The sequence below is a fragment of the Melitaea cinxia genome, chromosome 3, assembly GCF_905220565.1.
Source record: "Melitaea cinxia chromosome 3, ilMelCinx1.1, whole genome shotgun sequence".
Lineage (NCBI taxonomy): Eukaryota > Metazoa > Arthropoda > Insecta > Lepidoptera > Nymphalidae > Melitaea > Melitaea cinxia.
Window position 1 is genome coordinate 9616427 of NC_059396.1, and position 72089 is coordinate 9688515.

The window sequence follows — 72089 nt, forward strand, 5'->3', positions numbered from 1 at the left end:
TGACAACAGTTCTATGTTGGCTGATAGTAAGCTCTCAAATTAGCCGTTGGTTAGTTCCGTTGGGAAATGGAAAAGGTTTTTAACCATGCTTGATGAAATCAATAACAACTGCGGCGCACATAATCTTGTCATTCTTGGGAAATCTAAACTTCTAAGTTCCAGTAGTTCTAGTGATCAAAGTTCCCTTTGCACTTAAATGCTTTATTTATTTATTTTCGTATTGTTCTATTGTTGTTAATAAAACGTGAAAAAGACATGTTGTCTTCTAAGTAACGACAGTAAGTGCTTCGAATTATTCGGCCATTAGATTATCCACAAAGTATATGCAAGATTCAATAATCTGCTATTATTCAGTGGGGTATTTATTCATTCACAGAACGTCAGAAATAACCATACCAAGACTTCCGTCGTGGAGGAAAAGAAGGGAGCACACACCTCTACAGTATTGCCCTGCTCCGTATGCTAGACCGTCAGAAAGATGACAATTGAACGAATATCGCCGGCATTACCGAAAACTAACACAAACTTCTTTGACGCTGCTAAGAGTGGCTTGGATTTAAAATTTATCCGTGACTGGACAATACAACAACACGAATCTACTCATAGCTGTAATAACACAAATGGTAAGACGTATGTTGACTAAGTAACATAAAATTTCATCGAGATAGACGTCCAAAGGAATTTTTATCACTACCTGTATTTCAACATATTTTAATTAGTAAATATTAGTTAAATTTATAATGATATTTCTAAATTTCTTGCTTCAAAATTATCTATGTATGGTTAATTCTTATAACTTAGTTTGTATAAAATTCAACGTAACGCTAAAAATGTCTATGTAAATTAAACAACTTACTTATTTTGTTGTTTAAGATAGAGTCTGCAATGTCAAAGGCCTCGTGAACCCGAATTAAATTGTGTGTCACGTTTTTAGAAGCATGCGTGAAGTTTTGCAATGGTCATCTAGTGCTTATGTCATAAATTCTAAATGCATTGATTCGTGTATTGTATTGTATTGTATTTATTTAATATTTTTTCTCAAAATACAGTTAATAATATAATCAAATTATTTTAAATAAAAATACTTCGCGATAATTAAACAAACTTAAATGTAAAATTTGTGCCGTGAACCATATATGATGTTAGCAGTGTTTTATGTCATGTTTATCTTTTCAGAATGAATATTCGAGGCCGATCATGATCGGGGATGTGATATTCAACGTATGTTAGTTGATAGCGCACGTCCGAAGTCCGAAGCGACGCGACGTGCGGATGTCCTCGAAACGAGATAAGCCTCAACCTGTCTTTCCTTATCTGCATAAGTTTTGTCAACAGTTCCTATGCAAATACAATGATAGTCATCGTTACAAAAATTCAAGTATTCCATGTGTGACAGCTACGATGTACAAGTAAAGTAAACAGATATACACATTTCACATAATAAACAGAACAATTTCGTTTTTATATTATTGATGCCAGTTAATGGTCTATTAATTATGTATATTATTTTTTTAAACTGAAATTACGGATGAGTATATATTCGCGAAGGTCGCGATAAGTGTGTCGATGGCGCGGGACTTCCGGCCGCGTGTTCGGCACGTGCGGGGGCGCAGGATGCGCATACACATGGGATTCTGCCACCCCCTTATGTCACACAATTTATTTGGTAAATGGATACTGCGCTATTTAAATAAAGTGATTCCTAAGGGTTCCTCCGTTCAAAATAGTATCTGACTGAACTTACGAGCGGTCGTTAGAAATTTATGATTTAACAGGACGTCAAATGTTGCTATTTTTATTTGTTTAGAACAACGTTTTATTAACAGTTATTCACTAAAAATGTTTACCAATTTTTGGTATTTAACTATTTCTGGAGCTTAACTGTAATAATTATTCATTATTTATTAAATTAAATTTTGTTATTGTTTACGAAATATACTTAAACTTATTATAAAATTTTCAAAATGAAATGAAATATTTAATTAGGGGTCGTATGAATAATTATTTATTAATAAAACATGTCCTGAATCGAAATCAAACTAAGAGGTAAACACGACAATTTAAAATGGAAAACAGTTAAGAAAGCGCAACTTAAGAAGGAATAATTCTTTCCGGGTTGATAAACGGCGACATTCATGAAGGTGAAGAAAAAAATTAATTCGTGAATTCCTTAAGTTATTGGCACAAAAAAGGAAAATTTAAGACGTGCCAAGTCAGACAATACGAAGTGGTGTTAATCTTACCGCGATCAATAAACTCTCTGATTACACATTCATGTAATACCTCGTATCTCAAAGATGTCCGCTGCTGCGTGCGTTTGCTGTATGCGCTATGCACATTTATTTAAAAACGAAAAATCAATTTAACAATATTTTAAATTCATAAAAAGTTTTATTTATGCAATATTTTGATTTCATTTTAATCGAATGGTAAATGTTTAATAAAAAATGGTAGTTTGATAAACTACTTGCATTAAGTTATCAGTAAAGCGTTTCTGTCAAAACAGTTTGATCTACGCTACGGCCGTTAACGGGTATCAAGGTGAAACGTTTTATCTAATCAATCAATTTATATTTAAGTAGGTATATAAATTTCATAAGTGTTTGCAGTAATTGACATTTCGAGCTAATTTATTTAGGAATCGAAGTAAGAATATTTGAAAACATTGTGTTAAATAATTAACATTTTAGCTCATTTATGTTATAGTATACCTGACTTTTATAGTTCGAGGAAGGCGATAGTCTAACCGGTCTGGCAATTACTACTTTTACGGTATTCAGTGTTCGTTACGACCTACTCCGAGACATATGGGTCAGCAGACGAATAAAAGGCGGAGACTGCGATACTATAAAAAATATGCCAGCTGACCGTCTCTCGTGCATTGGCATTATTAATCGCTAGCAGGCCGAAAGTAGGTGACATGAATTAAATTGGTGCATCTGTTAGAAATTGCCCTTTTAACCGATGGCAACGAGCGTCATCTGTGTTACCTGTTGTTTCTAATAACGCACTTCATTAATAGTGACCGGAACGATCACAAATGAACCACCTGAATAGTGATAAAATGTTGTTTTTTTTTAATTCTTAAAAAAAACATAACATTTTTGTGTCAGCTCTAACATGCGACGGGAGTTTATTTCTTAATGTCGATTACCGTAATATTTCAAAATTAAATGTTCCATTAAATAAATCAAATTATACCTAATGAATTAAAATAATAAAATTCTATAATCAAAACGTAATTTTACGCTTTCGATTCGTGTCGGCAGATATTTTTTTTTATGTCACTATGTCGGCAAACAAGCGTACGGCTCACCTGATGGTAAGCGATTACCGTAGCTTATAGACACCTGCAATACCAGAAGCATCGCAAGCGCGTTGCCGACCCAATCCCCAATCCCCCCCAGGAGCTCTGGTCACCTTACTCACCAACAGGAACACAATACTGCTTGAAAACAGTATTATTTTGCTGTGATCTTCTGTAAGGTCGAGGTACTACCCCAGTCGGGCTGCTCCATATTTTAAGCAGGAAATTCCTGCTGTGCCCTACCTCAGTTAAATCATATAATAATCAGATATAGATTATTTCATTTCATAATGAGTAAACTCCAATAAATAATAAATCTTTTTAAATGGTAATGTATATCACCAAAGTGTAAGCTTTTTGATATTACGTACCCTTTTTACATCATTTAAAAAATATCGTCGTACAATGAGACTGGACAGGTTTTGTCGACATATTAAATATCACCTAATATTAGAAAGTGTGTACATTGTTAATAAATGAACCTTATATACCTAATATGTACATAAAAATACAGAGCTACAAATTTATGCCGTCAGATAATAAAAAGGATGTTCATAGTTCAATAGGAATAAAGCCTCGGCGTATAAGCATGTGAATGAAGTTAAATAAGCCTTTATTCGGGTGCGTGTTCACGAATCACTGCGACGTCGAATCACATGGTCGGACCAAGCCTTCGTTTGACAAACACGTCGCTCTCTATAGTGATTTCTGATGACACATCTCGACTTCTCAACGCTCATTTGAAACGGTTGACCATATAAATGATAATCTTACTGAGAGTGTTATCATTTTATTGTTCACAATAGCTCACTAACTACCTATAACTATAGTCACTGAAACGCTTTCTATTCTATTGAGGTGATAATGGAGTAACCTTGATATAGAGGTCAGCGGAGGAAAGGTAAAGGTAAATTATTTGATTTTTAAACATTGTTTACTTCGTAATCGTATTATACGTTCATAAGATAGGTACGGCAAATAATGTCAAAATTTTAACGCAGTTAGTAATGAGCCCCAAATGGGTACAATTATTTAAGGATTTATAATGTGAAAACGATATTTATGATGCACAGGATCAAATTTTCTAAACAACATCTGCTCATTGAGATCTGTACAATCGGATCTATTCAAATTATAAATAAAAAGTTTCTTGAGGTAGACAACAGTGCTCTATTGAATTAACCAGAAACCGAAACAATGCTTTCATCAAAATCTTTGCCCACTTTCTTGTGGAGAAAGAAAAAAAGTTCTCACAAGAGGATGCTGACAACCGAGTTGCGAGACAAAGACGATCGACAGCGGACGCCTGTAGCTCACAAAGGTCAGCAAGGCTCGAGATTACCTTGCATCGCTTGCAGCCGCGCGCGCCGCGGAGCCGCGCCGTGCTCGTGAGCAACAGACTCGCCCGCCGGCCGCCGCCGCGCCTCGCTGAACGCTTTTGTGACTCCGCGATGACGAGAATTATCGCGCGATCTGGGAGCGGAGATGATTCTTATAATGCGTCCAGATAAACTCGCATTGTGTCGTGTGCTCTCTATAACAAGAAGAATACGCCATGAAAGAACGCGCAACGCAACAGGTACATGCCCCCGCGATTATCTACTAGGTTAGGTGAAGTGTAGTCTTTTGAATACGTTGGTTTACGATTACATGATGCTCTTGAGACTATAAAATTACATAACAGATCCATTCAGTCTTTTAATAATGCATATACATATGTATTTCAAAACATACACCTACCTACCTATTGACTGCTGATAGCTAGCGTTCACATTTGGAATTGAACTTTTAATTAAAAGTTCACTCTGTTAGTTCTCTTGCAAAAAAAAGTTCAATAGTAATTTTAACCGACTTCCAAAAAAGGAGGAAGTTCTCAATTCGATTTTATTTTTTTATATAATTATGATACTTTTGAACTTGACTGGGTGGACCGATTTCGCTATTTTTTTTTTTAAATTTGTGCGTGTCATGTGTACCTTTTAAATTTATTTAAGATCTGGCAAGTACTTTTCGAGTTATAGGTATAAGGCGTATTTAAGTACTTGACCATGTTTTAGTCAACCTACGCTGTATTATACCGTATAACTTTTTACTGGTTATATCGATTTTAATGATTTTTGTTCTGATGCTTTTCTTGTGGATGGTGGTCCCATTTAAATTTGATCGCGATCTGATGATTACCCTTTGAGAAATTTTTCATAACACGTATTTAGTTGACTATTTTTTTCACCTACCTCGTTGTATTACTTGTCGATGTAATTGAAGTCGGTTTTTTCGTTAGTGAGCAAACAATTTTTATTATTATCGTTATAAATATTGTTAAAGTAATTTAGTACCTACTTACTACTTCTAATTCTTTGTAGTAATCATAAGATAACATAAAAAAAGTGTGTGCGTACCTACTTATGTACGCAAGTAAGAAGATATACCTGTTTCACATTGCTTACTTCTTCTTCGGTGACTAACTTCAGGGTGTCGGTTTTTTGTGACGGTGTGCGCGCACATCGTAAACTTTCATCATTTTTCCCTAACGCGCCAAAAGAAGTATAACTTCAACAAGTGTGTGTGTGTATGCATGTAAGAAGTTATACTTCATTGGTTAGCTGACCACGTTACTAACTTCTTTGTTGACTAGCTAACTTCAGAAGGTCGGTTTTTTGTGACGGTGTGCGCGCGCATTCATTGACTAGCTAACTACACGTTGCTATCTTCTTCTTCGTTGACTTGCTAACTTCAGGTTGCCGGTTTTTTGTGATTGTGTGCTCAGATATCGTAAACAATTACTCTCATAATTTTCCCTACGTGCTAAAAGAAGTATAGCTTCTATACATGACAATAGATAAATTAGTAAAATATTTAAAAGGTAACGATTCACGATTCGTATTATTACAATATTTGTTTTTGTTAATGATGCTAGGTACAGCATAATTAATAAAGTATCTTTCGAATACTTACGATCGATCTTAAATTTATTGAAATTGACATAATTATATTGTTTTTGACGTGATAACCTCCTATAAATCGATGAACACCGGCTGCATGCACGAAAAAGTGTCACGTTCCGCCTGAGCCTGGGCGTGCATGCAAGAGCGCGGACGGCGGAACAAACAATAGAGAGGCACGATCCTAAGCGTTGGCTTGTGACACATTTATCTTTCTTCTCGTGTGACATCAGAGCTAGCAGTTCAAAATAATTTAGTGATATTAATTCAATTCAATTCATAAAAGTACTTATGCAATTTTTCACCAATGTTTCTTTATGACGTTATCACGTAAAACTATACCGACTTCACAGACAACAATGTTTTTTGTAATTGTTTAATATATTTGACATTTGTTATGTATGTACACATTAAATTATTACTTGTAACAAAATTAGGCTGATGAAAATATGACTTGTTGTGATTGTACGTAAGCGCCGCGACACGTTTAGTAGCTTGAATTAAACAATCACGGCTGAGTCACACGACCGGTTGGTTATAAAGACAACTGAAATTATCTTTGTCTAGTTTATTTCACAGACAAAGCGCCATGTCGCTACGATAGAACAATTCGAAATTGTTTTAGTTTATTGTATAAGATATATTATTGTTGATTCAAAACCTTATCGCTGCGCCTTATCGGAAATCAACTATCACAGGTCAAACGACCGATGCCTTTTATGGATATATCGAGTGAACTTAGACATCATTATTATTTCTATTTGTTAAAATCATCCTTTTTGCTTTTGTAGGTCAACGTTACTTTAAGAAGTAAGTAGTTTACGAATGAAATAGTTGGACTATCAAATTAAAACAACAGCTCTTATTAAAACAAGTAGTTTTTTTTTTTTTTAATTTAACATCACATTATCATTTTTTTAATTTTATGCAATAATATATCTGTCAAGAGAAGTTTTAGCTAATAGGTAAGATGTCAAAGACGGAATTAATAACAGTTATTTATAATAAGAAAATGTAGATAGATATATATCGTATAAAGTATACACTTTATATATTTTCTAAATACTTATTTACAGATATTGAAATACTTAGTTAACAGGCACACGCAAAGCAATATTTTGTGCTTGTTTGAAATTTTGTTTTAATTATATATGGAGCAATAAACATGAAACCTTATTTAAGCTTAATAATTTATCTTCCGCCCTTTATTGTTATATTTACTTAGTTATGTTTGAATAAAATTTTATTATTTAATTAAAAGTACTAAATATTTAGAAATTAGATATTTACTCTTAATACTGGTACTAATATTTTATTGATATTCCGTTTCTTTAGTTATTGATCTAATTACTCAAGTTTATGTACCAGACCTGGCTGGTGGCGCTTTGGAATGATTAAATATGACATGCAAATCCTGTGTTGCATGTAGGTGTAACTAGCGGTCGGTGAGAAATTATGACCAAGCAAGCAGCCGAGCAGTGGCGGCCGGGTGCGCGGCCGGCGCGGGCGGTGAGTCGCGTTTTGTGTTCGTCATAGGAACTATTAAATTACGAGCGCTGACATTATTCAACTCAGATAAATTTTAAACGCGGTATTAGTAATTTGATGTTATAATATCATTGCAATTACATCTAGATAGTCAATTAGGATCATGTTAAGAATATTAATCGCTCCATAAATTACATTTAAATAATTAATTTCATAATCATAAAGAAGTAGTTAAACTAGACTATTAATTAACATTTTTTGTTTGATGAATTGAATAACGTAGGTACCTAATAATTATGTTTGCTGGCAAATGAAAAAAACCGACTTCAGTTTCATCGACAAGTAATAACAACAATAATACAACGTAGGTAGACGAAAAAATAGTCAAGTAAATATGCATTATTAAAGATTACTCCAAAAGTTGTAATCAGACCTCGATGAAATTTAAATATGACCACATGATGAACATCGGCTTTCGATTAAATTAAAAATCATCAAAATCGGTACACCTAGTAAAAAGTTATGCGGATTTTCAAGGGTTTCCCTCGATTTCTCTGGGATCCCATCATCAGATCGTGGTTTCCTTATTATGGTACCAACCACACTTAGGATATCTACTTTGCAACAAAAAAATTTATCAAAATCGGTTCATAAACGACGACGTTTATCCCCGAAAATACATTAAATATATATATATATATATATATATATATATATATATATATATATATATATATATATATATATATTGAGTAATCTCCTCCTTTTTTGAAGTCGGTTAATAAAGAGGATTATGATTATAAATAATAAATAATCAGTCACAAATTTTTTAAATTGTCTATTTTAGTACTTACTATTCATATCCTGCACGTTTTTAGCCTGTTTTTATTAAAATTAGTTCTCACTATCACAGGTTGACTGCAGAGATATGTTTTAAAGAATAGTCCATCGTTATCCCGCCACCGGTCGGCTTTTTAAGTTCCAAGGTGGTAGCGGAACTGTGTTATCCCTTAGTCGCTTTTTACGACACCCACGGAAAGAGAGGGGGTGGCTAAATTTTTTAGTGCCGTAGCCACACAGTGCAAATTTTAAATGCTATAAAAATTTTATGTACTGTATTACTAGGCACGGGCCTATTAGTGTTCAAATTACATAACTAACACCTTTAATAAATTTGAACTAGGTCTACGGCTATGTTGGTCCTATTATTAACAAACAAGTGTCTTTTAAGTGGAATTGTAGAATTAAGAATAGTTATAAAAAAGTGTGATTTTTAAAAACCCCCAGAATGGAGGCATGTTTAACATGCTTTATCATTAATTATATCCGCAATTTCACAATTCCTTTATTATGAAACATTCTGCTCGTACATAATTGATGAATGAAATGTCCAGATAAGATATATCATTAAATGAGGAACAAGTGATGCGGTAAGAAACAGTGAAACATTGATTTCACCGTTTCATCGTCAAACCATCGCTGATTGTTAGTTTGCGCAACCATTGGCGCTCGTACCTCGATGCCCAATGCGGCCACTCTGTGCAAATCGGTCCAATTATGCAAGTGTCTCGACTAGAAAATGAGATGGCCTGTGCGATATTTGAACTCGATTGATTTACTTACGTAATCGATGCCGGAAATAACGATCACCGCGAGCTCGGTGAACATTACGATTCGATCGTTTCCACTAATCAATTGTCATATGCTTTTTGAATTACGGATACGGATTTATTTCTCTTTTTGCCGGAAGAAGGCATTAAACAACTTTTAAAAAAATCGAAAGGAAGGTCAGGAACATGTGGTTTCGATAGTTTTGAAATTTGTGAGGGGAACAGTGGAGAGTTCAACGCCCTATTCAAAGAAAAGGAGGGTTGTGATAGGTGTGACGTCGTCGAACGTGAGATTTGATGCTAAGAGAGGGATTGTCGTCTATGTGTGCTTGTAGTCTGAGAAGCGCACATGCAGGTGATTTCTCAGTCTGTGGTGAACTTTTTGTTTAAGTAACATTAAAATAGCAAAGGTTATTTAAACCATAAGGATTGAATATGTACATACGAGTATATTAATATCTTAAGAAAAATTCGATGATTACAGGATTTTTTTAAAATAATGATTACTACCGACGTGTCCTACTTATGATTAGGTACGCGCAAATGATTAGCATTTAAAAGTCTTTTTTTTGTGTTGTACGTAAATATGTTACTTTGTTTTTTATTCAAACAACAAATATAATTTAGTCGCTTCGATTACAAATAAAATAAATAAGAAAAAGATTATTTGTTAGCATTGATGCGGTGATCTCAGAACCTATGTCTCTGCTTTACTTCTTTGAGCGTGTTTGAATAAGATTATATGTAATAAAATGTAAGAGTTTTTACTTCTCATAAGAGCGGTGCAGTAATAAAATGTCAACAGGTCTATCGAAAGATATCGGAATTAAACGAAACATTTAGTTCTACTTTCTTGATAATGAATTCTGATTCGAGTAGCCATGCAATAATAGTTATTTAAAAAACTTTTTAAAGATGTTATTGTTTCGTACCTATGTAGTATAAAGAATTATCATATCATTAGAAGTAGCATAGCAATTTATAACAATTACAGTATGATTATTTAGAGCTAAAGTAGTTCTTCAAATAGGTTGTACAAATATCAGGTTGGTAGTAAGAGTACAAGTGGACGGTGGCTCCGAATCATTAGGTTTTGCGCTCGGTAGCGGCCGCGCCCGCGCTTGTCTAGAGCAAGCGCCATAATCTTCGCTTCACTACTCTTTATAATCGAAACGTATTGTTTTCAGCTCCATTATATTGTCGGCGTGTTTATCAGTAAAATTTATCTTCCTTGTATAATATTTGAGTTGACTGGGCGTAACAAAAACGATTTATACTTTCAGGGTTTGGTAAATAAAGAAACAAACTTTTGTAATAAGGTAACTTACTGAAAGTAATAAATAAATAACGATTGTGGGTATAGCGCATGCATTTAATATCGATACGAGTTGTTTGTAAAACACAATACTCGAATTGACTCTACGTATGGCGAACACTTAGTTTATCAGCTCGGAGTCAGTCGTCTCGCGCGGAGATAGGTGAGGGTGACAGTAATTGACAGGTCGGCGAGCACAGGACACTTGACGCACGTGCGAGAAGACTTGGGCCCCCGCACTAAGCAGGATGTCTTTAAATAGACTAAATACCTTTGTGAAGGCATGCTCTCCGAAGGGTGGCGGCATCCGGCTACGATCGCGCACACGATTTGTTTCTAAAGAGGAACTTATAAATAACTTCTTCAATTATTCAAAACCATTCAACTATAAACACGAAATACTTATCGCGTCTGACTCAGTGCCTACCGGGAGTCGTTTGTATCGTTTTGCTACCAGAACGTTATCGAGCATCTTGCCGACACACTGTTTCACGGAATGCCCATTGTTTGATTAATAACCGTGCACTACCTTTGATGTAAGTATATGGAACAATTCTGTCGATGGATATTAATTTTTTTTTTGGTACCGTCTTGTTTACTTTTTTAAGTCTTTATGTGTCTGCTATTTTAAAGTTTCGATCATTTGAAACCTATATAACAAAATAAGTTTAAAATTATGTTACATATTCTAGTTACAAAGAAAACCTTAGCTCTTTCTGAGCGACTCGCAATGTAGAGGGCATAAAAGATGTACGACGCAATAAAATCCGGATTATGTGATGAAGATAATTGTACTCGTTCGTGGTCCTTGCACGTGCGTTCAGAGGGTCCCATGGGCCTCCCATGTAAGTATGTAGTCGTATCAATCCAATGGGAACTTACCTGCACAGCGCACAAACAAGTGTTTCCGGTCATACGATTATATCCGTTGCAAGACGTAATTGAATTAGGTGCTGATAGCTGTGTTATTGATTTCATATATTTCTATATCAAATATCTTCATTTCTTTACGTTTGAATTAAAGAAATAAATATTTATTGCTGACTTATTTATATTACCACATTTCATACATTTAAATAGATTTTTATTGATATAACAAATTATGTTTATAGTAGCTTAATTATTTGAAAATAAGATCTAAAAATAAACAATAACTATTTAAATGTTTTAACGAAAATCCGAGAATCAGCATCTGACTAATCTAGTGGTTCGAATAAGAAGTAGAGTTTTCACAAAATCAATGAGTTAATCTGTGCCGCGGCGGTATTCAGCTTCTAGCGAATGCTTACAATAATAACAAGTTCTGCAGGTGACGACTTCGACTCAATAGCGCTGATTACACCTCCATTCAACAATATTGCGCCCTACCTGGAACAACCTGTTCCTTATGAATACATTAAAAAATCTTCAATGTGTTAATGTCCTATTTTAAGTAGGGTTCTACAATATATTAAGTGGTAAAATGTGTACAATATTTATATAAAAAAGTTATTTACGTTTTATAAAACTTTGACTCTGTTATATGTGTATATGTTGCAGTCAGAACTCTTAACCAGTCAAAAGTACTATTGACTAGCGAAATCAGTCAAAAGTACTTTTGACTGGACAAGTTGGTCAAAAATGGTTTTGACTGAAAGTTATTGGTTATTAGTACTTTTGACTGCAAATTCGCGGTTAAAAATAGTTTTGACTGACGCTCTCCGTCAAAAGTAGTTTTAACTGCAAAAAAGCGTCAGTCAAAAGCACTATTAACTCGTTAGATGTGAATAAATTTAGTCAATCATTACATCATCATTACAGCCTATACAGTCCACTGCTGGACATAGGCCTCCACAAGTTTACGCCAAAAATAACGTGAACTCATGTGTTTTGCCCATAGTCACCACGCTGGGCAGGCGGGTTGGTGACCGCAGTACTGGCTTTGTCGCACCGAAGACGCTGCTGCCCGTCTTCGGCCTGTGTATTTCAAAGCCAGCAGTTCGATAGTTATCCCGCCATCGGTCGGCTTCTTACGTTCCAAGGTGGTTGTGGAACCTTGTTATCCCTTAGTCGCCTCTTACGACACCCACGGGAAGAGAGGGGGTGGCTAAATTCTTTAGTGCCGTAGCCACACAGCACTTTTAGTCAAATGATCCTGATAAACCATAATCAATTTATGCCCGCGATCTTCTTGCGACTGCATGTCAATCAGATCGACTTGGCAGCGGCTGTTCATTTCAGTGTGCAGGATCGGTTTCTAAACCTAACCCATCCTTTTATTGCTTTCCTTCCTTTGGCATACTTCGCACATTGATAAATATATATTAATCATTTTTTTTTTTTGTAACATTAGCGTACTTTTTTGCCGTTTCATTCTTAAGTTTATCGCTACCACCATGCCCTATAGAAGTATGAGCAGCATCAATAATGTCATAGATTTCCTCAGCCGGCAAAAATATTTGACAGGTTCTGTGTTTGTAACTAATTTTTTATACCACAAACTTCAATGTGTTAAAGCGTTGTAGTCTACTGTACTGTGATGGTGTTTCCTTTTCATTAAATTTCGCGTCTTCCACATCCATTGCAAACTTTTCAAATTTTTCTTTTGTCATCACATTGAAATGATTATCTTTCATATCTTCCATCGCTAAAATTTTTTGCAAAAAGCCTTCTTTCTTTTCGTAGTCACTCATTTTTGTTCTAATATCAGCACGTTCTCCTCTAATAATGAGTAATATAAAAGTTTATATGTGCGTTTGTAATTATTTTTATCGACCACCTTTACTTTTTAAAGAGTTTTGACGGAATCATTAAGTCAAAAGTACTTTTAACCAGCTCCATTGGGCAAAAGTACTTTTAACTGTTATTTTAGTCAAAAGTATTATTGACTAAAGCAAACGGTCAAAAGTACTTCTGACTGATTTTGCTAGTCAATAGTGCTTTTGACTGGTTAAGAGTTTTGACTGCAACATATATATATGTATCAGTAGGTATTTAGTTCATGCATAGTCATGATTTGTAAAACGAAAGAACAATGATATAGTAGTTATAAAATCAATGACTCGAGAAAAAGATGAAAACATGTTATTATTATTCATTGGACGATTTCATAAAGATATGCTCAAGCAAATAAAATGGCCTGCAAACTAATCATATCATAACGAAAACAAGTTTTAATGTTTTGTTCAGTAGAGCGAGTTAGGGCCAGTCAAGTGGTAATCTGAACGTGAGTTTTAGTCACAACTTATGCTGCACCCAGAGGAACTCCATTGTCTTTTATATCATTATGGCCATTATATTTGCTTATTGAAGCGTACTTTCTTATTAAACTTTGATCACTGGCTGACGTCTTCGTAATGATTTTCAATAATAATTGTTTTATGTCTCTCAAACAATAGCATAATCACAATACTAATAACAGCCTTCATTACGAAGCCAAACAAAATCGTAATAAAGATGTGAATGGGAGAATGAAAGTTGCTGTATCACTTTCAATACCAGGTTAATATTATATTAGGTCTATTGAAATGTTCAAATGAGTACCATTCGTAGCTTAACTACTCCTTAAAACTCGGGCATATGTAAATGTAAAGATTAAAAATAAGGTGGAGTGGATTATCGAGTAAAGACTTATCACAACTTTTATATAAATAACAACAATAAAATTTTGGCTTCTTCGTGGAAATTAATCCTCATATAAATACAAGCAAGTCGTAATTACATAGTCATTCTACACACACAAAATCGCATGGAGTAAACATGTGATTAGGTTACACTCGCAACGGTACATTTGTGTGACGTATTTTATGCAATATGGAAAATAAGACACCTTGAAAATGTTCAAGTGCACACGTTTGGCATCGATAAATGACTCCTGTTTATTACAAACAAATATACTTATTACATAACTTAGCAGAAGTGTTAAATATCGGTTATGTAATATTTTAATTAACGTTTTATGATATTTGTGTACATGTAATACCTACGTAGTTCACTGTCACGTGTTTTGTAAGGAATAGAATAACAAATCATTACACATAAATAAGTCAACCTTTTCTTACGAGAAAGAGGCCTAAGCCCAGCAGTGGGATATTACAGGCTAATACTTATTTTGTGCTGTTTTTACTTAATTTTGTTTTAGTTTTCTAGATTTCATCTGTACAAATAAATGAAATTGAAGTGTCTGTTTGTAATATTAAAATAGCCTACATGTAGTACACTAAATGCATATGAATGTATACACGGTACATATACCAAAATTTTTGTCTGTCTGTCTGTCTGTTTGTTCCGGCTAATCTCTGAAACGGCTGACGGCGAATTCCACTGGCAGATAGCCGATGTAATAAGGAATTACTTAGGTTACTTTTATATCAGAAATTTATTTATTTTATAACTCTGCGAGCTGAACAATAACAATCTTTGTTATCTCAATTTTTTTTTGTTTTTTATATTGCCAATTAACTTGCTATGGTGATAATATAACACTAAGAGAAAACGTTCACATCCACATCCAATCACAAAATTAAATTTGCGACACGTCAACGTGATTTACTTTAAAAAAAAATAACGCGTTAAAAATTCGACGGCCATTAAACAGAACGAGATTTCGTTGGAGACGCTGGCCCGTAAAAGTTTCGCAAGACTTGGTCGTAACCCATTTTTACAATAATGCGCCGTGACGCGCAGAACTTTAACACGGCGAGCGGAGAAAATAGGGAGACGGTCATCGACGAAAACAACAAAGAGGTACTGTAACCATAATGGCACTTTATGATCGCAAACATCGGCCAGCAGACGAACACGACATCGACATGCCGCGGTCGCGGTGCACGAATGTGGTCCGCATTGTTTCCGTGTAGCCGGAGCGAGCCGAATCGAGGACGACATTGAGGCTTCGGTTCCTAATGCTACGTCAACTTGTTTGTGCACTGCTCCTTGTTTCTTATATCTAATGCATATTATAATGATATGTATGTTCTGTTAGATGAACACAAAATATATTATGTCAAAAAATAAATAGGTATTATAAATATAAATATATTTTGCTTGTTGATGTTTTTTTATTTTAAATTTCAGGTAATAGTTATAAAACAAAATCATTATTATTAAACACACAATTTTGTCATTATTATACTACTATACTTTTGTAATTAAATTTCAATTGTTCCCTATGCAATAATTAGATTGTGTTTAGTAAGCGCTAAATAGATAATAGCAACGACTATTATATAAAACTGAGCTTGTAACCTGTGTTGATGTATTCTGAGTCGATTTTACTGACTTAGTAATTCTTAAGCATAAATGTTAAAGGTCAACTATACGTTAAGCCAGGAAAGTACTGAGACAAAAGGAATTAGTAGCGTGTAGAAGCCGGCAGGTTCTTGAATTAGTGCAGACCACATAAGCGGTGCTCAGTGGGCGGTCGATAGTGTGACACGTATCGACGTTACGTTACACGGGGACCACAGCGTCGCAGCCTCACTGTTCACGCACGCGATCCAATGCACAAACTGACATTGGTCGGATTTACTGCTTCCACGTCGCGTCGTGCGCTAGATGCTCGATCGTGTGGCCCAAGCAACGCAAGACACAAACACACTGCGGCTCCTTTCCAGTCTCTAATAAAACCTTTTAACTAATTCACGTTCGTTACGATGACTTAATAGCCGTGAGTTATGATGTTATGTAAGTTAATTGTAAAATTAATAATTATTTAATGAATAGACTGAGGAAATTTTAAACTAGTTCCTGTAAAATAATGACTGATGTATGTAGATCTTTGAATTGTAGTTATAGTATCACAGTGATAATTATTCTACACGAATCGTAACTAAATGTATACGATTTTGTTTCGTAACCTTGTTTGCTGAATATAATTGAAATTATAACAAAGCTTATTGAGTGTGAAGCGTTTATTTATTTATTTAATTATTTTAAGCAACATATTTGTTTTATCTAGTAAACCTCTCAATATATAACGTACTGTTTATTTACGACTTATTACTTCTAGAAATTCCGAGAGATATTCTAATGAATATTTAGGTATATTTCACGAGAAACGTATATTAAAACGAAAATTGCATTGCATTAGTCTCCAAAAAAATTAAAAGTAAAACTGCTTAACCAATTTAAATTGCTTTTGTTTAGTACAAAATAGGCATAGTAAAAGAAATTTAAGTTAATAGTTTTAAGATGATATGAAATTGAAAGAATCCCCTTACTTACATTATAACATATTTAAATTTAATCGCAACTATGTCGCAAAACATTGTTTTGATTTATCACTCTAAAAATTATTTGATTTATTATCAATATGACATGAGAGTGTATATTTGTAGTCAATCACTACAATGTGCAGTCGCAGACGGTTTCATTACGCGTGGGCCAGGTGCGGGAATCTTATTCGGCGCACGCGCACCCTCACTGCGCTTTTAATAAATTTCAATGCATAAAAAATATCTATGAAAAGCTGACGATGCCAAATAAACCGGTGGCAGTGTTCGGGTGCAGCTATGCAGCGCTCCTCTGGCGCAGATCGGTCGCCCTCTGCGAACAAAACACCGTTTGCTGGGTGTGCAAACAAGTTTCGATTAAATGAAAAGGTGTCCCGGAACGGGTGTGCCACAGTTTACTTTAAGTAATTATGGTTTATTCGATATCTAGTTGACGTCACAAATTATTTAAACATAATAGATACATTAGACAATAGGTATTATTCTTTACGAGTTACCTGAAGGTCTAAATATAAAACTCAGAGCGGAAATACCATTTATGTTATATGTATTATTTACTTTTCAGTTAGTTTACGTGTAAGACTGAACTAACTTTAATGTATCGTTATTATGCTAACTTTATTTGTTTCTTTATTCATGATTCCCTAAAAAAATGTAATAGGAGTATTTATGTAAAATGTCGCAAGCTAACAAACTTTATTTTATTTTTGTTTGTACTTGTCATATTGAGTAAATAACTCAATATGACAAGTAATAAACACATTCCACAGACATTACGGCACATTAAATATTTAGAAGTAACAATGCGCATTAAAAATTCAAAATATGATTTTGTAAATGTCCTGAAATGTATCAATGAAAATAGAAAAAAATATATAATAATAATTCGAAAAAAACTATTCAAATATTAATATATTTATATGATTTAGTTTTGGATATTTAAAAGTGAAAATTATAAAATAGCTTATTGTTCTTAAAACTATAAGCTATTGTTACGTCAACATTTAGTGCTCGTAATCAGAAAATCAAAGATAAATAATTACATGATGTGTAAGTAAATAATTTTTAAGGATTAATTAAAGGGTATGTATATAAATAATTAAAAATAAGCATCAATAGACTTGATTATAAAATGAAACAAAAGTAGGTTTAAGTTAAAATTTTTGATGGTCACACATAGCGATATCCACGGCCATTAATCGATACAAAGACAGTCAAACTTAATGTTTTCAAGGAAATTCACATCTATTTTAAATAGGTGTGAATATCCTTGTTCCGATTGTAGGGTCTCAGTCCAATTTTAGTGCCTGGTATCTTATAGAATGCTTCAGCGTGATAAAACTGATATTCAATTTAAGTCTGATGTTGACGAACTATCGAGTCTCTTGACAGCTGATATATTATCTTTCATTTTTTATATTTCTATATAAGGTACCTATGTAGGCTAGAAATATTATATTTCTTATATATAAAATTCTCCTGTTACAATGTTACTCATCTGTTATTCTCCGAAACGGCTGGACCTATTTTTATGAAATTTTGTGTTCATATCAGGTAGGTCCGAGAATCGCCCAACATCGATTTTTCATACCCCTAAGTCATAAGAGGGAGGGGGGTTAAGAGGGTTAATAATATATATGGCAAAACTACGTTTGCGGAGTCGTAGATATATAAGAAGAAAAAGGGTAGTGTTCAGATGGATAAATACATAAGCTTTGGATAATTGTATGATTCAGCTATTTTTTTGCAAGGCTAAAATTGGAGTCAAGACAAAGAAAATAAGTGTAACTTCTTACGTGTATAGATAAATACACACACACTTTTTTTTGCAATGTGGGATAGACGGTAGATAATTTAATATTATGAAATGATTACTGTAATATAAATATTCATAAAATACAAAAATGAAAATCCCAGTCAAGCTTTACTAGTCATCATTAAGTGTCACTCATGCTAGTATTTCTACACGTAGGTAATTAAACAATTTATAATATTCATGTTTACTGCTTAGCAGTCATAACAAGCGGCTGTTGTGCAAGCAGTCGCGTTTTCGAAGCTTGCTAAGCTCAAATGGTTGTGTAGAAGAATATTGTTCTATTGGGGACTATTCGGGTCCCCAATTGAATGTATTTACTTAATTAAATCCTTAGTAAATATTTTACAATGATATTCGTTAAAGAACAAAAACAACATACCTAATATATTATATATTACTTTTGTTTGAAAAGAAATATATAAATATATTCTTTTTGCAGTTGTAGAATTATGCAATTCTAATATAGCATTTGACTAAACATTATTTATTTCATGTTTTATTATAGGTAATTAATATTTTGATAACTAGAGGTCTAGGAATTCAAATTACTACATGCCTGCAACTGTGCAAATTAAATCAAATTTGTTAAATTACAAGTCAAAGCGCTTAAAATGTATGCAATTTAGAAATGTTAACTTTAATTCAGTTATCTCATATAAAATGCGGAACTAAAGGTCACACTAAAAAAAATCAAAACCGTTACCCGTCATTTACGCTTGCTTTAATCCCATAGCGAGCCAAGCAATCAACTTGCTCAGTCTGCTCCGGCGCAGATGCAGCTGCCCTAACACCGACCCCAGGTTTCTCCCTTCTTACCTTTGCACTATAAATACTTTTTTTTCGATTATTGTAAAAAGCAAAAAATATACGAGTAACAGAAAATAAAAAAAGTTTTTAAATGTGGGAATGGAGATATGGATTTCCCTAGATTTCACCCTAAACAGTTATCTTTGTGAGAAACGGTTTATGGGAACAATTACAAAGAAAGAAAAAGCAAAAAAAAAACGTACGTGAACAAGTAAGATATAAAAAATGTTTTCAGTTTCAAAATATCGATGAGGGCGCAATGAGTTTTGGTTATTATAATATCTACGTAGGTATTTTACTATATAATATTCATTCCAATAATAGAATAGCCAATAATGTTTATATTTTGGAATTTACTTGTGATGTGTTACGTGTGACCTATCACTTCCATTCGAAACAATATTTCAAGAAATAGGCTATAAAAGTAACGCTACGTTTTATTCGAGCGTAGCACAGGAAAAACTCACACAAATTCTATTTCATGTGTCATATAAAACCAGTTTATGAATTATTTAGATAATAATTGAAATTGTCAACTAAAAATAACAATATTTTATAACCGCCATCTCATCTAGCAAACCAGGCGTCAAACGTACGCTACCAGTGGTCTAAAATATGTGCATTTCATTATAGTCCCCTATAAATACTAAATAGTATGTAAGTGGTATTGAGGAGCGTATGCGCAATGCGTATATTAGTGCGTATGTGAGGAGGCCAGGGGAATGTGACTGCGCGAGGGTGAAAGGTGGCCGCGGTGACGCACCGGCCGCGCTCTATAGCGTGTGCCGAAATCTCAGCTGTTACCGCCTGTGTCTACAGGTTGCTCTTATTTTACACAAGTATTATATTATTATTTACACATTATTATTAACAATATTCATTCTTAACAATGTAGTTACTAATAACATTATATTTATGCATATAGTTTTTTCTTAAAAGATTAAGCCGAATATAAATATGTTTTTACAATTTAGGCACCTTAGGCATATTAAAAATATCAATTTGATAACATTATTAAAACATTTATTCCAGTTAGTTTACTAGAAAAATTACGAAATATTGAAATAATTCTTAAGAATAAAACAAATGTTATGAAATGTCATCAAAAAACCCCACGCTGTATAATCTTATTCAATCCATCTGTATTAAAAGTGTTTATAAAAGCGTTGAATGGCCCTGTGTGTTTTATATAGAACTATACAGCTATGCCATTATTTAAAATTAAACTACTCACCTACCTGCAAGGTTCGGCTGACAAAGTATAATGATGTAAGTCCAAAACATTTTTAGTTCGAAAATGAGTCTTATATTGCGTTGTATATTCGAAACGAAGAAATAAAATTGATTCATGAGCTAATAAGCAATAAAGTTCTATTTTGTATACACAACGTTTAAGTAGGGGACAAGTTAAATGAACTACTCGTATAATAAAAGATTACTGTTGGTTTACCCTCCTCTGACGCTTACGACCTTTTACAATGCACCACAATAACAATGAATGGGGGAGACCCTAATCCAGTCGCTTATTTTCAAAAGGTACTTCGTTGAATTAAATCATATAAAATGTTCGCAGGTACGACGTTTCGTGTCGAGAGGTTAGGTCGATGCAGATGTGCGATTCGGGTACAGACATGTGATTCTGCACGCGCAGCCAGCTGCTGGCATAGCTGTGCACTGATTCAATTCAATGCAGGGACGACGCTCGTGGGTGCCTACATCGCTTTGTGTAGCATTTTATGTGCAGAGGTAAACTTAACAAACAATGACATAGATACACACCGACACACGTCAACAATGGCTGATAGGTAGACGCAGCTCAGGTGTGTTGTGATTTAAAGATAAATTTAAAAAAAATATATATTTTTTATTACAATAATTCTATATAAAGAATTGTGATAGATCAATGACCATAATCATGGATGTCCATGTGAATTTTATCTATTATCATGTGAAAAACCGAAAGTTTGTGAGAAATGACTCATAGATTTTTTGTTAGGTATACTTTCCCGGCTAAAATTCAGTAATAATGGCTCAGTAGCCAGCTATTTACAATCAAACACACAAACAGTTGAAGTCGCACTTACATTTCAATAGTATTTAGTACATAAACAAAATAATTTTTTCATTGACAAAAGCAAAATATATATCAACGTTTCATTGAACTTTTTTTAGTTATTTCTGGGTTTTATTTTGATATAATATTTCACAAAAGGACTTATTGGTATATACCTATATCTTATTATAAGCTTAAAAATAAATAGTGATTGCTTTACTACAGTGATTTCATTATAATCGAGTAATGTATGCGAGGAATTAACCGCCAATTGTGTGACATTGAGAGCGGTCTGGCACACAGCGTACACAACGTACACAGCGCACATAGCGCACACAGCGCACCACCTGCCCACGGCGCCCCTGCCCATCGCTATTTCCGCCATAGCGCACGTCCCCTACGCTCGTGCCGCGACCGTTACGCACGCGCCCCGGCCCCCGCGGACGCGCACCTGGCCGGAGCATCCCCGCTCGACCCGCGATGACACTCCGTTTGACACCAACCAACAACGCCTCCTCATTATCTTTTTATTGATAATAATTCATAGGCCAATAAAATGCCTAGATTGCTTATCGAAGTTAAATTTCTTTGTAGGTGACAAAAATGTATAATAATATAATTAACTGTCCAGACAGACGAACAATAAAATATAACATTAGTTTATTTCATAATATAGAGTAGGTAGATAGACATAAATAGGTATATAGCTCTGTAAAATCTGTACAGTCAATACATCTGTACAATTATTTTAATAATAGAAGTATATAAATTCTTGACAAGGAAGCCGGGATAAGACCGCGCCTTATTTCTACTAATATTATAAGTTAGTAAATTGTTTATACAAAAGTAAGTCCAGTAGCGGTAAAAACCATCATCCCACATTGTGTTGTTATCGGTGTCATTCATTTGTACACTTATGTACTTGGGTTTGTTTACAGTTTTGTTTGTACTTCGTCGAATTATTTACATTTCCCAGGCCTAAATAACGATATCATTTCATTCATACCGTCTGTTATTAGATACTTAAATATTGAGTGTTGATGGTATGTGTAATGTGTATATATATTAATTTATTTGTTTTGCCCTCGGTCAGTAATTGCATACTAACTACTTCTAAATGTCGACAGATACGGGGCATTGTTTGTAAATGATTTTATTATTTCGATTACTGTAATTGATGGCTAATCAACGTGATTAGTCACAGATGTGTATAAATCGGAGAACTGATGTGCATGCGCATGTCGATCCCTTGACACAATTGCAGTTTGAGTCATGGTACAATTTCACAACACAAGATCCTCGTCATCATGATGTGGATTATCAGTATTTATATGAACATTGATCTGCAAAATAGGCGACAATGACTTTGTCATGTTCTTTGTGTAAAGTAGTAAGTGTGTGTAGCCTACCTACATAACGAAACTTAAAAAACCCTAATACATAAAGTAAGTACCTATTTTAATAAATTAAATAAATGACGTTGAAGTTAGTAGGAATGTTATTTATTTAAATATCAAAGATTCACAACGTAAATGCACACAAAACAATACAATATTCAACCGTATTCGTAAACTTGTTCTGTGAGAAAACTGAAATTGTACAGGGAACATGGTTTGTGGGAAGTAACATGGGCGAAAAATAACAAAGAAGGACTTATGGACGTTGGAGGTACTTCCGCGTTACGAAGGGGTTAGGGACGGCCAGTTTGATTCGATATTAACTCAAGGAAATCTTTTAACATGTTCCCAGACCATCCGGATAACGAGAAATATAACGTTTTATTATCAAATGTATCCTATATCTTTTCTTTTAGGCATACGATTTGTTACGAACATTAGAATATAATAATGAGGAATTATGTAACTACCTATAATATTGGTCACGATACGGACCATTAATGAAAGAGTGCTCAGGAAATAGACATAGCGCCGTATCTTATCTTTCTTATTATAATTATTTTCTTATATATATGATATATGTACAAAGACTGAGATAGGTTCATATAAAATAAACAAAGAAAGTAGCGCGCAAGCAGTGAGTAGGTATTCATATGACACGTTCATGTGTTATATGAAACGTTTATTAAATTGCTGACTGAGCTCATTTAATGTGAAGCACTTGTCCATCATCGTAGCAAGCCATTGATCAAGAGCATCAGAAATAAATAATAATTTATTTATGTATAGGTTAAATACATTTAAAGCTACTTTTTTCAAAGGATATATCTACTAATTTTTAAAAATCCTGATGATACGATAAAGGTCTTTTCAAAATTAATACTAGCTTAAACCTTCACAACAATTTGTCTGAAAAAGGGATGATGATTTTTATATACAGGACAAGGTCTTCATTCTTTTATAGTCTATTTTAATTAGTCGATGTTAATGCGTCAGCTTTGTCTTATATGTATAACATTCCTTTTAAGAGAACTAGGTCGCGATCTGTGCCATTATTTTAATACATGTTAAAATAGTAAGTATTAAAAAGTTGCTTAGAATTAGGTACACCAAGACCAGTTTGCATTAAAATAATAATCGCGACGAGACGGTTCGGTCGCAATTATTATTAGACCGACGGGACCGTTTCACAAAGATGTATAGCTCGGTTCAAAGGTGCTTAACCCCAGGAGTTGTGCAAAAAAATTAGATCGCTGGCAAAGAGACGATGGTTTCAACCGGAACGGTGCTGAAGCTGGGCATATCGCACTGAGAGCGATGCGGCCGGGTGCGGAGGCGCAGGTGCCGCCGCCGCCCCGCTCCGCGCCGCGCCTCCATTGGCCGGAGCCCCGCGCCCTCCGCCGATTGGGTACGGCGCACGTGCGCGGCCTACCCGCCGCCACCTGGCTGCCGTTGACGGGGGAGCGCATATAAGCGGCGGTCTTCCCTCACCGCACCACTTCTAGTTCCGGACGTCGACGTGAGCACGTGTACGTCACTCGCGTCCCGAGCACGAAAACGTTGCTACGACTCCGACGCAGACTAGTGATTAATGAATGGACTGTCAAAGCCTTAAGTGATTTTGTGTAAACAATAGTATTACGATTGTACTGTTTGATATACTGAGTTAAGTGTTTATGAAAAAAGTGCAAGATGCTTGTGGAAGATTCTCAAACTGCTCGAGATTTGTTGTCGAAAAAATATGCGCACTGTCCGCTCAAGAAGCGACCGGTGCTAGTTCGGGAGGAGCGTCCAGCGACGCCGCCTACTACACCGCCTCACCCCGCCCACTTAGCTACGCGACTTTATTACGATTATCATTGTAAGTACAACAATAAATATATATCACAATAAATTAATTAAAAAAATATCACTCACAACTACATTTTACTTATCACTTCAACTTTACAGTTTAAATTTATAATATTTTTATTGTATGCAACTACTAAAAAAATAGTATAATTTATTTTTGTTTTAATTAATAGTCGTTTATTTTTTGTTACCAGATGACACAGAAAATGATGAACCAGAAAATCTCAGTACAAAACCTGCAGATCTATCCAGAACTGGCAATTATCCGAGTAAAGCAACATCACCTGTCGCTACAGCAATTATAAAATCTGAGCCAAAAGAATGGCCTCAGCAACTAGAGTATCTTACAGCTTGTCGCGCACGATTAGACCCAGCGCCCACAGAACTTGCGCGGCCAACTCCTCAATACGCCTATTTACCAACGCTCTACCCGACATACCCAATGGAAGAACTTTATCCCGCCGTCCCAGCTCTATCTCCACCTACGCATCCGCAACTTTACGCCAGATACTCGCCAGCGTCGCCACCTTCCTCCTGTTCGCCTCCACCTTGCCCGGAAGATCTGCGTTCTCCTGGTTCAGTTTCATCCGACTCGGGAGTCTCCGTCTCCGCTTCTCGCCGTCCTCGCTATCAGTGCCCAGACTGTTCTAAATCCTATTCAACATACTCTGGGCTCTCAAAACATCAGCAGTACCATTGTGCCGCAGGTGAAGGAAGTCTAGCCAGAAAATCGTTTAGTTGCAAATATTGCGCTAAAGTATATACGTCGCTGGGTGCCCTCAAGATGCATATTAGAACTCATACTTTGCCTTGCAAATGTCATCTCTGTGGAAAGGCTTTTTCGAGGCCCTGGTTACTACAGGGCCATATTCGTACCCACACTGGAGAAAAACCATTTTCTTGCCATCATTGTCGCCGCGCTTTCGCCGATAGGTCTAACTTACGTGCGCATTTACAAACTCACTCAGACGTAAAGAAATACTCGTGCACCGGGTGCGGCAAAACCTTTTCTCGTATGTCATTGTTAAGTAAACATTTAGAGGGAGGATGTGGGGCGCCCGGCACCTCTCCATACGAGTATCGCAGTGACGCTATCCCAACGACGCATACGCATCAGCAACTTCCGCCACCTGCGACAGTTCATGCTTATTGAAAGACTGAGCACTATAATACCCTCGATCTCGAATGTTCTAGATTAAGACCGACTACTAGCACTCACTATAACCATTAATTTAAAATAAATTATTTTTTTATATAAATATATTATTAAATAAGCGTGTGAATATGATTGACATTGTAAACTATCTTTGTACTTTATAAGCACCAATGTAAAATAAGACATTAAGCTGTAAGTTAGAATAAACTTGTTGTAGATACATTTAGTCGCGCTGTTTGCGGCATCGCTAGTCATGTGGCATTTGCCGAGTGTCATACACTTAGATGCATATATTCATATCCTAAGCCATGTACAAAGTGCCTTAATTATAAACGATTAATATATTCATAAAAAATATAAGTTTTGTATGTTAGGAGTTTATTATTTAATAAGATTTTTACGCACAAACTATTCATGAGGCTGTAAAATTATAAAAATATTGCCGATTTGGGTTCCTCTCCGTTACCTCCGTAAACAAAAAATAAAAAATTAATGAAAATTATACCTGACTTTTTTTATGAATTTCCCTTTGAAGATATAATTTTTTAACATTTATTGGTTAGCTCTATTTAACGTAAAATAACGTTAGTTAAAAAACAAAAAATCTACTTAAAAGTATTTGTTTATTGCTTACTAAATTATTATAATTGTATACAGAATATTATTTCATTGCAATTTCAAAATTGTATCAAGTAACGAAATTACTACACAGGAAATTATTAAACTTACTCTAACAGTTTGTATCTGAGTCTATGATCCCGCACCTCGAAAACGCGGATCCGCAGATCCCTAGTTTAAGAATTAGTGCTAAATCTTTCTATTAATACGTCAAAAAAATAAAATAACTGAAGTTGAAGAAAACCAGGATAATAAAAGCGACGTTTTGGAAAAGAAACCTAAAGCCGTAATATCTGCAACTGACAGCGGTACAGTACTCCTGTTAAAGTAAAAATTAGAGAAAGAGTTTCAAAAACAAAAAAAAATAGAAGTAATTGTTTGCTCGCAAACGAAAAAAAAAAAACCAACTTCAATTACATCGATAAGTAATAGGTACAACGTAAGTAGACGAAAAAATATTCAAGTATATACGCATTATGATAATAATAATAATAATAATCATTTATTCACACTCACTCACATACATCGATATACTGACAACTCAGAAACTAGACAAAAAATAAAAATCACAACATATCAACTCCATTAAAATATAACTAGATAGTATGACAAATAATTACATTGGAAACAATGAACATAATATAAAAATGTAGATAGACGAAAAAACGGTCAAGTAAATAACCAAAAAATACCTGTTATCAAAGACTATATATCTGATTACTACTCAAGAAGTAGTAATCAGATCTCGATCAAATTTAAGCGGAACCACATGACCATCAAAATCGACATTTGGCAACTAATTTAACCGATTTATTTAATTTAATTTCTATTTTGTTAGGTAAAAAAATTATGATTGTTAAATTATTACGATTGAATAAGAGACGGGATTGCTATCCCTAGGTGAGCCATGCCTATGCTTTGTTTGTCGAACTATTTGTATATAAAATAATTGTGTTTGCTCGCAAACAAAAAAAAACCGACTTCAATTACATCGACAAGTAATACAACGTAGATCGACGAAAAAATAGTCAAGCAACTACGCGTTATCAAAGATTACTCAAAAAGTAGTTATCAGATCTCGATAAAATTTATATGTGACCACATGATAAACATCAGCTTTTGATTAAATTAAAAATTATCAAAGTCGGTACACCCAGTAAAAAGTTATTAGGGATTTTCGAGAGTTTCCCTCAATTTCTCTAAGATCCCATCATCAGATCCTGGTTTCCTTATCACGGTACCAAACTAGGGATATCCCCTTACCAACAAAAAAAGAATTATCAAAATCGGTACATCCAGTAGCAAGTTATGCGGTATAATACAACGTAGGTCGACGAAAAAAGCGTCAAGTAAAAACGCATTATTAGATATAACTCGAAAAGTAGTTGTTAGATCTCAAATAAATTTAAATGGGACCAATTGGCACACACAACCTTTCGATTAAAACAAAATTTGTCGAAATCGGTCTACCCGGTCAAAAGTTCTGATGTAACATACATTTAAAAAAAAAAAAAAAATACAGTCGAATTGAGAACCTCCTCCTTTTTTGGAAGTCGGTTAAAAAGACTGTCCCATACGATAAATAGCATCTTCCTTCTCGTACCTACGTGCATCACTGGATCGTTTTAGCTCATCTAAGTATATGAAATATTTAATTTAGAGTTTGAAAATCAAATGTAACTAAACTAACTAAGATGTGATAATTTATCAACTCGATTCGTTCTTGTTTTAGTAAGTATAAAATATCGGAATGTTGAAAAAGAACTAGTATACATAGGTACCTATCTACGTATATTTATACTTTACAGTTTCTGTAGTAAGTGTGTAAGTACGTATAATTTACACAAATAGTAGAGAGTTAAATAGCATTATTTATAAATGAACCAATAAATAAAAGATTTCATTTACTAATCCTGACATCTTAAAATATGTCATGAGATATAAATATGTTTATCTTCAGTGGCAATTGTGATAGCCGTCCCAATAACCTTTACAGCTTTACCATTCTTCTGACACTGAAGATGTTTTGATTTGCATAAATATAATACATACAATAGCTTAACCGTAATAAAAAAAATATTTTGATCACGTGTAACTGTAGTGTAAAAATGTGTACTCAAAATAATATTGAAAAAATTTGTATTACATAACAATACTTATTATAACAATAGTAAATTAAAACTAAAGCCGAAATTTATGAAAAGCTAAGTCAATTTATTTTACGTGAAATTTTATATTCCAAATATTCCTTCTTTCATTTTAAAATAAAAATTTGTTTATAAATACATTAAGGAATATCAATATCAGAATATCATGAACTAGTAAGAAAGTGGTTCGATACGATAAAAATCTATTCTGTATTAACCTATAACCCTGTCAGGCATGTGCACGTTTCTCTAACCTAATAGTCTATTTTAGTGTTGAATAACACTTATGGAAATTCAGAATACAGATATAATCTTCAAAATAGTGTAGGTAACATACCTACTTCCTAGTAAGACAAAATTAAAATTAGAAAAATCTATTAAATTCAAAGACTATATACCTACCTAGTATCTATTTAAATTAAAACTAACAATAAAAAAGTTTAAGCTTATTTAATAGAGACAATGGTATTGTTGGAGAATTCAGAAGCTACCGCTTACGTTCGTATTACGTGAATCGGTACTAATAGTCAGAGAATATTCACATCAACCTACACAAGTGCCAATTAGACAGAGTCGGTAAAATGTTTAAGAGCGCACGTGTGCATGTGAGCAACGCGACTCGCAGTGATTGGTCTCCAGCAACAACCGCCGGCGGTGAGGCGCGTGCGCTGCGTTTGCGCGTCGCGTCCAATCCAACACTATTCTAATTAATTAATTCCGTTCGTATTTGCACCGTGATTATCTAAACCAAGATTGATTACTGATATGCCGTACCAATTAGACTGCACACTTAATATACTTATAAAACACTGAACTTTTACTTTACAAAATAATGAGTAGATACCATTCATAAAATTTTCGATCATCTCAATATGAGATAAGATAAGGAAAACTAGTTTCGATAATAGCTCATCCTCATCAATTTTTTTTTTTGTATTGTAATTTGTTAACGAGTCACATTTGGAAATAATTTTATACTATTATTCTGCTTATATAAATACAATTAGTAATTATTTGGGACTGCACTTAAACTTTATTGCAATTTAAAGATAAGGGCATTCTAGATCAGATTTTTGTAATCGATGTAAAATTGAGAACATTACAAGATAAAAAAAAAAGATTATAAAATCTTATAAATCTTAATTATCTACTGTATCGTATCTGTAATGCCTTTTTTTGGGTAACATACGACTAATTTTCCTGGTGTAGATTCGGAGCGAGAATCGAACCCACAAAGCAAGTCCCAGAGCAGAAAACACAAACTCAAAAAATGCCACTATACGAGGTTTAGGCAGTTTTTCTACCAAGAGTAACGACAATTATCAGGTGCTTATGATAAAAAGCGATACACGGTTGAGAGCCCACAGAAACGAAAAAAATATATTTATTTACTAAATAAGTCGAATCTGCGATCCAGTAATATTTATAGAGCTTTCGTTAATGCTACACAGGTCAAGTGAAGATGGTTAAAGCTTTATAAATATAGCAAATTACAATAACATATACAGGAACAAAATATCATATAAATAAAAGGAAGTAAGATGTTATACGCACACATACATGATCAGTGTGTACATTACACAACTTTGATATGATTGCACGAATTTATAGGCTATGGTGATGACTTGTCATTGGTAATAATAATTTGTCGTCGCTGATATTTCAGATAACAATGAAAATTACGATTAGCATAAAATACTTCCTATATTCAGGTGTTTGAAGATGTGTCAAAGAAACGATTCTCATCATCTAGTTAAAAGGGCTTCAAAGGTAAGATTAAGTTCTGCAAAATAGAAAATGTATATATACCTACCACAAAATTGTTTTTCGTTAAATCTGGATCTATTTAAATTACGTTATCAGAACTCTGACCTCAGAACTTCTTCGTCGGTTGCAGATGTTTGTATTAGTAAAAATACTTTTATCTACTCTCGGTATCTTTATGGGGGCCACCCCTAACATTTAGCATTCAAACTAAAAAATTTATTTATTTAATTTTGTTTAAATTTTTTTAATTCAATTATTATTTTCTGCGACGTACCTTTCACTGTCTCAGCAATATGCAGAGTATATTTCCTAAAATTCAAGAAGATTGCTAAGATATGTCTGAAATCAAAGGTTGTCTGGAAGAAATCGCTCTTAGCGATAAGACCGCCTTTGTACATCTTTCTTTGCATGTATCACTTTTTTTGTAATGTTTCTTTGTGGTGTACAATAAAGAGTATTTATTATTATTATTATTTCACTGAATGTCACTCCGCCCGCCCAATACATAATAGATACATATATTATAATAACTACTTATATAAATAATATAGTAAATTTACTTATACTTACATATATAAATATAAGCGGGTGGAGGAATACGCCCCGGCAGGGAGATCAAACGGCCGGGGGTTAGGGCTGTAGGCTGAGAAACCGGCGGACAATCCTAGCCGAGTCAAGTAACACCGCCTTCTGCATCCTGGCTGCGAGCGAACCGTCCCGGATCCCCAGTTGCCTCAGATGGTGAGCGAAGCTAACCGGGATCAAACCGTTGGCAGATATTACGATAGGGATTATTTCAGCAGACCCCACACCCCACATGTCGACAATCTCGTGCGCCAGATCCAGATATTTACGTTTTTTCTCAGTCTCGGCTTTCACGAGGTTCTCGTCATGCGGGACGGTGATGTCCACTAAAAATACCCTCGACCGTGCCCTGTCCATCACCACGATATCAGGCTTGTTCGCCAGTATCGTCCTGTCTGTGGCGATAGGCAGGTCCCAGTAGAGCCGGACTCCGTCGCGTTCGAGTACTGGCACCGGTGAGTATTGGTAATACGGCATCCTCTGTTCCAGGAGACCGTACATAAGAGCAAGCTCTTGGTGGAGAATCTTGGCCACTTGGTTGTGTCTGTGCAAGTACTCAGTATTAGCAAGCGCGGAACAACCCGAAAGCACATGCCTGAGTGACTCACCGGGATGACGACAGGCTCGACAGAAGTCGGGAGTGCCATCCTTCAGGACGTGCTTTCGGTAGTTGTTCGTCTTGACCACCTGATCTTGTATTGCACAGACAAAACCTTCGGTTTCCCCAAAGAGGTCGCCGAATCGCAGCCACTGCACGGAGGCTTTACTGTCCACGTGTGGTGCGTGAAGCGCCTTATAGAACCGTCCATGCAGTTCCTTCTCCATCCATACGGTCTCCCGGTCAGAGGTGCTCAGTACGACCGGTTTCTGCCAGTTCTCTTTGGCCAAGGCTAGGGGGGTTAGTCCTTTGTCACACATTGAAACGTCACCATGCAAAGCGCTGTCCCGTCTCGTTTCAAAGTAGGCCCTGAGGCTGCACACCTCGCGGTTATGCATGGTCTTAGCGCTTAACATGCCTCGACCACCACACTTCCGCGGGATGTACAGTCTCATGACCGACGACTTAGGGTGGTGCATGCGATGGTGCGTCATAGTTGTGCGGACTCTTCTGTCCAGGGCGTCAAGTTCGGTCTGAGTCCATCTGAGTATGCCAAAGGTGTACAAGAGAGTGGGCATGTAGAGAAGGTGGGAGACTTTAGTACCTCCTCTCCGGAACTGAAAGCCTGTCCCCGAACGCTCCAGCAGGGTGCTTAGAGGGTTCAAGGACAAGCAGAACCATAGTGGACTCAGGCAATCACCCTGGAAAATACCCCTCCGTATCCTGATTGGGTCATCCGCACCCGTCAGTCGCTCGCCTTGGAGACATAGGATCGTGCTCCATTGCCCCATACATACTCCGAGGAAGTCTCGAACTGCCTCGTCAATCTTGTACAGCTCGAGGACCCTCAGGAGCCATGAATTTATTATTATTATTATTATTATATCGTCATCAACTAGCTTTGTTTAGACGGTGGATATTGTATGGCGTTTCATTTTCATGGATTCAGTGATGCAGGCACGAGCAAAACGTCTTTCGCTGTTGCGTGCCTCTCCTTAAGGCTACTTCATTTTAACCAGAAGTACCTGGGTGACCGAGCTTAGCTCGGTATTTTTAGTAAATCGTATTTTTTGGAAATCATAATACGAATTACATATTTATAAAATATGAATAATATTTTTTTACCGACAATAATAAAGAAATATAAACGAATATAATAAATCAAAAATAAAAACAATAATTAAAAAATAATAAAGATAAAATATGAAAAATATTTTCGATTTTACCGACATAATAATAAAAAATAAGAACTTGCTATTTAAATAAAAAATATAGAGGGCAATTAGAAAAAAAAGAAAAAATAATAATCGATTTTGAAATTTGAGGATTTGAACCGTGGTAATTTTTGTCGATAGCGACAGGCCGATTTCCCTGAGCCATTACAACTTTATTGACAAGTGCGAAATTTACCTTCGTATTCTAACGATATTGTAGTAATTTTTTCACTGTCTAAAAACTGGGATAAAACGACATTTTCTGAAAATAAATCCTAGCTAGATTTATTTATCTCCCCCGAAATCCCCTGCATACTAAATTTCATGAAAATCGTTGGAGCCGTTTCCTAGATTCAGATTATATATATATTATATAGAATATAATATATATATCTCAGATTCTATATATATACACAAGAATTGCTCGTTTAATAGTATTTGATATGCAACATATGACTTCTACTACACTGACTACACCAATTTGTATTTCTCTCATTTTTTTATTTTTATTGTCAAGGCAGGGTTTTACGTAAGTCCGGGTGGGGACCCAGATGAGGTACCTGGGTCTCACCCTGGACGGGAGGTGGGCTTTTGGGGCTCATTTTGCAGAGCTAGCCCCAAGAGTCGTGAAAGCCGCCGCCTCACTGGGAAGGCTGCTGCCGAACGTGGGTGGTCCAAGTGCCCATTGCCGTCGGCTGTACTCCGGGGTCATCCGGAGTATGGCCATGTACGGGGCACCCATCTGGGCGGACGCCCTCGGTCGCGCAAACAAAATCCAGCTGCGACGGCCGCAGCGGGTCATCGCGACGAGGGCGATACGCGGTTACCGGACGGTGTCCTGGACGGCGGCGTGCGTGCTGGCCGGCGATCCCCCCTGGGAACTGCAGGCGGAGATCCTCGCCGAAACATATCATTTTGTGGCGGCGAGGAGATCCCGGGGGGAGTCTCCTACGTGGGAGGAGCTCACACGCATGCAGAGGCTGGCACAGGACACCCTGTTGCGGCGGTGGACGGAGGACTTGGCTTCGCCAGTCCCCGGGCAGTGGACGGTGGACGCAGTGAAGCCGGTCCTCCGGAAGTGGGTGAGGCGGCGGTTCGGGCCGCTGACCTTCCGTCTGGTGCAGGTGCTTTCCGGACATGGGTGCTTCGGTAAGTACCTGCACCAAATCGCGAGACGGGAGGCGACTCCAGCCTGCCACGAGTGTGGAGCGCCAGAAGATACGGCGCTCCACACGCTGGAGGCGTGCGCCACTTGGGAACCGCAGCGGCGCACGCTTTAAGCGGTTCTCGGACGGGATCTCTCGCTGCCGAGTGTCGTAAAGGCCATGCTTGACAGCGAGAGATCGTGGCAGGCGGTGGTCTCCTTCTGCGAAGAGGTAATGACGCAGAAGGAGACCGCGGAGCGGGCCAGAGAGGAAGACGCCTCTGCTGGCCCACTCCGGCGCAGACGTACGGGGGCAAGGAGAAGGCGGTTTGCCCACCTCCTCCCCCCCTCGTAATAGTGGGGTCGGCGGCTGATAGTCGGGGGACAGCGTAATAGTGGGGTCGGCGGCTGATAGTCGGGGGACTTCGGCCGGCCGGACGACACGACCCCATACGTCTGAGGGGTGGCCTTGTTGTGAGCGAGGCCACCCCACCATCATGCCGGGGCCCAGAAGCTTTGTCCGGGCCCACCGCTGAGGCGAGGTGGCGAATGCTAGCGCGACCCCTCTCGCCCCACCCAGGCGGATGACTGCTCACACGTGGTGGTTTTTAGTCAGTAGGAGTCTGACATAACCCTCTGGCGCCCCCGCGCTGGAGGGTATCCATGATGGATTTTCCCCACGTAAAAAAAAAAAAAAAAAAAAAAGGGTTTTACGTAAGTGAAAGAAAATTGTATAAAAATTGATATAAACTCAAAAAAATGGTAGTACGAAATTCGTCGGGTGGTTACTTCGCATTCAGCCTGTAATATCCCGATGCTGGGCATAAGCCTCTTTCTCCATGTAGAAGAAGGATTAGAGCTTAATCCACCATGCTGCTCCATTGTGGGTTGGTGGCTGGGCGCACATGTTCACTACTATGAGTAACAATCGCTACGGGTATTTATGATAACAACTGGGACCGGCGACTTAACGTGCTCTCCGAGACACGGTGGGGAGACAGACAAATGCAGATATTCAAACCGAAAAGAAATATTTCTACAAATACAAATATTCATCCCGAGCGGATATCGAACCCGCAAATAGTCGGGGTTTTAGGCGACTACTCGCACCTCTACTCCAGGGCGGTTGGTTAGATATTCTGACAGAATTATGAACTTTATGTTGTGGTCTTTACACGTGTGATAAGTTTAGCCATTGTAGAAAATATATAGACTGACGAACAGTTGAGCAAAGTTCACTTGATGTTATAACATTTCTAACATCACTAGACACTCGTAAAGGTAACATAAGCTATTAAACTTAAAACCATAATTGATAAGACTGATATTTAGTCTAACAACAAACTAAACTACGAGTAGGTAGGTACTAAAATAAGTAACTTGAACAAACAAATAACTTTAAAAATACAAGTCTTTAAACAAAACTGTCATACTTTGACAACAAATAATACAAAAATTATAATAGAAACGATTTTAAGACTTTACGGACTGAGAAGAGCAACGAGTAGGTGAATATCAGATCCGTCTAGATTTAGAACTAGCAGCGGCAATGGACCAAGTCGAGCTCGGTCGATAAGCATGATTTGTAACGTGGCACGTCGGCGCGTGCGCACAAATAAACGTGATTTCAATGCGCACCTTTCAATAAATTACCTAACCCACTCTTGATATGACAATGTTATAATTTATAATCTCTTCAGATTTAGAGCCTTTTGATGATATATGCACAGTACGATATGGCTCGGATGATACCAGGCAACAATTTAATTTTATTGTTTTGTAAGACCCATGATGCCACCATTGATTTTTCAGGTGATATATTTATGTTTTTGTGACTGGTGATCGGTTGTAAGGGTAATATCGATTGTAAATGCTCATTTTTCAGAAGAAATTTCGAAACAAGTTTATTAGTCAAATCGCAGTAGCCTGGTGTTTCTTCTTTCACAAGGGTTATGTACCTAGGAACGGAAAACTAAGAAGCTCTTAAAATTAGCTTTTTTCAGCTATTGTTTTATTTAATAGTTTTGATAAAACCGTAGTTAATGACTGTATAAAAATGTTAATTTAATAAAGAGTGTATTCGGAGTTTTTAACCGACTTCCAAAAAAGGAGGAGGTTCTCAATTCGACTGTATTTTTTTATGTATGTTACTTCAGAACTTTTGACTGGGTGGACCGATTTCGACAAAAAGTTTTTAATCGAAAGGTGGTGTGTGACATTTGGTCCCATTTAAATTTATTTGATATCTAACAGCTACTTTTCGAGTTATATCTAAATCGTTTTTCAATCGTTATTCTGTGTCAAATGCGTTTTTACTTGACGCTTTTTTCGTCGACCTACGTTGTATTATACCGCATAACTTTCTACTGGATGTACCGATTTTGATAATTCTTTTTTTGTTGGAAAGAAGATATCCCTAGTTTGGTACCATGATAAGGAAAACAGGATCTGATAAAAGGATCCCAGAGAAATCGAGGGAAACTCTCGAAAATCCGCAATAACTTTTTACTGGGTGTACCGATTTAGATAATTTTTAATTTAATCGAAAGCTGATGTTTATCATGTAGTCACATATAAATTTTATCGAGATTTGATAACTACTTTTTGAGTGAGTGAGTTACTCGACTATTTTTTCGTCGATCTACGTTGTATTACTCGTCGATGTAATTGAAGTCGGTTTTTTGTCGTTTGCGAGCAAACACAATTATTTAAAGCACAATTGCATTTGCTTTAAAACGAAAAAAAACCGACTTCAAATACATGGACCAGTTAACACAACGTAGGTAGATGAGACAATAGTCAAATAAAAGCTCATTATTAGAGATAACTCAGAAACTACTCATCAAATCTCATCAAATTTAAGAACCATTTCACAAAAATCGGTAACAATCCGCGAAATTGTAATATTTTGACGTCGTTAATTTCAGTGTTGGATGCAATAATGTAATTTATATTCGTAAAATATAATAGAACAACCTTTGTTGTAGTCCATAGTCGGATCAGAATTTTGATTTATATTATGTGTATAAAATTATTAACCTTTTCATCAGCCTCCTCCCTAGGTAAACGGTCGCAATGTATACTTTGAAGTCCTACTTTTCAATAACCTCTACGTTGAAACCATTTTAAAAAAATATCATAATATGTGGAATATAATTTTGTTGCACACTATCATAGATTTTTATTCCATTTGTATCTCTATTAAACGATAATAAAAATTTAAAGTTACGAATATTTTCCAAATAAGTACAATTTTAAAAGCGATATTTCTCTTAGAAAACTAAGAAATTTTAACGAACTATCTTCATCAAAGTAAACTTACATCATTAAGGAACACAAAAAAAAATATATAAAGATGTAATTATTTTTAATACATTTTATATTAAATAATAAAAAGATAGTATATATTACCACGCATCAAGCCCGGTAAATCAGTCGAGCGCTAGCGCTCTTAGAGGTAAGGTCCACGCCAAATTCTGCGCAACCGTCTCTTTCGCTCACACGCGCCAAGCGCCTGTTGTTATAGCGGATAAAACGCATTTGATACTTTCCTAATAAAATATAAATAAAATAAACATATTACGAAAATGACTGTAAAATAATATAATGATAATTTCTGTAAACAAATGTATAATTTAATTTTCTTTTCTCACACTATCAATACAAATAGGCATTTCAATCTGTTTGTCTTGTTATTTGTTAATTAATATGTTTGTCGGTGTCGATGTCATAAAATGCTATTTTATTCATATCGTAAATATTAGATTCATTCGTAAACTGAAAAAACTAAATCAATTTAAAAAAAAATTGTTTCATAAAATTGATTTTTTTTTTTTTTAATTTATTGACTGTTGTTATATAACATACTTGAAATTTTTAACAAATTAATTATGTAAAAAACATTTTATACCATAGTTATTAATTTTTATTATACATTAGAAAATGATCAAGATGGTCTTTTGGTTGTCACACTATACTTACTAGCACAAAGATCGCGCGGCTCGTACGATTCGCGCGATGCGATCAAATTTACCTAAACTTGCAGAGCGTAAAATTGTGAAATGGCTCTTAAATGGGACTACATAAAAAGTACCAGCATTTGATTAAAAAAGAATCATCGGAATCGGTACACCCAGTAAAAAGTTATACGGTATAATATAACGTAAGTCAACGAAAAAGTAACCAAGTAAATACGCATTATTAGCTATAACTCAAAAAGTAATCGTCAGGTCTCAAACATAAATAAGACCACAAAACTCGCATCACCTTTCGATAAAAAAAAAAAAAAAAAAAAAAAAAACGAGATCGGTCCACCCAGTTATAAGTTCTGAGCTAACATTGCTTCAGCCTGTAATATCCCACTACTGGACATAGGCCTCTTTCCCCATGTAGGAGAAGGATCAGAGAAGGATCCACCACGCTGCTCCAATGCGGGTTGGAGCTAACGTACCCACATAAAAAATGTAGTCGTATTGAGATTTTCTTTCGCAGTAAATGCTGGTCAATTCAATAGTGACGTTTACAAACGACTACTTTGTTCTAAATGTTGCTACTGCATTAGACATATTCTTTATTAGTTGTAAATGTCAAGAAATCCAGATTAAGTAATATATTATAAAAGTATAATTAATTATATAACACGTCTACTATGTTTAACATAGTTTAAAATAAAACTGTAGCATACCTATATCAACGCTGTATACATTAAAATGGTTGAGAAAGTTGTCACATTTATTTTTATTATACTTTGTTTTGTACTTACATAATATTGGATGTAATTAGGATGTTGATTAGGAACAGTTTAATGAACTCGTAAGTTTGTAAGTATAAATATCGCTTAATTGTTTTTTAACTAAAATGTAAAATGTAATAAATAAATTACTGTAACTAATAGATAAAATGATTAATATTTCGAAACAACTGAAACCACTAAGAAAACAAGAGAGTTATAGTTTTTAATAATATATATATTGTACTAGCTGTGCCCGCGGCTTCGCCCGCGTTGAAATTAGTGTGTCACAAAGTTTTCCCGGCAAACTTCCAGTGAAACTCTCATTAAAATTGGCTTAGCCGTTACGTAAACCTTCCTCTTGCCAATGGTGGAGCCATCTCATCAATGGTAAAACCGCATGAAAGTCTGTTTAGTAGATTTTGAGCGAATCGATCACATACACTTTTGGGGACTTTGTTTTATAATACACTAACTGTTGCCCGCGACTACGTCTGCGTGGCTATGAAGATATGCATTACTATTAAGATGTTTAAGACAAATTATTTTTTTATTTTAGTCACTTGAAACGCTTATCAGACTGAGTAATTTTTTAAAAGGCACAATTTAGTATAATTTAATAGTTATTTTTATAAAACCTCTCTATACACCACATTTTTAGTTTTATTTTCAGGCTGTATATGTTTCCCTAATTAAACCCCCTTAGCAGTGAAATATCGTAAAATTTGTTCTTAGCGGACGTCCGCTAACTATAATCTACCTCCCTGCCAAATTTTATCTTTGTCTAACCTGGATGGGTAGACCATCCAGCGGTTTTTGAGTTCTCGTGATGAGTGAGTTAGCGACCTTTCTCTTTTATATATATATATATATATATATATATATATATATATATATATATATATATATATATATATATATATATATATATATATAGATTACGATGCATTATTTGGACACCTCCTCCCCATCTATAGAGCGTATATTTTAAATTTCAAGTCTCTTACTTCAAAAACATAAGACTTTCATACAAACTTCCGACCCCCGTTTTATCCCCTTAGGGGTCGATTTTCGTAAAATTCGTTCTTAGCGGATGTCTACGTCCTATAAGGACCCTATCTGCCAAATTTCAAGTTCGTAGATGTTATAGTGTTATAGAAAAATATAAAGAATTTCAAAGGCCTCTCTACCTAGCCTTTGTGGATTATCAGAAGGCATTCGACTCTATCTCACATAAATCAATCTGGAAAGCCCTTGCAGATAATAAAATAGACCAAACGTACTGCAACATAATACGAGACATCTATGAGAGGAGCACAAGCAGAGTGAAATTAGAAACTAGTGGTCCAGAAATAAAAATCAAAAGAGGTGTGAAGCAAGGCGACCCTCTATCGCCTAAACTCTTTATAGCGGTGCTAGAAAACATATTTAAAAACCTCGACTGGAAAGACCTCGGTATCCAGATAAAAAATACTCACCTTAGTCACCTCCGCTTCGCAGACGACATAATATTATTCTCAGAATCCAGTGCACAACTTGAAAAAATGATTCAATCACTACAACTAGAAAGTGAACAAGTTGGTTTGGAAATGAACCTAGAAAAAACAAAACTGATGACAAATTCTACAAAAACACCTATTAAAATTGGAAACGTATACCTGGACTATGTTGACTCCTATATTTACCTTGGAAAACAAGTATCATTCCATTCTAATAATAATTTTGAAGAAATATTAAGAAGAATAAATATATCATGGCAAAAATTCTGGGCCCACAGAGAGATATTTAAAGGAGAATTGCCGCTTTATATTAAAAAAATAGTAATGGATAGTGGTATTCTTCCCTGCCTTACGTACGGTTCACAAACTTGGATATTCACTAAACAGATAAAAGAAAAAATACGAACATGCCAAGCAGCAATGGAAAGATCAATCCTATCTATAAGAAGAAGAAACAAAACACGTAACAGCATCATAAGAAAAAGAACAAAATTAATAGACTTCTTACATCACTCTATGAAATTGAAATGGAAATGGGCAGGACATCTGGCTAGAATGCACGATACTCGATGGACCAAGCGAGTGGTGATATGGGAAGGACCCAAGGGGAAAAGAAAGAGAGGAAGACCGAGCAAAAGATGGGTCGATGATATCCAAGCTATAGCAGGAAAGGAATGGCATATTGGAGCAAAGAATAGAAATCTGTGGTCACAAATGGAGGAGGCCTTTACCCTATAGAGGGGTTCTCATTTATTTTTTAAGCTATTGATAATTTTAATTTATAGATCAATTTTTTTCAATATTTTCTATTCATATTTCGCAATTATTAATAAACTTAAATACTTATTATATCGTTTATATATTTTTTTTATAAGAATGCAATTTTAAATGTAAATTTTTTAAAAATTAATTTTAAAAGCTATAAATATTTTATCGCAATTATGATTTTAATTTAATTTATAGAGATATTTTTTCTTTTAGTAAATTGGTAAGGTAATTATAATGTAACAAACTATATGATAATTTATTTGTCAACGAAAATGTATGTTAAATGAAATGAGAAATAAAAAGGCTTATTTATTTATTTATTTATTTAGATGTTATAGTTTCGGAGATTTCGTGATGAGTGAGTCCATCTACCATCCCCCATTTTAACCCCAAAAGGGACTTGATTTCTAAAGATACATTATTTGGACACCTTTTTATCATCTATAGAGCATACATTTTAAATTTCAAGTCTCTTACTTCAAAAACATAGGACTTTCATACAAACTTGCAACCCCCGATTTACCCCTTTAGGGGTCGAATTTCGTAAAATCCGTTCTTAGCGGATGTCTACGTCTTATAAGGAGCCTACCTGCCAAATTTCAAGTTTGTAGATGTTATAGTTTCGGAGATTTCGTGATGAGTGAGTGACCTTTCGCTTTTATATAGATTATAGATATGTGTAAATATTGTAAAGTAAAAGTAGTCATTTGGGCTTACTACTGTCTCTCAAATCCCACAGAATCGTCCCATCTGGAAGTGTTTGTTGGCATAATTATTTTTTTCATAATTACCTAATGGTGAAATAAATGTCTAAAAATTTATATTAAGTAACGAATTTTTCCCAATATAAACTACGAGATTTTAAAAGATTTGTCTATTGCTTAATTATGTAGTTACTACATTGTAGAAGATACAAAAATATTATTCGTAAATGATTTAAAGCTATTCCATTAATGTACAACTATTAAAAAAATTAAAAAATATATATATATTAAAAAGTAAAATGTGCAGCATCTAGCAATAGTTTTAACTATCATTTTAAGGTAGTGTTGTTTTAACTATTTTATAAAGTTGTTTATATCTATCTATTCATTGTATTTAATACGATATATACTCGTATGTGCCGTAAATTATAGTTGGTAGGTGTCACAGAACTGTTAGAGAATACAATAGGAGGTGCGAAAGTCACGGCACGTGTTCGCCCAGCCTCCTTCATACATTCTAGTATTTTAGGGGGAATACTTATTCAGCACCGTTGAAGCCAAGAACTTTATATTCACATTATTAAAGGATTAACCAACGTGGGCTTGAATATATTTTTTATTTTATTTTTTTCTATTTTGTCTAAATGTTAAATAAATGTGAGAATTATTACAAAATATGTAGTTGACGTTTGGCGTATTCTGAAGTACGACGGTATAAGTCTGCTCGATAAATCGCATGATCCTATACCAATAACTACAACCAAGACGATAAGCTATGGTGCAGTGCTCGCGTGGGCGAAGCGCGCCGCGCTTCAACGCCTTTCAAAAGATTATTCACTGGTAGCAAACCTTTACGGATCGTCTAAATGGATTCTAGTACTTTATGTCCGTAAGCTCCGTACTACGTTTCAATAATAATTTTAATGCTATTATATAGTACTTACAGCTGAGAAATGTTACGGTATGGTGAACAATTTGATAAATAAGTGTCGCTCCAAATCCGTGCCGTATAAAAGACATCAACGGTAACGTCTGCAGCATCGGCCACAATCAATTCAATCATGAGATTACGACATAAACTTCTCAAGTTCGATAATGTTTACATTTTTTAACAATTAGTAAATAAAAATAATATTATTTTAAATACAACAAAAATGTTTGGAAACATTGCCAAACGAAGCATTTTCTTTTCACATTTTGACAAGAGTATTTCGTATTACCTTCTATAGAATGTTTAATTAAAGAAAGACAAAGCGCAAAGTGCGGTAAGTTATGATATGGATTGTTTATGGAAGCTTTGTTACGGGTTCGTTAAAGTACAAAAGAGAACATAAACAGTCTCGCACACGCATTAAGCATAAAAGACTGGATCATTGTTCGGGCACTTTATGTAAAGTGCACGCATGACCGTACAACTATCATAGATTATACCTAGAACTATGTAAAAAAATATCTCTGATTGTATCAATATTCAAATTTAAATTATATTGCGTCGATTTTAAAGAAACTGAACATACACATAGCTAAGAAAATATTTACTCTACCAAAATTGTAAAAATGTTTTAAATTTCCATATTGATATACAGCTCTGTATAATTGTAGACGGAAACCCGTATCGTATCGAATAATAAAAATGATCCCGCTGATTAATACAAATGCTATTATAATTTAACGAAAGTATACGAATGGTTACCTGTCGAGCGCTGCGCGGGCGTTAATACAATAATCCTGTCGATTTAAAAATTAACCGGTGTGTAACGGTACTGCGCGTAGGCGCCCGACCCTCACCTCCGACCGACCCACAGATCACATACGCGAAATATTGTCTCATTATTTTTACTGTACACCAATATAATTATGTTTCTACATCATCGATACACATGCTTCTTAAAATGAACCTTTGTAACAACGAAGTTATTATTAGTACAATACCCACTTCAGATTTCTAAATTAAAATTAACTCAAATAAGTCATGTTTTAATATTCTTGTCAACATTTTCCTTTCGTAACAAATAGTTGAAATAATTCGTTTTATTACACAAGGGCCGTAAATAAAGCTTTTTATTGGATGTCAGTATTCAGAATGGATCATTAATACTCGAACCGAGAAATATCACATTTATTATAAGAAAGTTAAGCATTATTGCTGAATTCCGTTTTACTTTCTTTTCACATTGTGTATCTGGAAAACATAAAAACTTAATCATATCAATAAAATCACCAACACTAACTAAAGATGCAATCGTTTCGTGTTTATAAGGAGAAATCAGTACGAAGATATACCCTCGTCATTAAAAGCAATTCGTTAAAAATCTCTTAACAGTAGAATCTGTAACAAGCGACGTAATAAACGAAATAACAAAGAATAAAATGGCAATAATAACAGGTGAAATCGCAACAGGTCCGGGTATCGGCACGTCGTCAACCGTAATTATAAAAAAAAGATATAGTAAATGTGAGCCGGCGTCGTCTCGCCGGCCACCGCCCCCGCGTGGGCCGGCCACGTCCCGCACTATCGCTGCAAACTTTTAACCCACTTGCTCACATCATCTAATCACACTTCACACCACCATCATCCGCATCCGCATACGATATTTCTTAGATATCTAGTTGTTCATCTCATTCTAATATTAATGATAGTTTTATAAAACTTGTAATATACGTAAAAATATATTGTAGCTCACATTTATTGTTACCTTATTTGTTAATGTTTAATCATTATTCAAATCGAAATGCGTAAAGATATATCGTACAAAATTTTAATTACATTTGTACTGAATTACAAAATTTGCCTTATCTTCTAAGTCCAACTGTTGTACACATGGCGGTTAGAAGAGTATTAGTGCGAGCATCGTAAAAAGTGGTAATGTTACGGTGATAGGGGTAGAGGGTGTAGAGCAACGGAGCGTGGCGGACGCTGGCGCTGGCGAGTTCGGAGCACGCGCCGTGGACCCTCGACACGTGCCGGACGCGAGTACTCGTTTTAATGTCATTTTCTTTAGAAAAGTTATTTATGTGTGAATATACAATTATACATCCTAAGCCGACTTGAGTAATCTCTCGCGGCTTCTGATAACCTTTGCCTGCACCTAGCGTAGGCGATCTAGTTGTTTGTACACCGCGGCCACCCAACGGGCAGATATTATCCTCGATATTTTTATATCTCCCACTGGGTTAATATGTGATCTTTTTATTACACTAGAACACCCGTATTGGCTTTTATTGTTGCGTAAAATAAAATTTATACAGTTCCTAAATTTTTATTTGTTATTAACTTAATTATCCTCCATTATTCTGTGTTTAATTTTTTATGGTTTTTTATTTATTTATTTGTTTATTCCACGTACAGATCATCACATATCCTTTACTCTTTACATTAAATCATAATATAGAAATAAATAAATTATTTTTTAGACACTTTTCAATGTAACTAACTTGATATTTTTACAATATAAATTATGACATAATCCAACATCATAATACCAATTTGTTAACTTTAGCGAAACCTGTTATTGGGTATTATTATTTTTTGTATGCTATATGATAAGAGTTTTGTGTATAAGCTGTTGGTTTAAAATATATTTTAGATATTTATTAGCAAGAATCACAAAAATAAAGCAAAACATGTACGTTTTGTATTGAGTAAGATTACTTCGTGTGATCGTTACGGATATAGGAATAATAAGAGTACCATATATAACCAAAGACAAGTGTAAATGTGAACGTACGATTTGTTAACAATATATCGCTGTTTCATTAGTCCTGTATTGTGTGCATGATACTAGAGTGCCTATTAGCCCAGTGACATTTGCATAATTTAATGAATCGGAGACGTTTGTGAATAATGTAAAGAAAAAGGTTGCTATATACAAAAAATATTCAGTAATAGATGAACGATTATTAAAATTTCATTTAATTTGTCTAATTATACCTATTTTATAACCGTTTAAACAAAGTACCTGGGTGACCGAGCTAAGCTCAGTATTCTTAGTAAATCGTGTGTTTTGGAAATCATATTTAAGTACGAATTAAATATTGATGAAATATTAATACTATTTTTCGATTTTACCGACTGCAGTAAACTCAAGTGGCTCCCAATTCGCCTTCGCAGGAATACCCACGTACTTACTCTACTCTACTGTGTTATTTTTAATCCTAATGCTCCTCATTACCTTAAAGAACGGTTTACGTTTCTTTGCAATTCCCTTGAACGTTCGCTTAGATCTGAATGCAATTGGCTTCTGAAAATTCCTCCCCTTTGACTAGCCCGTTGGTGCAGTTTGTAGTGTTTTCTGTTCCGCGGGTTCGGGTTCGATTCTCGCCCGAATCTGGGTGTATATTTGTATTTATATATTTATACATGTATTATATGTATGTATATTAAAAAAATATTCTACTTCCTACTACTCCAATTCTTTACTGTTAATGCTGTCCGTCTGTAGAATTCTCTTCCACTTTCAATAAGACAAGCTCCAACGCAATGTTGTTTTAAGCAACGCCTTACAAAGCGTTTTAAGCTCATCACTGTCGTGATTTGTAGTTTACTTTATATTTATGTATATATATGTCGGAACTAGCACTGTCGTACGCAATTAGCAAGAAATTTATAAACAAAAAATGCACATCGTTCGATAGTCAACTACCCTCACTCATTATATTACTCGAGTTATTCTGACGTGTATAAAATGAACGGTGCAACCGCTGCTAAGGCAGTCTTGGCTCTGGCTTGGCACGATACACTTGTTGTATCCTGCTAGTAGCTTAACCTAGACTCGTTCAATAATTAATTTGTGCAAACGAATTAATTGTTATCTATTACGATTAATTTGGCTAGGCGAGCTATAACTCGAGCAATGAAGGTGAGCGTTGATACGTATCTCAAAGGGGGCCTCCTTAAACCTACACCTAGGTCGCAAGTCCTAGGCACTGCTCTGAGTTACTCCCTCTGCTACACGATGAACGAGAGAACTATACCTTCATTCCGACATATATATAAGATAAGTCTAATAATTATTATTGATTTTTCCTCCTTATACACTTCTAACCGCAGCTATACTGTATCGTGTCCAGTACCCAAAGGTTATCTGGAAGAAATCGCTATTTAGCGATAAGATCGCCTTTGTACATCTTGTATTGTATCTTTCTTTATATATTTATTATTTTTTATTTTATATTTTGGGGTACATTAAGAATAAATAAATAAAAATAAATAAATGTTTGTCATATGCGGGGAGAGAACCCGAAACCGCCAGCGCAACAGCCACAAACCAGTGCTGTGACCGTTGCGCCAACACTCATAAAAGTCAATGGTATTATATAATTAATATTGGTTACAAAGTAACTTCAAGATATTTTTTCTCCATTTATAATTAAATTTCTGTAAAAGTCAGCTGTTAGCTATAACACAAGCATTAAGAGGCTTACCGTAGGAACAAACGACGGTGTGTTTGTTATAATTAGGTATCTATTTATTTTTTTGGTATTTAATTTGGTAGAAAGTACAAGGCAGGTGCTTCCTAATAAAGGCAATGTTGATCGTAAGTCGCGTTGTCGTCATAGTTACAGGACACTATGGAGCCAAAGCGTCAGGTGTTGGTGCTCCGTGCTCCACGGTCGGTGCGCGCGCGCTGCAAGTGCCGGCCACGGTTGAGCGTGCGGGCGGTTGGCAGTTGGCAGCACGCGTCGCGCACGCGACAGGTGGACGTCACGCGTCGTTACATCCTTCATATATACTCTATAATATGTTAGATGCTTTAACTATCAACTACTACATGTTAATTCTTATTCCCTGCAAGTTTATTTAAGAATGTTTCTAATGAAATATATAATTAATTATTATCTAATATATAAAATTCTTATGTCGAGGTGTTTGTAGTTAAAGTCCACCGAAACGGCTTGACCGATTCTCATGAAATTTTGTGTGCATATTGGGTAGGTCTGAGAATCGAACAGCATCTATTTTTCATCCCCCTAAATGTTAAGGGTAGTCCACACCTATTTTTTTTTTTTTTTTTTTTGATAAATTATTTATATTTTATTTTATTATGACTTGGCGTTGAAAAATACATACAACCCTAAATTTTTACCCTTCTACCACCAACTCAAATTTTTAAATAGCGTTTAGCGGCAAGACAACGTTTGCCGAGTCAGCTAGTAATATATTCTAAAAAAATATGTGTCGCTACATAAAATAGTATAAAGACGACTTCTTGACTTTTTTACGCTAAAACGAAACTCTTTCGTCTCTTAAGTTATTAGTACCTGGGTGACCGAGCTTAGCTTGGTATTTTTAGTAAATCGTGTTTTTTGGAAAGCAAATTTATATACGAATTACATGTTGATTAAATATGAATAATAGTTTCCGATTTTAGCGGCATAATAATAAAAAATATGAACTGGTTATTTAAATAAAAAATCATGGCTTGCAATTAGAAAAAAAGTGAAAAAAGTAATCAATCTGGAGACATGGAGATTTGAACCGTGGTCTTCTTGGTCGATCTGAGCTATTACAACTCTATTGCGAAATTTACCTCCGTATTCTAACAATATTGTAGCCATTTTTTCATTGCCTAAAAACAGGAATAAAACGACATTTTCTGAAAATGAATCTAAGCTATATCGATTTATCGCCCCCGAAATCCCCTGCATACTAAATTTCATAAAAATCGTTGGAGCCTTTCCGAGATTCAGATTATATCTATACATACAAGAATTGCTCGTTTAATAGTATTAGATAATGTTAGAAATAATATTCAATTATTATAAAATATCTTTTTCGGATTTTGTTATGTTTTATTAGGTTTTTTTAGAATTCACGTAACCATTACAAAATAATATTCAGATTGAAATCTGTAATTTATTAGGACACAGACGATGTAACTGTGCATTATCAAAAGTGCAGAATTACTTTACCGTAAATACCTAGCTTTAATTTCAAAATACCTAATAAAAATTTTCAATGGCAATGGTAGATAGACAATGACAAGTTTAATGTTAGGCAATGAATTATTAACAGTGCTGATGCCACCGTGTTCTTGGACATAGCTTTAAATACTAAGATTTAGTTGAACAGAAAACTCATTTCTCATTTCTGGCAGGAATATCAGTTCCGCAGTATTCGTAATTAGAAAAGTGAGGCAATTAACCGGTATTAATACTGCTCGAGTAGCACAACACTCACAATTTAGCTATTCACAGCATCATGTCTTGTAGATAAATGTCTGAGGTAATAGCGCTGATATAGACACTATTTTCATAATCATAATAAGAGCTGTTCGAACTATTTAGAACTTCGGCACTCGAAAACCGTTTTAAGGCGTTTGTAAAATAAGTATTTACAATCACAGTTGCGACATAAAATTTTATAGCATCAAAAGGCAGAAAGAGTGCATATTTAGCTGCAAAAGACATAATTATGAAATTTACGAAAGATTCAGCATCGTATGTGATATACCTACGATAACTTTTTGCTTATTGTATGAGTAGCTTCTATATAACTAGAATTATTAATTTTTAAATGAGGATATTTTAACTTTAATTTTTCATATTTTAATACATTCAGCACTTTTTAAATAAAAGTAAAATAATATCAAATTTTAAAAAGTTCTAAAGAGAGTATTTTGACATTATTTTACTTTATATGTAATTCCGGTGATTTGATGGCTGACATTATCAATCGATTGCCGCAGAGCACTCGGCTCCCGGTAGCCGCAGCGCGCGGTGTCCGCGCTGTCTCGCGCTTACCCGAGTGCTTCGACCTCACGCACTCGCAATTTACAGCTTTATCACCCGTTATTATTCTTAATAATATACTGCACCGCGACAACACATTAACCTCATCAAAATTCGCAACCTTTTTATTGTAATTATGATGGCATTTTACAAGCGAAAATCGAACATTCGATAAATTATTTTAAAGCGTTTCTTTGCCAAAAAGTTTCCAGATATTTTTATCGTGATGCTTACCAGAACACGGGTATAAATCATTTTGCGCAGAAAAATCTTTAGTACATCTTCAATCTTTAGATTACGATCTTGTTCGTTCGTAAAGATTTTGAGTTCCTCACAATACAAAAAGCTGTTTAAAACTCATTACATCACCGTTATGACTCGATAAAAGCGTGAAATTTTGGTAATTGGTAATATTGTGGTAGTTACCTACCTAAATATTCGACAGCAATTTATGTACATACTGATTTGGAGAAGCAGGTAACATTTTAATTAAATAAGCGTAGTGCAAAAATCAAAACAAAGTTAATTTTACAACATATAAAATAGCAGGCTTAGTACAATTTAAATATTCTATTTTGGAAATTTATAATGCACTTATAAAATATTTGAACCAAATAAAAAGTTTTAATAGATTCTACAAGGTACATCAGGCTGTGATAGATAAACAGGGATCATAAATACCACTACATTGTCACATTGGTATTTTGAATGAATCGCATCCATGTGTCAGTGTCCATTACATTGTAATCAATCATCGGACATGTTCAAGTTTCAATCTCCGTTTGAGTCTTTTTTGACCGGGCGAGGCTTTCGACACGGGCGCAATCAATATAGCAGATAAAATGATAAGATCCGATGGAGCCGCGCCGTCATCTCCACATTGAAGTGAACCTCGCGGACCTTCGAACCGCTCCCGGCTACTTTGTAGCCTGCATGAATGTCTTAATAGCTGGCACGGCCTTTGCAGCACTAATAAATATAGCACACTTCAACTACCTGCCTAATGCGTACATCAAATAAATATAATTCAGATCAATAATATACTTAAGCTACCAATCACCATCACTGAACATTCGCAAGAAAATATTCCGTCCACACCGTAATACGTAAGTGCATGTCAATAGCGCGTGCGCAGTATTATGTGGAGTGCTCTTAACGATTTAAGTGTTGATGTGTCAGAGTGGGATCATTTATTATTTTATCGAATGATTGGATCTTACTTTTGATTTACTTCGAATAATTTTAGTGCTACAAAGTGGGCATTATTATTAAGTACAAAGAGTTTGTACTATCGCTCGTTATAACTATAGCTCTAATTTTTTGAATATTACGTATACAGTAGATATATTTTGAAAATACTTTATGCAAGTAGTAGGTAGTATGATTATGACAAATATGTTAATTAGTATATCCTAATAAGGTATGTTCAACTTAACATAATTATGTGGTTCATTACGTGTGTATTGTGTATGTGATTAAATTTAATTAATACAAAAAGGATTGTCGATGCTACGAATGCTTATAAAGCTAGTTCGATATCACGAACGTGTCACCATTTACGTCGAGGTAGGCACGGGCAATGCGGGTACAGGTGCATACATAACACCGATGCAGGTAAACTCTTTAACTTCTGAGAGCCCTGGCCACCTGTGTTTGTTATACTGACCAATATTATATAATAATAATAAAAAAACAAAGCTTTCAATTTAATAAATGATTCTTATCTGTTTTTGCTGAATTCTCAACTATAGGATCAAAAAAGGGTACATGTTAATATATTTACATAAGTCAGTAGTTATCTCTCAGTTTTAGAATTAAAAAAAACGCAAAATACTTAAAAAGTATTATTATTCAACATTTTCAATAAATTTTGAGCTTTGTTCAAACAAAAGAACTAGTCGTTGTCCACAACACAGCAACTATAACCTAAATCCAAATTGGCCTTGGTCTGTACACAACAGCTAATCTTTGCCAAATGCGATAATTACGGTTTAAATTACAAAGTGAAATGCTGTTTGAAGTCGATTAGTAATGGAAACTATCCATTAATGAGCGACATAAGACGGCTGCTATCGTCGGCCATAAGTTACACGAGCATTAGTAAGCTGGGAACTAATTGCGGAGGCGGACCAATTTCCCACCTAGCGCTAAAGCAATTAATTGTACTTGCATCAGGTAATGTCTCATGTTTACTTTTTTGTTTTGACAATAACTCGCAACTTACAACTGACCGTTACTTGAACGACAAGTATACTTCAATCAAAAATTCTTACCCACTGTATTCATTTTTGTCTCACCTTAACTATAATTAAATTATTAAATGGCGTAATAATAATGTAAAACAAATAATTATTTTTGGAGATATTTGTGGAGATTTAGTCTGTGTATATTTTTAACAAATAATGCAAAGAATACTTATATTTGTGATATTAGGAATTGGAAACTAGTAAAAATTTTATGTAAGAACATTATTATCATTATGCATGACCCTAAAATCATTGATATTAAAACTATGCTCAGGTAGACTTAATAACAGCATAGAAGCTAATTACTAATAATGGTTTTTTTGAGTACGATACGTACGAGTATCAATTTCAAACCGCAATGGCTATTACCCTAGAGATACTCTACATCCCAAAGTTGAAACGGTTTCAACCTAAAAGTCAAATTAAAATCATCGGACTGATTCACTGGACGAACATTGCCACAGTTTTGTCCACAATAAGGCTATATATAATATCTAATGTCTTCAATCAGAAACTTTGAGTATAAATAACAATCTAAGTAGATATAATTATTTAATATAAGATTTAATAGTTATTTCTATTTCGTTAAATAAATAAAAAAATACTTACATAATATCTTGTAAATGTCATACAGTTGTTTAAATACTTACATATCTTGTAAATGTCATACAATAAATTGTTTTAATAACAAAACACAACAACAATGAAAAGAGCCATTACGATTACTATTTTGACGAGGTAGGAAACTTTTTATTACTCATTTTGAAATTGATGCAACTACGCTCGTTTAGGAGTGTAAGCCAAAATTAATTGGCCATATGTTTTCTTAACATTGTCATTAAATTAGTTTTTTTAAATTGTATGCCCCATATGGTGCATATTTTTTGTTTTGCAGAACCAAGCTGTAAATGTTAAACCGACAAAACAATCAAACAACAAGTATAAAAACTGATGTGCCAACCTGTTTTAAATTTAAATAATGTGTCAAGTCATCTCATCACCTTAGTTCCTGTTCGTTCTTTTATCTTTTTTAATTTATATTTGTAGTGTGTTCGCACTTTTTTGTGTGAAATTGGATGTGTATATTCTTTAACAAACAGCAACAAAAACGAAATTGTTTAGAAAGAATATAGCCACAGGTTTATTACACTTTATAGAAGATTCTGAAGATTGTTGCTAAAAATCATTGTAATTCGCTTTTGTTCAAATCTTCAAATCTTTACATTCGTAAATAGGATTTAAAAAAAATGAAATTTAGAATTCCTATTGTAAAAATCTTGTTTTTTTTTTTTAATATGTTTAAAAGTTCGTGTAGGTATCAGAGATCGGACAGTAAAACTTACATGTACTTATAAACGTATTGGCGAAAATCCAAACACATATTTCAAGTATAATCGAATTCAAATTCATAAGAAAATCTTCTTTAGTTAATTAGTCTGACTGTGATTTGGAGGTTTAAATTATTTTTTAATTTTTCCCCATACTCATATATAAGTGCAAATGAGAATGCGTGGTAAGTCACAACCTGCTCGAAGCGAGTTTCTCGGCGCGTCGAGGCAACCATCTGGTGGGCGAACACTTTTTTTTATTTTCCAAACGTGTCGTCTTGGATTCTTGTTTTTTGCATTGGCTGGCGCTCGCTCCTTTGCTTTTTTTATATAGTCAAGTTGCAGTTAACAGGTGGCTGGTTGTATGCAGGTGAGACCTGAGATTTTAACTCAAATCGCGTTAACCTCAGTGTGAAAAATCACGCGTGCTACCATCGAGATAAAAATATGCAAATTAATAATACATTTTTTGCAACTGTTAAGTCTTTACAAATATTCATAAGTTCATGTTGTTTAAAAAAATGTTATTATTGTATTTTCATGCCTTATGCTGTGAAAAATGTTGTCTTTCGCTGAATACTAACATTGCAGTAGTAAAGTCGTATGAAGAATATTCGCAAACAAAAACATACACATACAATACGCCTCGATGTAGTTCCGTATCTATAAGTCATACTTTACTCACTCACTAAGTCAAAATCCAAATGATTTTGACTTAGTAAGTATTAGTGATGTTATGTGAAAGCTTGAAAAATTGTGCCTATTACCGAGAGCGTACTCAATAGGCTGGCAGACCTACACCGTTAGACTCTAGATCACGACTCAGTGGATTATTCGAGCACAAAGAGAACCAGTGTGCGACGGACGGACACAATCACTCATAGCGTGCGTTTGTCATAGAGCCGCGACGACAACGCGTCGATCACCGCGCGACACGCTTTGTTACAGCCTGCTCCGATTTGTACACTGATACCTCCATTTCAATTGACCTACAATATATGCTAATGCCCCCGAATATCCATGCATTTATCTTCGCCAACTAATTAGTCTTATTACTCTTGGTAAAAATATTTGAACTTCGTCAATTAGAGATAAAGTAAAGCGAAGATCATGAAGGTTAAAAGTACATTTCATTCTTAACGGTTCTTTTTTAAGTATGCTTATAATGGAATTTTATTGTTACATATTTATATTAAAAATGTAGGTATATATTTTAATGTGCGTTAAATAAATTGAGTGATCATTGCAAAATTTATTTCTGAAACTTTCTACAGGTCGACGTAGTCATTTGGATTGTCTGCGAGGCGGCTGTAAAATCGTTCACCCATAAAGTGAAATATAGGTTAAGACGGCCTCTCTCAAAAATCATTCAAAGTACCGTAATCTCATCCTTTTATTTTGTAATTTCTTCTTACCACCAATTTTGAGCAGTCGTTTAACATTTTAGGGCTCGTTTTATGGCCTTGTGTCTGATGAACATCCACAGTTTTTATTTGGTGTTACGACGCTCTCGATTGATAGGAGTGTATCGTCGCGATTGTTTATATTTCTGGGTATTCATACATAAATATAGTTGTTTCTGAACTTTTTATATTACTAAAAGATATTATATTATATTCATACACATTGGGTAGCAAAATAGTTAACACTCTTATCTTTATATCTTTTGTAACATGCATTAGAATTTTTAAAAATAGCATTTGTGAAATACGCAAAACAAAATTTAAAAATCGCTTTTGAAATACTAATAATGTTTAGTCAAGAAGTAAGTTCAGCGGTATGGAAGGGTCGGGTCTGGCGGCGCAACACGTATCGCCGGGGCGGCGTTCAGGAGCTGCGCGCCCACGCCGCGCCTGTCCGTGTCAGCGGCACCACGCTCAACTGCTTAAATATCTTACTTTCACAATTGTAATAAGCAAACGTCAAGAACTCATCATACTCAACAACAATAAGTACGTCTCGTCTTTCTCTCCGCCTAGTACATAAAGTAGGTAGGTATAGCTACTAAGCACATATTTTAGAGAATACATTATGTAAAGGGATTTTTGTGTTTAAAATTAAATAATTCGTGTTATTTATGTATTTTAATTAAAAGTAAATTGACGAACTGTCCTCATCTACCTCACAGTAATAATAATAATTTGGGGTATTATTACTATTTCTGGTATGTGCCTGCATAATTTCCGAACGACTGCACCAAATTGGATCATTCTTTTTTTTGTGTTCAATATTTTCAGGAATTAAAGAAAATTACATTAAAAGAAAAATCAATATATTCACGTGAAAAATACAATGTTTTCCGGGTCGCCTTGTTCAAAAATTATAATTAATTGACTTAGTAAATCCATTGTTATTGCTGAAAAAATATATATTGAGTGATATTATCTTGACAGACAATACAATAGACAAAATAGCATAAATCGTACACAGTCACACATGGGTAATCGTTAATATATTTCTTGCTTAAAAAGCTATTGAAATTTCTTATAAGTGATAATTATCTTGTTGTGATTTGACATACAATACGAATCTAGATAATAAGCGTCGAATACCAAATATGCAAATAAAAACTTTCATTTTGATGTCGGAACAATGACGCTGATTTCACGAGGGCTTGACGATTAACAACAGATGAATGAATTTTAATAGTGTGAAAGTTCACGCAAGCAAATAATATAAAATTAGTAAGATTATCGTATCAAAATATTTATTACTGTTTCATTATGAATATATCGGAACATCTGTATCAAAAATATATACTAGGCTTGAATTAAAGTTTTAGTAAAAATGTAATTGCTTCTATTTTTTATCACGATCAGAACAACTCCAGGGTGAATAAACCTAAAGAATAACACATTATATTGACACGCCTGTTTCCTACGACGAACAAGTGACTAATGAAGCTTCGCCCATCTAAATATTCATGAAGGCAGTTAGCGTGCGTGCCTGCTCCCAAAACTGGAAGCTCTAGCATCAACTCTCGTAACCTTCTCTACAAAAGGATTACGAGGAAATGTATTTAATCCAAACAAAGCCCGCTCCGAAGAAGAACACAACTCCTTTTAATTGCATTCATAGTAGAACCGAGCGCGATATGATGCGTGATGCATAAAATATGTTTAACGAGAAGTTTACAATTACAAAATAAATGCATTTATGACACATACAACAACGTCTATCTATACCTGTTTTATAGTATTTTAATAAAAAAGTAAACGTATTTTTATGTTTTGACGATGAAAGAATAAATGATTGAAGAAATAAATTACATAAATTACTACCTAATAATATCTTTATAATTATTTTCATGTAGTTGGGATAGATTAAACCAATTATACCCAACATAAAATGGATACAGACTGTGTGTGAATATTATAGTCTAAAAATAATAATAAAATTTCAAGACTATTTCTAAATTTATATCATAAAATAGACAATAACATGTTACATGCAAGTATACACTGGCTATATTCCAATGCGAAGGGCTCAAGAATGAGAAGTTGAGATTGCAAATTAAAGCGGAGGTCTCGCGGCACCGAACAGCGTTGACTTGAATGACTCATAAACGCTGTGATTTACTGAACAACGGGAGATATGTAGGGTATTAATTTAAGTTCCTGGTCAGAATAATACGAAGGATTTTAGTTTTAATACTAATTTACATGATCATTACGAGAAAAATATTAAAATAAAAAATCTCTTGAATATAAAACATCAGTTTGTTGTTTTCTTGTTATAATGATCCTGTGACGTAATTTTTTATGTTTAACTGTTTTATTTTTATTAAAAATAAAGGTGTAATCGTTATTTTTATACTATGTTATTGGTATTTCTAGGTTTATCGATAAAAATTGTAATTAAAAAAAAAAAACATTCTGAATTTTTTATTTGGTAACGTACATTATATTATTAGAAAGCTACATGAATCCATACGTGACAATAACACATCACGCTACGAAAACTCATCGTAGCGCAATAGTATAGCCGTATATATCAATGCGGCTGTAACTGCGAGATAATGACATTAATAATTAAGCTTTCAATGCTAAGCTTTATTTAAATTTATTTATAGCTGCCCGGACAGACTTCGTTCAGTCAAAAGTTAATAGTATTTTTTTTTTTTTTGTTTTAATACTTTCGGTAGGCCTTACGAAACTTACAAAAAAATAAATAAGCCGAATTGTTCGAGCCATTCTCGAGTTATGTGTTTAGCAACATTTAATTTTTATTTCTATAGATTTACTAACTTTGTTTAAAACATTCGTTAAATCACATAGGCCGACCTATGCCTGAATTGACCGGTACCTAGGTCATTAAATTCTTCATATGTAATATGTTACACGTACCTACGCTACGTTTACGCTTCAGCCTGTAATATCCCACTGCTGATTAGCGCTTAATCCTCCACGCTGCTCCAATGTGGGTTGGAGGAAATATTCCCTACTATGATCAACGATCGCTATCATGTGTACATGATAACAACCGGAGGACCGACGGCTTATAGTGCTCTCCGAGGCACGGTGGATTATTGCATGGCCAATACAAATGTTTGTGATATGCGGAGATCGAACCCGCAACCGTAAGCGCAACAGCCACAAACCAGTGCTGTGACAGTTGCGCCAACACGTCGTCAGACGTTACAATACATGTTCTCGCAGGAAATTACAGATTTGTCTTCAAATACAGATCAATTTTCTACGCTTGGTAGACACGTCTTGCATCATAATAAAATCTTAATTTATTTTCTTACATTGAAAAACGTAAACATATCTAACGCGTGCGTAGGTACTCGCTAACACAACTATAAAACGAGACAATATTTATTGGTGTGATTTACAGACAAAAAAGATTTTGATATCGATTTTTTATGTACTACCTACACTATAATAAATCTCTTTAGTAAGTGCTATAAATCTTTTATAACTGTCATATTATTTCACTGTTCTTGATTACAACTTCTTTAAGTTAATATTAGTAGTCGTTATGAAGACATTACATACAGTACCTGTCTGTAACTGTCTCATAGCTGAACCACGGTCTGAACCATAGTACTTGAAACTCTACTTCTAAACTTAGATGTTAGACATTATTTATTATATTAGATTAGTGTAAGAATAAAAAACTATTATATACTTATAAATTGTAAAATAACGTGTTCTCATTAACAGGCTGATTCTTCACAACCCAGCGTAAACTTTATCTGAAACAGAAAAAGTACCAGCAATATAATTGCTCGTAATTATGAAACTATAAAAAAAAAGTAGTTAAAGATTTATTAAAAGGTGAAAATATTAAAAAACACAAAAAAAAACAATTTTTAAACTTGCTCCAAAAATAAAGCATTTTAGAAAATTCAACATAATGTTTAGGAAATAAGAATTGAAGCCTCCTTTTCTATTCGTTTTTCATTACTGAATTTATTATCGCCTAGTTTTTAATACTTTACATGACACTTTTATACTAATAAACTATGTTTTAATAATATCATCTAGCTACAAACTTGCCAACGCCTATAGGCTTTGTTAATAGACCCATAAATATTGCTGCACTAAGTGATTTTGTTATATAAATGGGTATATATGAGCGTGTGTTGGCGTGCGTTTGTGTTATATTTATAATGACTTGTTTAAAAATAATTTATGTTTTCTGCTGCTTACTATAATATGATAAAAACACAAACAAAAATCGAATCATAACGAGTTAATATATGGGATTTTAAAATATAATCTAATTAGTGTTTGGCAATAAATACTGCCGATAGAAGGTGCCTGGCAGTAAATGTTTCATACATATTTTTAAATATTCTATTAATTTAATAATTAATGTGAAATAGCTAGTTAATACCATTTTTACGTATTAGTAGTTATAATACGTTTATTGTAATTGTATTACTAATATTACTTTTTTGTCTTTCAAAAATTATGAAAGGTCTGGAGTACCTGGGACTTTACATTATGAGATCTGTCATACGAAATATTGATTCCGATACGTCACATAGGTAATGTGCGTTAAAATTCAGAGACGCTCTACGAAGTTGAAATTGGCCGATTCTCTTTTCAAAGATCGATGTGCACTAATTTATAGATGGGTACTGTAACATAGGTGAATACCGTGAATATTACTTTTAAAATGTTTGGTAAATTATAGGTTATATTCAATAATTAAACATACTTTTAAAATAAAATGACAAATTATGTAAAATGTGGTACTAATTTTATATATTCACAACTTGTAAAATAGATAAATATTTTTAATAATTTTCAACTAAACTAATTGAACAAAGTCGATATTTAAAAAATGGTTGCCTGTAAAGTCGGTATACGGGCGAAAGTTTTACGTGACAACGACTTTGAGTGGTAAAATAATTTTAATGTGAATATTCATTCGTATAGTAGGAAGAAGGATAAAATAATAGTAACAATTTAAAACATTTATTTATACAAAGAATTGTATTTAAAACATTAATTTATACAAAGAATCTCGCACTGAATTTCATTCACTTTTTATGTCTGTCTCTCTCGCTCTTAGGCGGGCTAACGACGACGCGTGCCTCTCACTCGCTCTCATTGTGAGCGCATAACGTGAGCGGAGCGTAACGCAGTTTCTTGAAGTGTCACCCGGCAAACCAATTTATAAGACGTTGTCACGTCAAAAAAAAATCGGTTAAAAATAACTTTACGAGATATATCGTTTACTTATGTACTAGTTTCTATAATACTGTGTTGTTAATTCATTTGGAAATATCTATTATTGCATCTAATATTATAAATCATTAATCAAAAAAACAGCTTTTGTATAAAGATGTGTGAATAAAACGAATTTTTCCCTTTATTACAACAAAAGTGTGACGCAATGGTCTTACGTTAAATATCAATTGATGCGTAGTTTTATCTTTTCTGAGAAGGTTTTTACGCTCGTAAGTTAATATACATATTTTCTCTTTAATAATGACATGTAAGCATGTCTGTGTCTGTGATATATTGATGCATAATATGATACCAAGAACATGACAAACAAGATAAATTAAATTTTTAAAGGGCTCCGATAGTACCTTTCGTATAAAACAATTTAATTCTTAAGTCCGAAATTATTTAAAATAAATTTTATAAGACACCTTAATCTTGTTTTCAAACGAAATTTATGCAATGCCAATTGTGTGGTAAAGTGTGGTAGCTACTTGCTAACAAAATATAATTACCTATATGGCTTTTTTTAATTTACTTTATACGGGTTATATATATATATATATATATTATAGTATACCTAATTTATATATATACGTTTTAAATATATATTTTGTGATATAAATACAGTTATGTAAATTTAGAAAGTTATTTTAAATAATAACAAATAGACAATCTAATCAAGTGGCGAGATACAAATTCCTGTACTGCCTGTTACGTGTGGCTAAAATACCAGCACAGAGGTATTCGTTAGTTTCAGATGGTTTCAATCGATATCGAATATTTGTTAGTTATTCAAAAATATTCGCCCTCGTTATTGGCGGCGGCGTGAGCTATTATTGTTGTCCAAGGAATTTAGACTCAGCGCTATGATCGACATCTACTTACTTTTGAACTTAAGAACAGAGTAAACACCCATTATTAAGCAAACGTGTTCCAAAAACTACAGCGTAAACCGAGTCTATTGTAGCTCAGTAGAACCGTTATAAAGATCACGGTCAATTATCTCGTTATAATATCGTGCATTGTATTTTGAATATATTTCAAGTTAATTATTGCTTTTAATGAAACGCTTTAAGTTTGTGATAAATCATCGCGCAAGTTTAGATCATCGTATACTAGATATCATTAAACTTAACATTTTGACTGCAATAATTGTGATTTATAAGTATTTATACAAAATGAATTAGTCCTATGTAACAATAAGTAATTTCAATAAAAGAAAGATAGAACATACAGACTTGTTTACATAGAAACAAATAAAATTCCCCTGAAGCAAGTAGACCCCCTATAAAAAAATAAATTATAATTAATTAGTAATTTTAATTCAAAAGTCGTTAATTTTTAATTTTGGAAATACTTTCTATTCTAATTGAAAAAAAAAGCAAATTAACTTCATTCAAAAGTTAAAATTAATGGCTTGTGTCAAGACAATATAGTGCAAGGAACACCTTTATGGCGGTGAGTATTGATATACAACAGCCTTGTTTACGAGTCTCAGATCCAGATCAAGCGCTATTAGTACGCCTGTATTGCCCGTGAGAAATCGTAGATATAACGCGTCATTACTGTCAATAACACAATAACAATTTATTATATCATCTAGAAGTCACTTTGTTGTTGCTATTTAATAACATTTAGAATTTCGTTTCGTTCGTTTCGTCTTTTAGCGTCCTTCCTGTGTTAACATACGGTGCCTTGACGTGGACACTGACGAAGGGATTGGTCCAGTGTGCAATTGAACGGGGCTTGGGGTCCCTCTCAAAGATAGAATTAGAAAAGAGACTATACGCGAGAGAATGAAAGTAACCGATATAGCCCACAGAATTAGCAAGTTGTTGTTGCAGTGGGCTGGTCACCTGTGTCAGACCGATGGCCGTTCAAGCTGACGTATCCTGGAGTGGAGACCGCGTGTTGGCAAACACTGTGGGACATTCTCCGGTTCGCTGGACCGACGATCTATATAAGATTACCTGGTGTAGGCTGGATGAAGATTGCGGAAAACCGGGATGTCTGGCGCGAACTTGGGGAGTCCTATGTCCAGCAGTGGACCGCGATATATTCAACTGACTGACTGAGATTTTCGTTCCGCTATGAAAAGATTCAACTTGTACCTTTATGTGTATATAGGTTCAAGTTATATATGCAGAGAAAAATGTTTTATTTATTCACTTAAGTACTTTATTGTACTCGTCCTACTAATATTTACATAAAGCCACCGAATGTTTGCTTTATCTACTAAAAGTCTGAAAATATGATATAATATGAAGAAATGTAATGATAAATATAAAAGAAAATTGGAACAATTACATTCAGTCGAAATTATATTTTTATCATTGATTTACATTAGATTAGAAAAGTTCAAAATGAAAGCTTATGTCTAATTAATGACTAGATTAATGAATTAAATTAACATTTTTATGCATTTTAACAATGAATTAAGTTGATATTAAGCTAATTGACATTTAAGCTGATATTAATTTTTTATTAGCTAATAAAAACATATTAGAAAGTCTTCAAAATTAAAATAAAGGATTCTTCGGTAAAGAGCCTATTTTTAACCGACTTCAAAAAAAGGAGGAGGTTACTCAATTCGATTCAATTATATATTTTATGTATGTTCGGGGATAACTTCGTCGTTTATGAACTGATTTTGATAATTCTTTTTTTGTTGAAAAGGAGATATCCCTAGTTTAGTACCATGATAAGGAAACCGATCTGATGGATCTGATGATGGGATCTCAGAGAAATGGAGAGAAATTCTCGAAAATCCACATAACTTTTTACTGGGTGTACTGTTTTTGATGATTTTTAATTTAATCAAAAGCCGATGTTTATTATGTGGTCACATTTAAATTTCATCGAGATCTGATTACAACTTTTGGAGTAATCTTTGATAATGCCTATTTACTTGACTATTTTTTCGTCTACCTACGTTGTATTACTTGTCGATATAATTAAAGTCGGTTTTTCTTCGTTTGCCTGCAAACACAATTATCATCAATAAGATTGGCGTCAGTAACCGCAATTATATTTTCTCTTTACAGTAAGGGCTTCTCGTGTGTCACTGGGAGAAAGCAGTGCAATATAGTCGCCGCGAATTCGACACGTGTCGCTAGTTATTTAATTAGTGTAGGGTGTCCGTGCTAGCGAGCGGTGACCACATGCAACGGTTACCTGCGGCTGCGCGGCCGACATAGCCGGAACGAAATGCGATAACCACCCGCTACTAGGATGGCTTACACGCTTCTCAAAATGTTTATCAGTCGTCGATAAATGTTTCTTAATTGTTTTTTTCTTGTGTAAATTTTTTATCACAAGACCAAGTGGGTGGATTCGATTAAATTATAAAAAAATATAACGTTTTTGTAACCTGGTTTTGATAAGTTTTATTCAATAAATTATCTTAAGCGAACATCCGTCTTGTATTAAATGAAAATTCGTATTGTACATTGTTTTATTTATTATAAGAATATGAATATGATTGTGCAAGATCACACAAAGGCAATTCATTATATGTTAATTTTCACTGATGCATAATTTAAAATTAATGTTACCTCTAACGACTTTAACATTAGTTACAAACATCTTTTGTTTTAAAAACGCAACGGTTACTGCGCACATCGTGTTAAGTAAGAGCTTAGTTAAGTCACGTTTAGTGTTATCGGTAAGACATCTCAATATTACATAAGTTTGAAACGATTTATTTGAAACAAGGACGTAATGCTTTATTAGAAATAAGTATAATTGTTTCCCATTGTCTAGCATAATAGGCTTTCATGTCCATATTGTGTAAAGGTATAGATACGTTCGATACAATGTCGCTGGAAGTCAAAGTGTTCTAGAAAAACTAAATAAGACCTGTATTCCCTTTTAGTGTTTACAAGATTAAATGAATGATTTAAGAATTATTCTAATATATTGTAAATGTAGATTAAAACACTACTTACTAAACATTGTTTTGCTACTTACGAAGTTTTAAATTCAGCATCGTCAAGTTCGTAAACCTGTTCCCATATCACATATACCAGTTCATTGTGTTTATGCAAGTATTAAAATTTCATATAAAAATAGTTGGTATTAATAATTATGTTACAGACGTTTTGTTGTAGCACCAAGGATCACAAATATTGCAAGTAGGTAAGGACTAAGGATCAAATCAGTGCGGACGCGTGCCGAGACTGCGAGCTCAGGGTGAATGTCTCACTTGAGTATAGGGTTGTCAATTGTTCTTCTAAGATGTGTATAATATCTTTTTTTAAAAGATTTAAATAACTTATTTTTTTCAATTAGAAAAAAATATGTATTATCTTTTCTCAATACAAAATATATTAATATACTTTTTTTGGTCAATTTGTTAGTCACAATATCAAATTAAAAATAAAAGGTATTTTTAAATGTTTCTTTTTTTTACGAAGCATTCATTTACTACATTTAGGTGTTGCAAAATAGTTAAAACAACACACACAGTAATGCGCACTAGGTACCTTCCACACCTTCCTTTACAATATACGTACAGTACGAACATCAAATATATACAATATTTACAAATTAGTTATCATCATCACTTCAGCCTATCGCATTCCACTGTTGGACATAGGTCTCCACAAGTTCGCGCCAAAAAATGGTGTGAACTCATGTGTGTTGCCCGTAGTCACCACGCTGGGCAGGCGGGTTGATGACCGCAGTGAGGCTGGCTTTGTCGCACCGAAGACACTGCTGCCCGTCTTCGGTCTGTGTATTTGAAAGCCAGCAGTTGGATGGTTATCCCGCCTAAGTCGCCTCTTACGACACCCACGGAAAGAGAGATTTTTTATTACAAATTAGTATTGTGTAGTAGTTAACAACCCTACTAGTGCACCTGAGCATAAACTTTCAAACGACGCTACGTCAGTCTTTTTACAACCATTCTATATCGATATGCCAACATTATTTTGTGTTTTGACTATTAAAACGTAACTTGTTAAATTTATTTATCGCTTGTTAAATTTATATATCTACTATGACGAGACCTTAATACCTACTAACTACAGCGTTTTTAAAAGTATTGTTTTTACATCGTGTCTTTATCCATAAATCTTCTATTTTAAGTGTTCGTCTTAAAATTTTCATCAAATGTCAAGTTACGCCACACGAGAAATATTTTAAAAGCCGACAAAGGAAATATGAACCGGCACTCTTTTGATATATACATAATGAGTATTGAAAGTATGCTAAACATTTTAATGATATGTTCTAACATTTAACTATTGTTTTTTATTACTTAGTATGAACTGCTGACGTAATTAATAACACATATTTATTCATTTTTATAAATCAGTCTGAAGTACATATTTTAATTAATTAGTTCGTTTTATGTGCGGTGCCTACTAAAGGCTATGTTTAAGTAGATACCTATTCCAAAGATCGTCTGGTATTTATTCTTCTGAATCTATTAGCTATAAATACAAGTTGGTTCTTCTTTGTTTCTGTTCGGAGAATCGAAAAAAGAATGCGGACTGTAATGTGTCTAAAAAATTAACGGCAAATCTATACATATCTATATTTGTTTTAATTTATAATTACTAAACGAAATGTTTGTACATTGAAACATTTAAATTACATAAAAAATCGTTATAAATCATTCATCTTATGTAAGTCAAAGAAATAATTTACAAATAATGTTAATAAGAATGATGCCATTGATAAATTTCCGAAGTATCTTAATAAAATATATAAGAAATTATGCAAATGAAGTGAATTACAGTACATTTGCAAACAGATCGTGCATCAATAGTCAAGCGGCTTCAGGGCATGATCATCAGCCGCGAGCGTCCGCGCACGATCCGCGAAAGCCTCCGGCGCGTGACACAATGTGTAATATCAACCAGAAAATGTCAAAAATTATAACTCAAAACACTTGCATGTGCTTTAAAATGGCGATAGGTAGAAGACGTTGAAATATCCAACGAGTATAAATCCTAGCTCATACGACTGAATCTTAAAAGGCTAATTAGCCTTTATTATATATATTTCGCCTGTATTTATATTTCGTAATAAAATCGGAGCGGACAACAAACACTAAGCTCTAATACTCGTACTTCTTCTTACTATAATAATAATAATAATCATCATTTATTCATACTCACAACCATACATCGATATACAGAAAACTTAAAGACAAAAAACAAAAATCACAACACAACAACTGTATTAAAATATTAGATAGTATTACAAAATAATTATATTGAAAACAATGAACATAAAATAAAACTAAAATAAAATACAAAAAATTTAAAAATAATAATAATAGGTAACTACCCATATAAAAACAACAATTATAATTTAATAAATAAATAAATAAAATGAATAAAAAAAAAAAGAAAGAAAGCGGCAATCTGCATAGCGATGCATTGATGGGAGCATTGAAATGGATGACGCTCGGCATTTGTTGGAGGATCAAGATTCTCCAACGCCGGTTTTCAGCGTCACCCATAATTAAGGAGATAGACGGAAAGCAGTTCTTATATAAAACATATTAATATAACTTTAATAATAATAAATTTTGAAAATTGGTACAAAATACTAAAATTATATATACATATGATAAAGCAAAACAATTAAATACGTTTTTACTTTAAAAAAAATAATAATAAATAAAAATGAATATATGTATTAATTTTTGTTATATAATGAAACATAAAATAACTGCGTAACAATGACACTTCTGTGCTGTGTGGCTACGGCACTAAAGAATTTAGCCACCCCCTCTCTTCCCGTGGGTGTCGTAAGAGGCGACTAAGGGATAACAAGGTTCCACAACCACCTTGGAACTTAAGAAGCCGACCGATGGCGGGATAACCATCCAACTGCTGGCTTTGAAATACACAGGCCGAAGACGGGCAGCAGCGTCTTCGGTGCGACAAAGCCAGTACTGCGGTACCAACCCGCCTGCCCAGCGTGGTGACTATGGGCAAAACACATGAGTTCACGTTATTTTTGGCGTCAACTTGTGGAGGCCTATGTCCAGCAGTGGACTGTATAGGCTGTAATGATGAATGACACTTCCAGTTACGCATATTACTGTTAACTTGTTTATTTTAATGCTACCCTATATATTGTTAATTTCTTGTCTCCACTATGAATTGTTTATATATATTATTGTATTGCGATGTACCCAACATATAAATTTTTGTTTAATTTTAGCGTTTATATTTTCTCATGTAAGTGAATTGTATTATTTTGAGAAATAAATGATTTTTTTTACCCTTATATTAAAAAACACATAAAAGTAATAAAAAATTATGTGTTGTCATGGGACACCAGGTAGGAACGAAGTTCCTTCGGATAGTATAGAAGCAACACAATTTGAAAAAAAAAATGTTGAATTTTATATATATTTTCTAGTGCTTGATTTTTTTTTAATTTTGTTGATTGGTTTTTATTAAGTACGTAAAAGTATTTAGGAAATTTAGTATTTTAGAAAATAACAAATTCCGTAAAATAAAATAAATCAAACAAAATAATAATAATAATTCAAACTATTAAGTGAAATAAAAAAACATGTGTCTCTATTTATTTTTGTCGACAGTATAAAATTACATAAATAATTTTAAAAAAAGTTTACTAGTAATATTTTAGTTTTACAAACGTCATATTATACAGTCGTGTGACTGATATTACGTCACTTCCGTTATATATTTTTAGTCGTAAGAGGCGACTAAGGGATAACAAGGTTCCACAACCATCTTGGAACTTAAGAAGCCGACCGATGGCGGGATAACCATCCAACTGCTGGCTTTGAAATACACAGGCCGAAGACGGGCAGCAGCGTCTTTGGTGCGACAAAGCCAGTACTGCGGTCACCAACCCGCCTGCCCAGCGTGGTGACTATGGGCAAAACACATGAGTTCACGTTATTTTTGACGTAAACTTGTGGAGGCCTATGTCCAGCAGTGGACTGTATAGGCTGTAATGATGATTCTGTAACAACGTGTAATCTTACGACGCATATTTGAATGTTGTTGTTATTATGTTAATAACCATGCTATATAAGCTAGCTTCACACTATAAAAAACACGCAATTTAAGTAACTAAGCCGATAAACATAATTAAATGAATATAAGTAGACAAGACAATTTTAAAGCAGCGCCATCTATGAGATTCTTTGTAGATATGAAATGTAAAGACGAAACGGGTAAATGAATATTATTTTAAAAGGTATAATCATAGGTATTTTTGGTGCTGTCTAGCGTTCACGCAGACGACGTTGCGGGCAGCAGCTATTATCTAATATATGTGCACACATTCAACAAAATCTATTAACAAAGGATTACAAATCCAAATATTCGACATTATTTCTTCGAAGGCCCGAGCGCTTAACCTCGTTATTAGAGTTATATTTTATAGTGAAAGTTTTTGGAACAGAAAATTCTAAATGATTTCACGGTGACCTTTTCTATTGTTTACGTTCTGAACAAAGGAGATCGATACAGATACATTCTAATAAAAATAATAGTTATTTAGTTCAAACTATTATCTTTCCAGTTTAAGATAAACCAGGAGTTGGAAAACAAATCTATACCAGATGGTCGTTAGTTAGAATCTCGTGATTTTTTCATGAGCTTTTGTTTTTAAAATTCCGTCGTGATTTCGAAAAAAAAATTGTAAAAGCTCATCCACCGACGTGGTGACTATGGGCAAAACCCTCTCATGTGTTCGAAACAGAAGTTTCAACCCTCAGTTCCTGGCAGCCCCACCATTTTCGGCTACGGCAGCGGTCACGGTAACGGTGAGGAGGAGGGTTCTAGGAATCACCGGGTTACTGGAGCTGCCACCCAACAGTATACCTGGCAACTGGCTAAACGGCTGAACTATCACCTCACCGAACTTGGAGTAGAACTAGCTCACATCAAATGGAGCGTACTAGAGTTTCCTGGACTCGACGAGTTGGTCGCGGTATAAATTTGGAAAAAACGAAATTTACGTTTAAGAACTAAGTCATACCGAGACCAATGTTGGTCGATTACGTTTCTCGAAGTTGTTCAGAATTATGTCTACATAGCCATCATACCATTCAATCCACAAGGCTTGAAGACAAACGTCATCGAGCAATGCGTTCTGCCTGTGCTAACATACGGTGCCAAAACTTAGACACTGATTAAAGGATTGATCTACAAGTTGAAAGTCGCTCAACGTGCTACTATGAAATTCCAGTCGTGTGTCGAAGCTAATACAGGAGGGCTTATACAATGTAATATAAAAATAAGCAAATTAAAAAATTATGTTTATACTTTAAAACCTATAATATATGTACAAAAAAAAAAAACCGACTTCAAAAAGGAAACTAAAAAGTGAAAAATAAATTTACTTAGTACAAAGTAATTCGTATTTTGATGTAGTTAATCAGAAATGATTAAATAAATATTTTATAATTTTGAAGTCGGTGCCAAGTAAAACCATAACTACTCTAGTATCTACTCATAATTTGTATTCAGTTTTCTTTCATAATTTGTTTCATTGACTATTAGGTTGAATACTGTTATTATTCTGTTATTGTTTTGACATATCTAATAATATTTTTTGTACTTGTTTGTTGTGTGTGTGCTGTTTGTATTTGTTATTGTAGCCAGGTTGTTGTAGCATTTACTTGGCACCAACTTCAAAATTATAAAATATTTATTTAATCATTTCTGATTAACTACATCAAAATACGAATTACTTTGTACTAAGTAAATTTATTTTTCACTTTTTAGTTTCCTTTTTGAAGTCGGTTTTTTTTGTTAAAAATTATTTTATTTTACAATTTTTAGTGATGGGTAGACCTAACAAGGATGCTTTTTCTCTTATGTCGGGAGTTCGGAAACATACACAATACACAAGCACAAACACCCAGATCATGACAAACATCTATATGGCCAATACAAATGTCTGTCGTGCGCGGGGATTGAACCCACTAACGCCAGCGCAACAGCCGGCGCTGTGACCGCTGCGCTAACGCGTCGACATACTATGAGTAAAGTTCGCTATCAGGTGTACGTAATAACAACCGGTACTGACAGCCTAGCGTGTTCTCCGAGGCTAGGTTGGGAGAACCACAAGGATTAACAACTAGACCAAAAATAAATATTTATATAAACATAAATATCCACTCCGAGCTGGAATAGAACCCGCGACCGCCGACACGGCACATGCACCATTATATCAAAGCGGTCGTCAAACAGCAAAAGGTAACTGCTGTAAATTGTTGAGAAATTCCCTCGAGTGTTTATGGGCTCTATCATCAAACCTGGTCCTGCGAGACAGATGATCACACCGCAGGTAATTGCTATAAATCGTTGAAAAGTTCCCTCGACTATCTTTCGTCTCCATCATCAGACTTTAATGGCACTTGTAACTCATATAGGTGCAAAGTTCTCATCAATAGAAACGAATTAAGTTCAAACAGCAGGTAATTGCTATAAGTCGTCGAAGAGTACCCTCGACTATCTTTCGTCTCCATCATCAGACTGAAATGGCACTTATAACTCATATATATGCAAAGTTCTCATCATTAGAAACGAATTAAGTTCAAAAAGCAGGTAATTGCTATAAGTCGTTGAAGAGTTCCCTCGACTATCTTTCGTCTCCATCATCAGACTGAAATGGTACTTATAACTCATATATATGCAAAGTTCTCATCATTAGAAACGAATTAAGTTCAAACAGCAGGTAATTGCTATAAGTCGTTGAAGAGTTCCCTCGACTATCTTTCTTCTCCATCATCAGATCGACTCCAGACCTTTATTAAATAGTAGTGCTTTATAGTACTTAATGAAAACATGATTAAATTTACTAGTCACCCTTACGATTTTTGAAAGTTTCCCTCGATTTCTCTGGGATCCCATCATCAGATCCTGGTTTCCTTATCATGGTACCAAACTATGAATATTTCCTTTCCAACAAAAAAAGAATTATCAAAATCGGTTCATAAACGAAGAAGTTATCTCCGAACATACATAAAAAAAAAAATATATATATATACGGTCGAATTGAGTAACCTCCTCCTTTTTTTGAAGTCGGTTAAAAAGATAAGTGTATTTTTTATTTATTTATATATTATATACAAAAATGATGTAATTGTTGCAATACCTACATATTATGACGAGAGTCGATAGTCAGGAAGACAAAAAGTTAGTACAATATTTATGGTGAAACTTAATTACTATTTTATCCATACGTCCGTCTAAAGTGTCTGAACGTAATTACCAAAAGTCAAAATGGTCCGCCCACTGGTTCTCTCACGTGCCTGAGGTCTCCAACAACCTGCTCGAAAGAAAATTACATCTTCGTTCTTTGTGTTGCTATTGAACTATTATTTTTATTATAGGGTCGTAATGGCTTATTTTGTCGATAGTCATAAACGTTTAAATACTGGGAAGTCAAGGGAAAGTACACATGGATGACTTACTTTGTTATTTAATGACTTTATTTAATTTTAGTTTGTTGAAAAAGATTTAAATCTAAATCACTGACATTTTAAATATCACATTTTGTTTAGTTTATTTTTTGACTAGCTGTGTCCGCGTCTTCGTTCGCGTGGGATTGAACAAAAAAGTTATTGTTCAGTTCGTAGAGTCACAAAATTAATACATTTTGTAAACAAAAGTAGCCTAAGTTACTCCTTATTACATCAGCTATCTGCCAGTGAAAGTCCCGTCAAAATCGGTACAGCCGTTTCAGAGATTAGCCGGAACAAATAGATAGACAGACAGACAAAAACTAAAAAAAATGTTTGTTTGGTATATGTACTATGGTTGGTTTGGTATATGTAAAATTCGTATACAAAATCAATATTTTCCTATGGACTACACTGTAAATCCTGCTCTTTGGTGCACTGTAAAAGTATATAAAATTCCCACTCAAAGACAGAAACTTTTTCTATACTACAGTTTACAAATATCACTATACCTACTCATATATCTCTCAGAATTTTTTCTTAAATATACTGGCTTCATATTGTCCTTCACACTGAGAATAAGATGATCTTTTGTCTCATCCCTTAAACGTCTTATAAGCAGATCTCATATCCGTGATTCGTATCTAAGGTAAAGAATTTGAACATGATCCTAATAACATTGGCGCAACGGTCACAGGATTGGTTTGTTGGTTGATGTGGTTGCTGTTGCGCTGGCGGTTAAGAGTTCGATCCCAGCACATGACAAACATTTTTATTGGCCATGCAGATGTTTGCTGAGGTCTAGGTGTGTGCGCTGTCCTTGCGGGTCTGCCCACCGTGCTTCGGAGACATCGGGACATTAAGCTGTCAGTCTCGGTTGTTTTCATGTACACCTGATAGCGATCGTTACTCATAGTAGGGAATATATCCGCCAACCCGCATTGGAGCAGCGTGGTGG

The 72089-nt window shown here is 34.4% G+C and overlaps 1 protein-coding gene across 1 annotated transcript; it reads left to right on the top strand.

Annotated features, from left to right (window-relative positions):
• Window positions 1-24639: 24639 nt before the first annotated feature.
• LOC123669154 (zinc finger protein SNAI2-like) lies at window positions 24640-25951 on the top strand. Its single transcript, XM_045602787.1, has 2 exons — window positions 24640-24808; window positions 24993-25951. The coding sequence occupies exons 1-2, from the start codon at window positions 24640-24642 to the stop codon at window positions 25949-25951; spliced, it is 1128 nt and encodes a 375-aa protein (XP_045458743.1).
• Window positions 25952-72089: the final 46138 nt, after the last annotated feature.

Coding starts and splice junctions, on each gene's coding strand:
- LOC123669154 (XM_045602787.1), top strand. CDS start 24,640: ATGCTTGTGGAAGATTCTCAAACTGCTCGAGATTTGTTGTCGAAAAAA. Junction 24,809..24,992: donor ACTTTATTACGATTATCATT/GTAAGTACAACA, acceptor TTTTGTTACCAG/ATGACACAGAAAATGATGAA.